The sequence below is a fragment of the Aegilops tauschii genome, chromosome 7, assembly GCF_002575655.3.
Source record: "Aegilops tauschii subsp. strangulata cultivar AL8/78 chromosome 7, Aet v6.0, whole genome shotgun sequence".
NCBI classification, from domain to species: Eukaryota; Viridiplantae; Streptophyta; class Magnoliopsida; order Poales; family Poaceae; genus Aegilops; species Aegilops tauschii.
Genome location: NC_053041.3, coordinates 267,069,219 through 267,141,307, shown reverse-complemented (window position 1 = coordinate 267,141,307; position 72,089 = coordinate 267,069,219). Strand labels below are relative to the sequence as shown.

Sequence of the window (72,089 nt, the reverse complement as noted above, 5' to 3'; positions counted from 1 at the left end):
TGTACACTCTAAAATATCTCTACATACACATCCATAAGTGGTACTCCATTTGAAATCTGAAAAAGACAAATATTTAGGAACGGATGGAGTATAAGAGTAGACATGGAGAAATATCTCCAGCATGGTCTACAACAAAAATGTGCTGGACTGGTTAGGGCCGGATGCTCGCAATGCGATGACCTGAGTTCGAATTCTGTCTTTAACTTTAGATATATATATATATATATATATATATATATATATTACTTATTTAATATATACTTCTTTTGCTACTGTACTGACAGTGGAACCCACAGAGTACTTAGAATACAAGATTAAGGATGGACTTGTTTCTTTTTAACTTTCTGTACGAAGCTGTAGCCACCCTGCAAGTCACGTGTACACTATACATGCAATCAACTTTTTATAGAGGGAGAATCATACACGCAATTAACTCAAATGGATTGGATGTGACTCTATTATTTCCAGCATAAGAGCATCTCCAATGGCAGCCAGCAAATTTCCTCCCGCTTCCTTCCGCGGAGGACGACATCAAACACCAGCGGCATACATTTTCACAACTCTAACCAACCAGATGAAATTCATGCAAACACGGACTATTTTCATATAAGCATGCAGGATTTCGTATAAAAAAGCCAGATCTCCATATAAACATGATGGATTTCATTACATTTACATGAACTAAGCGGTGCTAATCCGGCTCTCTAGGTATAATTAATACTCCCTCCATCCGGAAATACTTGTCCTAAAAATGGATGTATCTAGACTTATTTTAGTTATAGACACATCCAATTTATCCATTCTTAGAACAAATATTTCCCGCCAGTAGGAGAGGGAGTACCTAATCTAAATGGCCGCCCCCAGATCCCATTGTCTTCCTCATGTCCGGCAGACACTTGCGGGGTCGACGAAGGTCCTCGGAAGAGACGAAGCAGCAAAGAAACCACCTGAATGTGCAGTTGTCGCCTCGGCGGTGGCCTTCATGGGACCCAAGTGGCAGCGGCCTCCCGTGTTCTACTTCTCCTCGATGATGGCGGCGGACACGGAGAAGCTGGCCACCGACTCGTCGCTCTCCACACACCCGGCTTCTGTCTCTGCCTGCATGGCGTTGCCGCAGGCACGGGAGGCGCGGCCGCAAGCACGGGAGGCGCGCCCACAGACACAGGAGGCGCGGCCACCGTAGATACTGGTGGCGCGGTACGACGCGGCAGCGACGATGCCCGTACCGGCGTGCTCGCCACCGTGCCGGCGAGGAGCAACTCGCCACTCCTCATCGAGCTGAACTAGAGCGGCGAGTTGCTGAACCACGCGCCGGATTGGGGCAGCAACTGGCTCTGTCGGGACAAGCGAGGTTGATGAAGCACCGAGCGACCTCGCCCGTATCTGGAGGGCTCGGCGGGCCACCCAGCTGGTTAGTATGCCGGAGAATGGCTCCTGGGAAGCCATCGGAAGAGTGGAGAAAATGGTGAAGGAGGAGATGGGGGAGCGGCGGAGGGGTGCGATTCTTGCCCGCTGTCTATCTGGCCTCGTTTAAATAGAGGGCGGACGGTAGGAGCTTGGCCGGCGTCTGGCCTTGTTTAAACCGAGGCGGACGGGAGGAGCTCGGCCGGTGTTGCGTTTAATTCCGGCCCGCTCATGAACGGACGTGTGGCTGGAGTAGGTTTCTCAGTTTGCATGCAGGTTTAACGGAGAGGTTTGATGGAGGCGAGGAGGCGTGTTCAGCCAGGCGTGCAGCGGGCGGCGCAGTACTATTCGATTTGACAGCGGGCGATGCAGTCCCCGGTACGGCTTTAATGCAGACGAGGGAGGGGTAGAGGTTCCCGAAATGTTGAACGACCAATGATGCATCCTCCTTCAATAAGCATCGTGCATGCATGAGGGAAGTAATGGGAGGAGGACCGGGAAAAGAGGGTGCACAATGTGAATGCAACGCTGTTTGCACTCATATAAAGGCGCCCCTCCATTCCAATGCATCTACCACATCGTACGCACCTAAGCATTTGCCTAAGCACCTACACTAAGCGCAAAAGTGCTCACTCCAGACCCATGGCGGCGATGCCTGCGAGCGGCAAGCGGCTGTGCCAGATGGTCCACGACGCTGGCCTGTGGCATGGCGCCGAGGATCGTCTCCAGACGGTGTTCGCGACCGGCTGGTGGATGGACGCCGTCGACGCCAACTACGACTCTCAGTTGGAGCAGATGAACGTTGCCACCACCAACAAGTTCACCGTCCTCAAGAAGCTCGGGGACGACATTGCCGTACTCCTCCAGCCCGCGTGCCCGGGCTCCTCATTGCCTGCCACCCTAATCGGCCTCCATGGCCGGAACCTCTTTCAAGCACTGGTGGCCCTGCGACTGCCCGCCGACGCCATGAAGAATGTCCACCTGGAGGTCGCGCTCGCCGTGAGGCGCCTCGCCCTGCAATAATTCGTCGACCTACACATCCACATGTACGAGCAAATCATGTACATAGGTATCTACAAGGCCATTGAGGACGCTACGATGTTGTCCTTCCTCAACCGGCTGGAAGCCTTGGATGCCTTAGCTGAGAAGCACCTTGACCTCGCCACAAAAGCCGCCGCTCCTTAGCCGCTGGTCGGTGGCCCGACGCACTAGTTGAGGAGGAGGAGGTCGTACATTGATTGATGCATCTTTCTTCTTACCTCCTGTAACCACCACTACGATCGCACCATCGTAGCCTTAATACTTATTGTGCTATTGCATTCTCGTTCCAGTCAATACCGACATGTGCGATCCCTTTGCTTAATTATATGCATCACTATAACTAGTACTCCATCCGTCAATTTATAAGTTGTGCTTACCTTTTCCATCAACTTCGTGCAACGCACGGGCATCTTGCTAGAAACACTAGAACATGTCGGACCGCATGTGACCAAACCGATGATGCACCAACCTAGCTACGACGTATCCTGCTTATCTGGCAGAAATAGCTCCGCCCTAGCGTTTCTAATCGTTATTTCTATCTATCGATCGTGCCAAGGAGCAGAACCGAATGTTACAATTTATACATTTTTCTCTACTCCTACTCCTATAAAAGACTCAGTTTGTGATGGTGGTGTGTCTGCCATCCGTCGTTTCTGACCATTAGATCTGCATCTAACGGCTGTGAGGTAAGTTGTGGCATTTTTGCAACAATAGCCCACTTCTCGGCTCCAATTTGCAGAAAACCCCTTATTATCAAAACAAGAGCGATTTCTTTCAAGTTTGTGAATAAGTACTACTATTCTAGTACTTTGGATCCGTCGCAACGCACGGGCATGTTGCCAGTAAAAGGAAAAGGCCTGCCACGTTCACGCACCCCCACACGCCCGGGAATCGGGAGTACTCCACGGCCCGTCCGGCATGCCACATAGCTAGGGAAGGCGTGTTGCCTAGCATTTTCACTTTCATGTGGGACCGCCGTTGAGCAAACCAACCATTGGCAAACCACACCCCGCCCGCCGTCGGGTTGGAAAACAGAAACGAGGGGAAGATCTAGCTGTAGCAGGGAAGCCAAGAAAATTGGTGTCTGATGGGGCTCGTTGATAGAGTGTTATTTATTCATAACTAGCAAGATGTCCATGCGTTGCACGGAAAATCAAGCTGCATTTGTATGAGTAGTTTATGTTGTGGGAGAAAAGGATGAACAAGAGAAGGCCTTATTTGCAAATGTGGAGAGGGGTGTGGGCATCTTTTTGCAAAATTGCCATAGTTTCCTTCCTATCCGTCAGATATAAATCGGACGGCCTATATTGCAGGATGGCAGGCACACCATCATCACCAACTCTGTTTTTTATAAGAGTATAGATATAGATATAGATATAGATATAGAGAGTATAGATTTGGTTACCAAATCTCGTGTGTGCAATGCACGTGTAGCTTACTAGTTGGTTACCAAAGCTCATCCGGGTTTGGCACGAGCTCGTACTGCGGGAGCACCACAAGGCCTGCCGTAGGAGTTACATTTCCCTCTTGAGGCCCACGGGACCGAGCTTCAGTGGCTTAGTGCACCGACCTATGAGTCAATGACATGCGGACCTTGAATGCGGCTGGCCCACATGCCATTCTCATGGTGGTGGCATGGTTCGCGACTCACTCGTTCGAGATAAACCGGCCGGTGGTGGCGTGGCTGTGGCGAGGGTGCCACAGCTGGGCGTCGAGGCATTACGAGGCGTAGATGGCCACACCGGCGGGTACTACCTATAGTACAGAAGTACTCTAGTTGAGGATTGATGCCCGGGACGAAATATGTCACAACCGCTGGATGAAAATTCGATGGTGCGGGAGTACGGATCGGAGCAGGCAAACCGCGTCCAATCGGGTGTGGCTGTGGTAGAAAGTTGACGGTCGCAGCAATTCAGCTGGCACGCATGTCATGCACACAAAGGTAGAGGAGCGATGGGGCCGAGAGGGATGAGGCGCACGTCGGGGGACGCCGTGTCGTGGGTTGGAGCGGCGTCGTGGGAATCACGTGTGGGTGTGGCAGTGGTAGAAACAATAAATGTCATGGTCGCCGTGGTTCAACTTCCATGGAAAAGCTTTCATGTCTGCTGACACATGCATTGCATACCGCTCAGTGCAAGGAGCAGTAGTAGACAAAACTTGTTCCAAAGATACCATTTTTCCGATAAAATTCTCGAGATATCATTAGTTTTTACACATGGGATTACTCCTGCAAGGGTCAATCACAACAGGTGTTTTGTAAAAAATGCATCTTGATGTTCCCTGCAATGCACGGGCATCTTGCTAGTTATAGAAGAAGGCCACATGGGCATCTTGCCGCAGGGTGTGCCACCGACCCAAACTCAATTTTTTTTAGACGATTAGGCGCACCAGATGCCGTGCCACGCTACAAAATGTAAAAAAAAACAGCTCCAAATCTTTTAAAACCTGTTATCTTCAAACCATCAACACAGCCCGAGGAATATATTTTGAGTGAAGCATGATTTACTTTTACTGATATATGTACATCAAAACTAGAGTGTTTATATTTCAAGCCCGTGAACAAGTATTATTCTACTACTTTGGATCCATTGCAACGCACGGGCCAGCACATTGGTGGTAGTAGTCTCTATCTCTACTCTACTCTTATAAAAAACAGAGTTGTTGATGATGGTGTTCCTTTCATCCTGCAGTATAGGCCGTCTGATTTATATCTGACGGATAGGAAGGAAACTATGGCAATTTTGCAAAAAAATACCCACACCCCTCTTATACTAGCAAGATGCCTGTGCGTTGCAGGGAACATCAAGATCTTGTGGGAGAAAAGGATGAACGAAGGAAGGCCTTATCTGCAAATGTGGAGAGGAGTGCGGGTAAATTGTCATAGTTTCCTTCCTATCCGTTAGATATGGATCGGACGGCCCATATTGCAGGATGGCAGGCACACCATCATCACCAACTCTGTTTTTTTATTGGCCGTCCGATTTATATCTGATGGATAGGAAGAAAACTACGGCAATTTTGCAAAAACAAACCTACACCCCTCTCCACATTTGTAAATAAGGCCTTCCCTCGTTCATCCTTTTCTCTCACAAGATAAACTACTGATACAAATGCATCTTGAAGTTCTGTGCAACGCACGAGGATGTTTCCTTGGGGGTCTCTCCAGCGCGGCATGGCCATAGTTGCAAGTTGACGCCCCTTGAGATGCTGACGTTGAGGGGCACTCGGATTTTGTCTGATGAGCAGGTAAGATGAGTTTAATCACGTAGTAAATGCGTTCTAAAGACTACTTCCGTGTCCATTTCCTAATTCTCCCACTGCCCACTGTTTCACAGGTTAGGCTCGGTGCGAGTGGAGATTGGCTTGCATATGTACGGGCTGGTCCACATGTAATGCTCCCGAAGGCAGAGGGGCAGCGGGGCCGAGAGGGGTGAGCCGCAGGTCGGGGGACGTGTGGTGTCATGGGTTCGAGCGGCATCATGGGAATCGCGTGTGGCTGTGGTAGAAACTTGATGCTCGCCGCATTTCAGGTGGCCCACATGTCAAGCACACAAAGGCAGAGGGGTGGTGCGGCCGAGTGGGGTGAGGCGCACGTCGGGGGACGTGGTGCCGTGGGTTGGAGCGGCGTCGTGGGAATCGCGAGTGGCAGTGGATGAAACATGATGGTCGCCGTAGTTGAACTTCCATGGACAAGCTGTCATGTCTACGGACACATGCATTGCATATCGATCACTAGAAGGAGTAGTAGTAGAGAAAGCTAGGGGGATAAATACTTCCTTATAGTCTAGCGGACCCACGCTACTACTTGTTTCAAAGACATGCACACCATCGAAATAGTCCATCTATATCAATATACACAGAGAGGGAATACTTTTTTTACGAGGAGGAAATAGTTCATCCATCCGCAATGCCCTGCTGCTGGTGCAGCTTCTTCTTCTTCTTCTTCTTCTTCTTCTTGTTCTTCTTCTTGTTCTCATCTTCTGTGGGAGACGACTTCGCAACAAGCTCTCTGGACCTTGCAGCTATCTCGAAACTCACACGGGCATCGAGGGCAGCATATTTATCCACTCATACGTCAAGGGATAGTTCCCCCATCCAGACAACCTTAATGCTAGCATCTCGTCACCCTTCTGAAGATTTGTTCCGAGCACAAAATTTGCTACGTCGAATAGGGATGGTGTTGGTTTATCACAATCTTCTACATGAATTTTTATTTTGTTTTGTACGTCAGCAATGCTTTTCAAATCAAGGTTGTACGGCTCCAACTTCTGTGTGTCCCCTGCGATGGCTGCCCCAGAGAAGTATATGTCCTCCCGAGACAAGAAATCGTGAAGCTCACCTGGTCTGGAGGGCGCTTGTATGATGTGGTACACCAAAACATCATCTTCGAGGCACAACTGAAGGATAGCGGCGCGTTGGATCTTCCCAGGGGCACGCTCCATGTACTCTGCGTCGAGACCGATGACCTTCATCTCCACGTTTTGGAGGGAGTTGGATACATTGTTGATCCACTTCCGAACAACCCTTGGGTGGTTGGTGACTATGGCAACTATGCTCAACGAGCCTTCGACGAGGACATGTTGGACGCTAAAAACCCGCATCTCGATCTCTTTCGCCATTTGGAACCGCTGGACCAGAGGGCTATGGTTTGGAGAATTAGGATTAGATGGCTAGTCTAACTGAACAAGATGATTATTTAAAGGGACTTCGAAATTACTCCAGGTGGATGTGAAGAGGTTAAAACAATGTGAATGCAGTGTGGTCTGGATGCAAATGAATATGAAGGAGTAGTGAAGAAGCCGAGGAAAATCGGTTCCTGATGGAGAAGTAAATGGGAGAAGTGGCCTGCAGGCAGTTGATTAGACGACTAGGTAGACTAAACGAAAAGGCTACGTGGGTTGACTGAGGAGTGGTACATGTCCCTGTAGGTGCCCATCCTTCTAGCGCTACATGTGCCACTGGCTAGTTGAGGTCACTCTTTCGAATCACCATGGCGAGACATTTTATGATTCCTTTTTATTTCTGCACCCCTCCTGACAGGTGGGACCTATGCAAACGGATAAAAAAAATGTCATAGCTGGTTCGGATGGATATTGGCGCGTGCGTGGGAGACACAACATTCTCTAGTTAAGGAATATGCGGTTATCCTCAAAAAAGAAAAGGCCTTCTTCGTGCTTCCGCATGCATGAGAATTTGGTTCTGCTCGCAATATGGATGATACCTGGAGGATGAAGTGAACCCAGATGCATGCTAGCACGGGAGACCTATCTCCGCTATACAGTACTACTCATGTTCCTACTACTCCTACTAGTAGTAGTAGTACAACTGTGGTACACTTGATGGTCAAAATATTATTCATCCGGTCCTCACAGTGAACTGACAAGACCCTACGCCCGAGGTGCCAGCAGTCCAGGCGGCGTGTTTGGGTTACCAAAGTCAGCCTCACCTTGTGCACTGTGCAGTCACTATCACCGCCGCTGTATAGCATGCCTCGCTTCGTCTCCCTCTCCCCTAGCACCACTCCATCTCCATCTCCATCTCGCCGGAGATCCTAAGGTACTCTTCATCATCTCACTGTGCCCCCGCGTACCCTCGCCTCGCTTGCCTCCCCCAGTACCGCTATTCCCTCGCTAGCCGCTCCAGCGCCGACAACCTTCTCCCCCGTAAATCAAGCCCCCAAAAACCCCACCTTCCAAACTCCACCATGGCCGAACGCGAACCGCGCAGCATCCATATGAGCGGTGATTGGAGCAATCTCCCCAGTGACATCCTCGACCTCTGTTATTTGTGTATGGATATGTTGAGCGCCCTGCGGCTGGCTGCATGCTCGAGGGACATGCACACGGCCATCGTCAAAGCGAGGCCTAAGCTTTTCAAGACACCCTGCTTGCTGCTATCTGGTCTTGCGAGATTTGCTGACCATGATACAGAGGCGTACATGATGCCCCTCGTCTTCAATCCGATCTCCATTAGCCAAAACTTCTTTGCAGGTATGTAGTGGGTCGCCGTACATCATTTCCCTCAGCTTCGATCCGCTCACCATCGCCCAAAACTTCTTGGCAGGTATGTACTAGGTCGGCATGAACTCCCACTGGATGGCTGCCGTCAGAGAAGACGGGAAAAAGTTGGTGCTCATGAACTTCCAGACCTCCCATGAGATTATCCTTCCTCCGTTGGATTGAGGTTTACCATCGCGGTCCAAGTCATCTAGATTACCACGTCAGTTGGACGGACCTTGTTTTGCAGAACATTGTAATCTGCCAAGTGCCCACACGACATGCGGATTACGCAGACTTCAAGCTAATTGCCTTGTTCGACCGCGGACTCTCCTATCTTTACGTCGGTGCCTCCTTTAGCTGGAGACAACTCAGCTCGCAGTGGATCATCATCAAAGCTGATACACACTTCTGTGATGCTATTGAACACAATGGCATCATCTACTCGATCGACAAAGCAGATGGCACCACGTATTGCTGGGACGGCGCGTGTAAGTTGTTTTCCGTCTGATGTTAAGATGACGCCATGACACTGTTTGAACTTTTTGTGATGATTGGCATATCCCTGTTTGAGCAGAATTTGAGTAGAACTATGGTAATGTATTAGAGACGCCGTAAATCAGCTATATTTGGAATGAGTTAATTCATGCGATTGTGACCATGTCATTACAGCCAATTTGTACCCCTGAATAATCAAACGGTTAGGAAGATATTGATATTCTCCTTATTTTATAGTAATCTATATACTACTAAATATGAGTGTGTATCAATGGCCATGTTAGTTTCCTCAATTTCATGATGTAGAAACATGCATCACACTGTTGGTTTCATCTAACCATACATTAGGGAAGTAAATGTGCATATGGAGAACTCTATATTTGGAAGTAGTGAAATCCTGTAATGCTTACCATGTGTACATACCTATATTTGCCCTTCAGAAATCAATGGCTAGAATAATATGCTCACAAAAATTTTCCCCACAGAACATGAGTATATAACAATGCATGGTTTATTAGTTCCTTGAAGAATTTGTTTGAGAGGACAGAACATGATTACATAACATGCATGACATGGTAGTTTCCTGTGAAGAATCGATTGTGAGATAACATGAGTATAACCATGCATGGTACTTCTATATTTTCGAACCCAGTATACATTTCCCTGTATTTTCCTCCCAGTTCCAACATAGACATATCAATGTTGTTTCTTGCATTACACTGGTGCCCATCGGTCCTAAACAAACAGTTTAAAACCCCATTCCACGACGGCATCTGGAACCGTCTCCAAGTGAGTGTGGGCGATAGGGGGGGTCCTTCCCACACGACCCAGAAACCATCGGGGATATGCCCTCCTGGCACACACGTTCGGCAAAATGAGGTCGTGTGCGACCGGCGAGCGCTCAAATACGGAAATACGTACAGTATAGATAAAAAATACAATTATACAATGAAATTGCATTCGGTCGCAAGTACATCCCACATAGTTAGTCCCCGCTAAACGTTTTCGTTCGTATGCACATCCACACAATCGCTCCAAGGAAAACGTTTCCGTTCACAGGTACATCACACACAATTTTTCCCATTAAGTCGTTTGTGATAGCGTTGCCATTGCACACGATATTAATAATTTTATCGTTTGCGTTATTGAATGCATCACACACGGTGCGTAGAAAGAAACTGTGTGGCAAAGGCTGTCCATCACACACACTTTTTGTGTGATAAAGGTTTGCGCAAGGTGGCCTAATGCAAACAGTTTTCAAGAGAAAGTCGTGTGTGCAGTGGAGATAGATCGCACACGTAGTGGATCCTAGAAACGTTTCTGATCTCCATGTATATCACAGACGTTTCGCTTTCGCAAACCGTGTGCAGTGTAATCCCTATTTAATCCATAATTAATCCAATTAATCCCTAATTTAAAAATCACATGTTATGAATTTGAAAGTAGGCAATCGCTTATTTCATATCCAACCATGTTTATTACAAATATAGGTTCAACCACGAATCCATAATTCAATGCACAGGTACATATACTGAAGAACTACAGAAGCACCAAGTAAAGAATGATGAACCACAGTTGTACTAAAGACAGTAAAGAGAGAGGCGAAAGACATTCTGGTTGCTGGAGAAGGTGAAGCGGAATGCCCATATTGTTCCCTCCATGCGTAAGGCGCGCACGACTCTAGGCCAACCCTTTGTGACCGTTGCCCGTCCATCCTTCACTGTCTTCATTAGAACTTCTCGATGGTCATTGTAGTCTGGATGAAATACTTTAACCTTCATTGCGTGTCCACCAATCATGTACTTTGCGAGGTAATCTTGAGTGAACTCCTTCGGGAACCACTGGGAACGAAAAAGATTCAGACATTGTTGTCTAACAACTCATTATGGGCAGTAAAAAGAGAAGGCTGCAGAGTTTGTAGTTACCATCCTACAGCTCACTGTTGTGTTGGATAGAGCATAAACAAATAATTTTCTTGCCACCATTCGTATCTTTTTGCTAATAACCCTTATCAGTTTCCTCACTTGATGCTTGTTCATCAATACCTCATTGCCCCATACGCAAAAAGGGTCGATGCATGGATCCTTGCCAAGGGCATATGTACCTACAAGCAACAAGTCAATATTAGAAGCTAACTAGTGTCCAAGCCTGGATCTATATGCACTACATTATGGAATGACGGGGCGAGTACAAGATGAGGGATGAAGCTAACCTCGGCGGAAAATGGTGGCCACTCCCGTTGTTGTCCTGCATAAGTAGTGGAAAGGCATGATAAGTACAGCAATCTTAACATCAAGCAAATACAGCAAAGGTAAACAACATCATCTCCAAATGATAGCTTGAATGTGTTGGTTTCAGCATGCTGTTAAAGCATATATAAAATGGAAGGCAATGTTACCAATAGCAGGCTTAACAACCATCAAATATTGCAATTCAAACTGGTATTGTTGAAGATGAATAGAACGTAGGTAATGCTTAAACATCACACTAGATAAATGTGTAAAACTGAAATAAAGGGCATGTGTTAACTACACCAGGAATAACTGGAACCAAATATAGCCGTTCAAACTAGTATTGATGTAGTCGAGCGGCACAGTTCCGACTTGCACATAATGAACCACACATTGTGAATGACTGAAATAAACACGGCATAAATGACCAGTATAACAACCAAATATAGCCATTGAAAACTGGACAGAGTCTCACTGCAACCAACCTAACAAGCAAATACAGATAAACAGGGCATATGCTTGAAAACTGGACAAATGCTCATTGCAACCAACCAAACAAGCAGATAAAGATAAACAAGGCATATTCTTGATAACTGGAGAAATGCTAAAAAAGCAACCTAACAACCAAATATAGATAAACAAGGCATCTGCTTGATAACTGGACAAATGCTAAAAAAGCAACCTAACAACCAAATACAGATAAACAAGGCATCTTCTTGATAACTGGACAGATACTCACTTCAACCAAACTAAGAACCAAATACAGATAAACAAGGCATCTGCTCGATAACTGAAAAATGCTCACTCCAACCAACCTAACAACCAAATACAGATAAACAAGGCATCTACTCACTATAAACAACCAAATATAGCCATTCGTGAAACTAAAGTGGACAATTCATACTTAAACATCACATAGACCTATTGAACAATACATTTTTGCATAACTGAAATAATTAAACACGGCACAGTTAAAGCACCGCACGGAAAATGCTACTACAACAAAGGGTACGGGTTGGCAAGCTAGAAAAGGTAATATTTGCTGATAGAATGTTGCCTCACATTTCATGGACGGGATCCTTCCAGTTGGAAGAGCACAGACCCATGGTGCGCTCTCTGATGTCACAGATGGGCTGTTTCACCTTGGAAGAACCTTCGTGGGTGCCCACCTCCTGGTCGTAGTCGTTGTCGATGAGATCTAACTTGGAAATTAAAGATCCCAAGCCGCCGTCGTAGAACGTGTCCTTCAGAAGTGACAAAATGGGCTCGATGGCGTATAAAGCTCACAAATCCTTGACTGCTTGGCGGAGGAGATCAGCGGCAGGGCCGTCGAAGTGATCGACGGCAGTTGAACCAAAGGGGTTGGGGATGGACCACTTAACCTGTGACATGGCCCGCATGAAGCCGTCGGTGTGGACGAGCTTGATGTCGTAGCCAGCTTTCCCGAGATACAGTAATACGCTAGCCCGCTGACATGAAGCCTTCGACATGGCAACATAGTGAACGTCTTCGCCGGCTTCCACGGCCACGTGTTGCTCCGGGATCGACAGGTCGGGGCGAACGCCGGCCACCTCGCCAACGTCCGCCGGAGAGGCCATGATAAACCTCTTCTTCGCCAAACGCTCCTCGGGCTCCCCGGGATACGTGGTCGAGCTTAGGCTGCGACATTCTGGAGCAGGGGATGTGGATCTGGCGGGGAGGGACACCGCAGGTCTCATCTAAAAACTCAGGGGAGTGGGGCGACGGTATGGGAATCGCTGGATAACTTGAACTTTATTATGTAAGCTAGGAGGAACGGTTAGACCGGCAGGGTTGGCGGCGGCACCAGCACGGCCGCGAGCTAGGGTTCGTAGGGGGGGAGGGGTTGGGTGGGGGACTATGGAGGGGGGTGTTTGAGTATACGCCACGGCTACTGAAAATTTTAGTAATGTGGGTGGAGATGGTGGTGGACGAGGGCGGGCGACGGTTCAAATGCTTCGGCTACTGCAATTTTCCTATAAGGTCGGTGCTAGAGGAGTGTGGGTGACGGTTGAAGTACGACGGCTACTAAAATTTGGGTAAAGGAATTGATGCGGGGCGGCAGTGCCAAAGATCGCGCACGGTCCAATAACAATATGCATGTATGATAATAAGGAAAAGTGGCGTGGATCCTCCGATTTTTGCAACGCTCAAGGCGGGTAGTTTGTTTTTTATATTTCTTGCGGTCTATCGCACACGGTTCGTCCTTGTCGGTGTACAAAAGAAGGGGCGCACCTTTGTACCCCTTTACCTGTGCACGGACAGTCGGAGCCGCGCCCACGGCCGCACCAAGCAGAACAGGGGAGGTGAACCGAGGTAAAACCGAAGCCCAAGACAGCCATGGCAACGCCAAGGCCAAGAACACAAAGAAGCAGAAGGCCGAAGAAGGCTCCCCCGGCAAGACCCTTGCCGGGGTAGCCTCAGCAGCCCCGACAAGACCCTTGCCTGGGCGGCTCGCCCACACCAGCGGAGTGAGCCGCCCTCGAGCCCACGGGTTCCAACTCAACCAACCACGTTGGAACTAGGGCTCAGGAGGCACCTCCATGGTGGCATGCAGACCTTTGTCAAAACCAAGGAATATTCAAGATCAGATGAGGATTAAAAGACAACGGTCCTCGGCAAGATCCTTGCCGAGGAGAGAGATCTTGCCGGGGATGACAGCGCGCCACGGCAAGACCCTTAACGGGCCACCCGGCAAGGCCCTCACCAAGGACGCGAGCAGGGCCACTGGCAGGCCCACACCAGCCAAGTCTCCACCGCCGTTCGCATGCAGCTGCCAGCTCAACCAGCTGGACTGGCACCTGCGTGGCAACATGCAACTCCCAGACCAGATCAGCAAGCACATGCGTGGCGGCATGCAGATCTTCGTGAAGACCCTACCACCGCACCACCTCAGCTGCCTGCGTGCCTACATGGCGCCGCACGCATCGCTGGCCAGGGCGCGTGTCGAAGCGAGGAGGAGCGGCGACGGACGGGACGAGCCTCGCTCCCGTTCCCGATAAAGCTAGGGGACACCTCAGCGGCGCATTAAATGCGTCTTGTCCTGTAATACGAGCGATAAGCTCGTAGCACTGTACGCCTTTCCACCTCCTGTGTGCCACTGTGGCAGCCCCTTTCAACTATAAAAGGAGGCCCATGGCGTACTGGAGGAGGATTCGGCTCTTTGGAACTACTCAGCCACCATAGCTAGTTCAAGGGCTCAAGAACACTCAATACACCCACACAAAGCAGGACTAGGTTTTTATGCATCCTCGCGGCCCGAACCTGGGTAAACGATCCTTGTGCTAATTACTAATCCTGCTCTTCTTGCAACCCTGCGCCCCGGCAACCGTTGTAGGGATTCTTGTGATCCCATAGGTGTCGTTTCCCACCGACATTTTTGGCGCGCCAGGTAGGGGCGCAATTGTGAGAATCTGGTCTAGTAGTTAGCCTAGCGCTTCTTCATCGCCATGGTTCCCAAGAAGAAGACGGCCACGGCGATCGGCTCGTTGGGGGCCGAACGGCCCGTGCCAGTACGGGCGGGCAGCGGCCCGGTCGCGAAGAGAACCCGGGCCGCGGTCCGCGAGCACCAGCATTGCCCTGGCAGTCAGAGCCTGGCGAGCGGCGCCATTCGTGCACCAAGCAACGGGCCGCACGCCACCAAATCCAAAGACGGGGCTGGGCCCCCTGCAGGCAGTGCGGGGCCCTCCAGGAGTGTCGTTGTGCCATACACAGGGCGCAACAACCTCCAAGACGCCCACGCCGGCGACCACTGCACGCTTTCCCGTGGTGTGCGCAACGAGCAGCGTCACCACGCCGGTGACCTTGGACACCGCCGTGGGAAGAGCCCTGTGCGTCGTCCGTGGGACGAAGGAGTTCAGCATGCCCGCCGAAGTGCTGGTGAAAATGGCGCGCAACCGCTGGGTCGTGATAGAGCTCCTTCTAACGTGGTTAGAAGTCGAAGCGCGCCACGGTCCACGCAGCTGTCGCCGCCACCCACGCCAGCAGAAGCTTTGGCGCGCGCGCAGCTGCTCCTCGACTTCCCTCCTGCTGCGGAGAAGCTCGATGAGTGGAGGGCCACCATCCGGAGCCTCGTCGCCGTCGCCAACAAAGATGATCCGTGACCGGCGGGACCCTCGGGCCGGCGCTCCACCGAGCCACCACATGCCAGCGCTGGGAGGACCGGGGGAGCTGCGGTCACGGTGCACTCTCCTCCTCCTTGCCAGCCGCCGCGGGCGTCGGCTCGTCGTGACGACACTTGTGATAACATCTCCATAGCGTCGTCCGACCCGCGGACCCACCGCGACCAGCGCCAAGTTCTTCGAGAACGGGCCACGAAGATGCTCGAACCACTATCGAGCACCGGCGTGCTACACGCCACCAGTCGGACAAGCGGGCGGGACCCGCTATGGACCATCCAGCGCCGAGGGGCTCCGGCAGCCTACCTTACAAGGTGGGCTGCCCAGCCTTTTCCCGCGAGCTGCGGCAGTTCCAGTGGCCGTCCCACCGCACGTTCAAGCCCGACGTCGGCGAGAAGTACACTGGCAAGACCCATCTGTCCGAGTTCCTTAGCATCTACAGCATCGCGATGCGGGTTGCCGGAGCTCGTGACGACAAGGTGCTTGCCAATTACTTCGCGTTGGCACTGAAGCCCAATGTTATGTCTTGGTTGATGCACTTGCCGGCGGATTCCATTTCTTCTTGGTCGGATCTGTGCCATGAGTTCGTTGGTGCCTTCACTGGAGGCCACCAAGCTCATGGCCAGGCTAGTGATCTGCATATCATTCCCCAGAAGGAAGGGGAAACCCTGCGCAAGTACATCCAGAGATTCAGCCGGGTACAGTACAACATCTCCGACGTTCATCCCGCCGCTGTGATCAGCGCGTTCCACCAGAACATGCGCAACGCAAGATGCGCGAAGAGCTGGCGATGACCAAGGTTAAGGATGTGGCCGAACTCTATGTTCCGGCCGATAGGTGTGCCTGGGCTGAAGAGGGAAGGAAGTACCCCGGCGAGGACGCCGGCGCGGAAACCGACTCTACTGATGAAGACACCGCCCCCCCCCCCCCCGACGAAGAAGGGCCGATGTCGCAACAGGAAATGCAAGGGCAAGGCCGTGCTTGCCGTTGAAGGGTCTAACGACACCGGCGCTGCCAAGAAGGTCAAGGCAGATGACCCCGACAAGGAGACTGCCGGGTGCGTCGCCTGCCGGGCCTTAGCAGCTGCCGACAAGCCAGGGGCTCCGGCAAGCAGTATTGCAAGATCCACCGCACCAAGGGCCACGACCTCCAGAACTGCCGGCAAGTCGAGATGCTTGCTGAAAAGCAAAAGGCCGAGTATGAGAGGCAGGACAAGGAGAAGGGCCAGGACGATGCCGAGGGATCCGGCAAAAAGCGTGGCGGCCAAGGAGGCCGCCGCGACAAGGACAACCAGCAAGAGAGGCCCGCCCGGGGCCGTGACAAGAAACAAGAAGAGGATGATCATGACGAAGACGATGAGTCCGGCGAGCAAGAGTTCCAGAAGGCTACAAAGGCCATGTGCGTCGACGGTGGCGCCTCGCTGCCTACTTCTTACCGCCAGCTCAAGCAGTGGGCGCGTGAGATTACAGTAGCGGAGCCGTCGTTCGACGCTCAGAAGCCGCTGAAGTGGTCCAACACGCCCCTCATCTTCGACGCCGAGGACCACCCTGACCACACGACCGCGGTCGTGTGTTTGCCGTTGTTGGTCTCGCCAACGATACACAACCTCAAGGTGAACAAGATGTTGGTCGACGGCGCGGCCGGCCTGAACTTGATCTCGCCCGTTGTGATCAAAAGGCTGCAAATCCCTGATGGAGACCTCGAGGAAATGGGCACGTTTCAAGGGGTCAATCCGGGGAGGAGCCAGCCAAAGGGGAAGGTCACACTGCCCGTGACGTTTGGAGGGGAGTTGAACCACAGGACGGAGAGGATCGTCTTCGACGTGGCCGAGATTCCCTTGCCCTACAATGGGATCCTCGGCCGCCCGGCACTAGCCAAGTTCATGGCGGTGTCGCACTACGCCCACAACATGCTAAAGATGCCCGGGCCATTGACCATCATCTCTGTCCCCTCCAACAAGAAGGACGCGCTGATCTGCGCCGACCAACTCTACCGGTAAGCAGTTGCAGCAGCTGCCGCCAAGGCACTTGCTCCTGCTGCTGAAGCCCCGGGAGGGAAGAAGAAGCCCGGCAAGACCTCTCGCACCCACTCCGGCAAGCGCACCTCCTCGGAGTGTTGTGCTACCGTCGAGGACGTGCCAGAGAGCTCTACCGACAAGGGCAAGAAATCCAGAGCTGAGCCATCGCAGACCAAGAAGGTGTTCGTTAGGGAGGATGGCACGGGAGGGGCTTTCACCATAGGCTCCACCCTCGACAGCAAATAGGAAGGCGCGCTCGTCACCTTCCTGCATGTGAATGTCGACGTGTTTGCGTGGCAAGCATCCGACATCCCCGGTGTTCCCAGGGAGGTGATTGAGCACCACCTAGCTGTCTGTCCTCATGCGCGGCCCGTCAAGTAGAAGGTCAGAAAGCAGGCTCTGGAGAGGCAGGAGTTCATCACAGAGGAGATCAGGAAGTTGGAAGCGGCGGGTTTGGTGAGAGGAGTGCTCCATCCGACGTGGTTGGCCAATCCGGTAGTGGTGCGCAAGGCAAATGGGAAGTGCGGGATGTGTATTGACTACACAGATATCAATAAGGCTTGTCCTAAGGACCCCTTCCCATTGCCGCGCATCGACCAGATTGTCGACTCCACGGCCGGGTGTGATCTGCTGCCATTCCTCGACGCCTACTTGGGCTACCACCAAATCTTCGTAACAAGAGAAGATGAAGAGAAGACATCATTCATCACCCCATGTGGTACGTATTGCTTTTTACGGATGCCTTTTGGGTTGAAGAGTGCTGGCTCGACGTTTGCAAGAGCAGTCCAAATTGGTTTTGAACCCTAGCTCCATAGAAATATGGAGGCATACATGGATGACATAGTGGTCAAAACCAAGGACGGGGCAACTCTTGTGCAACATCTGGAAGAGACATTTTCCAACCTGCGTAAGATCAACCTTAAGCTGAACCCTGAGAAGTGTGTCTTCGGCATTCCGTCCGGCAAGCTTCTCGGATTCTTTGTGTCGCAGTGCGGGATCGAGGCAAACACAGACAAAATCAAGGCTATTAAACAGATCGAGGCGCCCAAGCGGATCAAGGATGTGTGTCGGCTCACCGGCTGCGTCGCCGCCATGAGCCGATTCATCTCCAAGTCTGCCGAGCACGCCCTTCCCTTCTTCAAAATCTTGAAGAAGGCAGGCCCGATGGAGTGGACCCCAGAAGCCGAGGCGGCGTTGCAGGATTTGAAGAAATACCTTTCCTCCACGCCAATATTGGTTGCGCCTAAACGTCAAGCACCGTTGCTGCTGTATCTAGCGGCAACGAATCAAGTGGTCAGCGCCGCACTGGTGGCACAGAGGGAGGTCGACGAGGAGGCAGTAGCGACGGTAGAACCAGCGGATGGCGAGCCAAAGATTCCCCCAGCAGGACCTGGTGCTGGCAAGGCAAGGCCCCCGGCAGAGTCTGACGCCATCTGGGCAACGCCCGCACAGTCAAGCGAAGTGGTGCAGAAGAAGAAGATGATGCAACACCCGGTTTGCTTTGTCAGCTCCCTCTTACAGGGGGCTAGGTCGAGGTACTCCAGTGTGCAGAAATTGCTCTTCGGCCTCCTTATGGCCTCGAGGAAGCTGCTTCATTACTTCCAAGCCCACGAGATCACTGTCGTCACACGCCTCCCGCTACAACGGATACTGCACAACCCAGATGCAACCGGAAGGATTGTGGAATGGGCCTTGGAGTTGTCAAGCTTTGTGTTGAAGTTTGAAAGTACCTCAACAATCCAGAGCAGAATCTTGGCAGAGTTCATTGCGGAATGGACCTCAACACCTGACGAAGAAATCCAAGAGACCGATCTCCCCGGCAAGGAAGCGGACCGTGACTGGATCATGTACTTTGATGGGGCCTTCTCGCTGCAAGGCACCGGTGCCGGTGTGCTGCTTGTCGCACCCACCGGAGAGCACCTCAAGTACGTGATCCAGATGCACTTTCCCAGGGAGATCTCCACAAACAACACTGCTGAGTACGAGGGGCTGCTTGCCGGTCTCAGGATCGCGGCAGACCTCGGGGTGAAGAAGCTCATCGTCAGGGGTGACTCGCAGCTTGTCGCCAGACAAGTCAACAAGGATTACCAGAGCCCATTGATGGAGGCCTACGTAGATGAAGTGAGGAAGCTGGAGGAGTGCTTTGACAGTATCCAAGCGGAGCACGTTCCCCGAGCGGAGAACGACATCACGGATTACCTATTGAAGTGTGCTGCATTCAAGCTACCTTTGGAACCAGGTACCTTTTTGCTCCAGTTAACCCAGCCATCCGTCGAACCATCAACGGGGTGGAACAAGCAGAGGAAATCAGGTCCCGGCAATTACTTTCCCGCTGAGCCCCCTGGAGCTGCCGGCAAGGATGCTGCCGTGGACACTGAGCCTGCCAAAGAGCAACTGGCTTCGGCAGGGCGTCAAGCCCTGGCCGTGGAGACAGCCGCTCCCATGGTAGAGGAAATGCCTTTGGTCCTTGCCGTCGAGCCCCAGGCTCCGGCGTGGGCGCAACATACTGTCCAATTCCTCCAAACATGGGAACTTCCTGGGGAGCAGGAACAAGCGGAAAAAGTAGCCCGTCGGTCTGCCCTGTACCAGTTCATCGATGACGTCCTGTATAGGAGAAGGCCGAACGGTGTGAAATTGAAGTGCATCCCCCGGGAGGAAGGATTAGAGCTATTGGCAGAGATACATGGAGGTATATGTGGCTCCCACATAGGGTCGAGGGCCCTTGCCGGCAAGGCGTTCCAGCAAGGTTTCTTCTGGCCCACCGCCCTCCAGGATGCGACAACACGAGTAACCAAGTGCGAAGCATGTCAGTTCCATTCAAAGAAGCTTCATCAACCAGCTCAAGCCCTTCAAATGATCCCTCTCTCCTGGCCATTCTCGGTCTGGGGCTCGAGATACTGGGCCCTTTCCCCCGTGCTGTCGGGGGCTCTGAGTACTTGTACATTGCAAACGACAAATTCACAAAGTGGCCAGAGGTGGAACCAGTGAGGAAGGTGACAGCACAGTCAGCCGTCATGTTCTTCAAGGGACTAGTCTGTCGTTTTGGTGTGCCAAACAGAGTCATCACCGACAACGGCACACAGTTCACAAGCCACACCTTCATGCAGTACATTCAAGACCTCGGCAGCAAGGTCTGTTTTGCTTCCGTGGCACACCCCCGGAGCAACAGCCAAGCGGAGAGGGCGAATGCTGAAGTGTTGCGAGGCCTGAGAACGAAGACCTTTGACAGGCTGCACAAGAGCGGAAGGCGCTGGATTGATGAGTTGCCGACGACTCTTTGGTCGATCAGGACGATGCCAAATCGAGCCACCGGTCAGACACCCTTTGCCCTAGTATATGGGGCGGAGGCAGTTCTCCCCATGGAACTCATATACGGGTCACCTCAAGTGCTTGCTTATGATGAGCTTGAGCAAGAGTAGTTGCAGCAAGATGACGCGACGCTCCTTGAGGAAGATCGTCTTCGGGCGGCTGTGAGAGCAGCACGCTACCAGCAAGCCATGCGCCACTACCATAGCCGCAAGGTTCATGCCCGAAGCTTTGAGGAAGGCGACCTTGTTCTTCGGCGCGTTCAGTCGGCCAAGAATTCCAACAAGTTGACGCCAAAGTGGGAAGGCCCTTATCAGGTAATACGAGTCACCAGGCCTGGCGCAGTCCGCCTGGAGACCGAAGACGCTGTTCCAGTGAGCAACTCCTGGAACATCGAGCATCTTCGCAAGTTTTACCCATAAGGCGCGGCTTGCCGGGCCCCCGACAAGCCACCTTTTGTACAAGCCTTGCCGGCAAGGCATGTAACCCTTTGTACAAAGCCAGGCGCAGACCCTGAGCACAAATAAATGAAGCGTTGGCTCCCTAAGTTATAGAATGCATGCTAGGTTGAGTCTCTTCCTTGGTTAGGGTTGATAGTGCTTAGCGGCGACTAACCCCTAGCCTCGAGGTCGAGTGCGCATCTCTCTGTTCTTTTCTTCCCTCCTTTGGTTCGCAGGGCATATGGGCACTTCTGTTGAGCTACTTGGAAGAAAGGGAACGAACCGGCGTCCCGACCCCGACAAACCAGAGTTGCCGGGGGCTGCAAGCACAAGGATCCAACCGCGGCAAGACAAGTTTGCCAGGGGCTCCAGATCCAGATAAGTCTTTCATCCTCTATCATGCATTTCGGTACGGAACTGGGACATGTGAAACCTCGTTTTATCTCTAGGCTACCGTGCTCCCTTTTTTCCTATACCTAAGGATTATCTCCTGGGTCCGGATTTGGTTGTAGCCGCGGCGGCAAGGAGATAGAACGAGGAGCCTAAGCCCACTTCATCCCTGCCTCCACCAAGGGCGTGAGAATGGTCGAGCGAAGTGAGGGGGACGGCAAGGCCTATTGCTGGGCGAAAAATGATTATCTTAAATAGTAACAAGGATTCGCTCCTTGTCGCGGGGTCCACCGAAGAACGAAAAACCCGGCAAACATCCTTTTTTCATTAAAAAATCCCACACAGGTACAGTTCATACGGAATGAAAAACATGAGCAAGGGGATTACAAGTTCTAAATTTAACGAAGGCCCGAAGGCTTACAAACTAAAAAGAGATGAGATTCCCGTAATCCCTTTCTTGTCCCTCTCCTCAGGAGGCAGGTCAAGAAGGCGAAAGGGCAAAAGGGGCGCCTAGGCGAGCTACGAGCAGCAGAAAGCACCAAGAGAACACCTCGGTGGCTACCCAAGGGTGGGCCGGTGATGACGGTGCCGGGAAAGGAGCTGGAAGACGAGGCGGCAGGTTGCCAGACATGCGACGAAGGCGTCGGTGTCCGCGTACTCCGAGTTGACGGCCTTGCCGCCTGCCCTCTTCCTCTTCCGCAGGCTCCCGATGCCAGCCGCCCAAGCAGACGGCCTCGAGAAGTTCAAAGAGCTGGCCCCTGCCCCGGCAAAGCTCCGCCGGAGGAGCGGCCAGGTGCAGATGCTGCTGCTGCTGCCGCACCCGCCCAGGCGCGGGGCGTCCGACGCCTAGTCGGACTCGTCCCCTTCATCTGCCCCGCTGTCCTCCTCGTCACTTTCACTCGACGAAGAGCTTCCATCGTCGGAGGAGCTCTCCATGCAGCATTTCAGGCGAGTTCCAAAATCTCCGAAGACCTTGACGGAGAGCAACCCGTCCTCCATTAATTTGAAGTAGAGGACGAGCCTCGCCGTCTGGCTGTGGATGGGAGCGAACGTTTTCTATCCACGACGGAGGAGATAGAAGATAGAAGAATGCGGGATGCCATCCCCCTTCCCTCTCCTTATAAAGAGGTGGGGTTGGGGCTGGGCCGCCCCGCTCGGCCAATCCAGCCACCAGAGGCACATGGAATCGAGACCGACCCGCTGCCCCAACCAGCGACGGCCCGGTTTTCCGTCTCCACCGCTTGCCACCCCAAGCGCATGGAGGACGCGTGGCGAACGTGCAGAACCGAGGGGGCGGGTGAAGCAACCTCTCCCCACCCCATGATCGTGGGGTGTGGACGCCTTGAAGACCGCAACCCGGCCCCATTCAGTAAATGGGACGCGCCTTTACACCTCTCCCTCTTCATGTGGAAGGCGCGAGCCGCCCCTGTATTGCAACGTAACGCATGCGTGCGGAAACCGCCCCACGCATGCCGCCCACGTCATGTGCACCCGCCCATGTCGCGCGTTCAACGCGGGTTGTGGGAAAGCACAGCAGACGGAAAATTATCGCGGTAAAAACCACCCCTCCTGCCCGTGCACCGTTTTGGGCCTGGCCCAACAACGTGTCGCGCATATGTGTGGCCCAGGCCCGGGTGCTCCTGTCGGTGTAGAAAAGAAGGGGCGCACCTTTGTACCCCTTTACCTATGCACGGACAGTCGGAGCCGCGCCCACGGCCGCACCAAGCAGAACAGGGGAGGTGAACCGAGGTAAAACCGAAGCCCAAGACAGCCAAGGCAACGCCAAGGCCAAGAACACAAAGAAGCAGAAGGACGAAGCAAGCTCCTCCGGCAAGACCCTTGCCGGGGCAGCCTCAGCAGCCCCGCCAAGACCCTTGCCGGGGCGGCTCGCCCACACCAGCGGGGTGAGCCACCCTCAAGCCCATGGGTTCCAACTCAACCAACCACGTTGGAACTAGGGCTCGGGAGGCACCTCCATGGTGGCATGCAGATCTTTGTCAAGAGCAAGGAATATTCAAGATCAGATGAGGATTAAAAGACAACGGTCCTCGGCAAGATCCTTGTCGAGGAGAGCCACAAGACCCCCGGCAAGATCCTTGCCGGGGGCGACAGCGCGCCACGGCAAGACCCTTGCCGGGCCGCCCGGCAAGGCCCTCACCAAGGACCCCAGCAGGGCCACTCGTTCGCATGTAGCTGCCAGCTCAACCAGCTGGGCTGGCACCTGCGTGGCAACATGCAGCTCCCAGACCAGATCAGCAAGCACATGCGTAGCGGCATGCAGATCTTCGTGAAGACCCTACCACCGCGTCACCTCAGCTGCCTGCCTGCCTACATGGCGCCGCACACATCGCTAGCCAGGGCACGTGTCGAAGCGAGGAGGAGCGGCGACAGACGGGACGGGCCTCGCTCCCGTCCCCGATAAAGCTAGGGGACACCTCAGCGGCACATTAAATGCATCTTGTCCTGTAATACGAGCGATAAGCTCGTAGCACTGTACGCCTTTCCACCTCCTGTGTGCCACTGTGGCAGCCCCTTTCGACTATAAAAGGAGGCCCATGGTGTACTGGAGGAGGATTCGGCTCTTTGGAACTACTAAGCCACCGTAGCTAGTTCAAGGGCTCAAGAACACTCAATACACCCACACAAAGCAGGACTAGGGTTTTACACATCCTCGTGGCCCGAACCTGGGTAAACGATCCTTGTGCTGATTACTAATCCTGCTCTTCTTGCAACCCTGTGCCCCGGCAACCATAGTAGGGATTCTTGTGATCCCATAGGTGTCGTTTCTCACCGACAGTCCTAATTTCCAAATAAACTTACCCGCCTTTAGCTTCCATAGCTGGTGGTTTTACAGTGTACTTGCATCGCACATGGTTCAGCCAGTACCTCCACCCTTTGCTCGCGCTTGCGTGGTCGTGGTGATTACAGCGCACTTGCATCGCACACGGTTGAGCGTGTACCTCCACCCTTTGCTCACACTTGCGCGGTCATGGTGATTTTAGCACACTTGCTTCGCACACGGTTGAGCCAGTACCTCCACCCTTTGCTCGCGCTTGCACGGTCGTGGTGATTTCAGCACACTTGCATCGCACACGGTTGAGCCAGTACCTCCACCTTTGCTCGCGCTTGCGCGGTCGTGGTGATTGACATCGCACTTGTATCGCACACGGTTAAGACATTATACCCCGTGTCTATTGAGGATCATCAGAGTCTTTGCAGCAAAAAATAACGTTAGGGAGGGTCAAAAGACAGCCACACCGGCATGTGGCCCAAATATATATGAGTGAAAAGGGTGGTATGTGATGTTCAATATTCCAATGCACAACTTTGACCCCACGGGCCCACGGTTGGGCATGTCATTTAAGATCCATGAGAGGGGCCAAAAGTCAAGAACCACCTGGAAGTGGCCAAATATATGTATGAATATTGGGGATGTTTAAAACTTTAAATACACAATGCATAACTTTGGTGGCACCTGCCTCGCAAACCCGAAAGCACCCTAACAACCACCTAGCTAGGATATATATAATGACATAATGTCGTACCTAGCTAGGATGCTTGGCCCACCACCTCCCACTTCGTGTCAGCGGGGCGGATGCACGTAATGATCGATACTTTCACTACTAGGGAAAACCTTACGAGTAGCGCTGGTTTTTTAGCTACCAGTAGCACAGGCGCCCGCGCTACTGCTACGGCGCTACAACTATTTTGTAGCAGTAGTGTTTGTTTAGGCCAGCGCTACTGGTATGTTCAGATACTAGTAGCACGCAACTGGAAAGCGTTACTGGTAAATGAGCGTTGCTGGTAATAGTTTGGCCCGCGCCACTGCTAAAATTTATGTTTTTTTTTCTCATTTTGGCGTTGTACATGTTTAAACAGATATATCTTTTATACAATAACAACTCATCATGAACTAGTTTGTTTAAATAGCATATTCATTACCACTAGTCATCACCACCAAACAATGTTCGTCAATGAGACATCATATAACAAGTTGGTCAGTAGTCATAATCACAACTCCTCATCATCATCGTCAACTCTAACACATTGTAGCACATAATAACACATTCTATCTAGGACCTACTCTACCCTCTCTTAGGTAAAATATCATAAAACAAGATAGGCATTGACTCTCCATTAAGGAAAATGGACACTCCATAATAAAGAACGAAGATCATCCTGTCTCCAAGTCTTGGCCTACCCACAATGTTGCTTCCAAGTATTTCTCTACGATGGTCGAAACATTTTTTCAAATCATTTATTATGATGGCTTCCTCGCTTTTAGAAATCCGGTATGGACAAGAGTGATGTGGATACTGCGGCTGACCTGGCCCTATGGCCGTAACCTCATAACATCAACGCGACCTCTCGGCAACATCAGATGAGGCACACAATCCATCGGGATTTTCTGTTCAAGAACATAGTAATAACTTTGTAGTTGGCAATGTAGTTTAGTTTTAGAAGAATTTATGTAAAAGATGCACGGATGTGGTAATAGTAGAAAATCTTACCATGCTATCTCCATTGATGTTACCGTAGTTCAACACGTGCACTAGTGGCACGTATTGACAATAATGTGGAGGAGTTTGATAATAGCTATTGTAATTCTCAAGATCAGTAAAAAATGCGATAAGACCATCTTTCTCCTTATAAGTTAATTGTGCTTCATCATTGTAGTAGTAGGTTCTGTCTACCATCTTCCGTACATTTTTTGAAGAATGAAAATAAGCTGTCAATGGAAATAAGCTGTAAACTATTTTGAAATAAACAATATAAATTACTTAATAAATATGTTTGAGAAACTCAAACAGTGGTAGAACTGGAAGCGTGTCAACAAGGACCCAAATGGTCATATTCTTTTCGTCGATGTCAGGATCACCAAGATCGAAGGTGAGAAGCATACCCTCATGAAAATCATATGCCTTGCAAAGTGCTTCCCAATTCAGGCAACCAAAATTGGATGAGTTCACAGAATTGTATAGATTTACAGCAAAATCATAACCATGATGGGTCCTTAGTTGAATTATCTTTGTCTCCATGCTTTCATGATCTTCAAAACCCATCTTCTCCCAGACATAGCATCTTGCATGGCATGGAATAAGCTAGTCGAATTGTAAAAGACGCAAATTACACGTTGAAGAAGCAGAGAAGTCGTGCAAAAAATAACAAAAAACACATGTTGTCGTTACGTACCGTTTCAACATCAAAGGTCTCTTGGAGCTTGATGCTGAAGCGCCGACCTTCTACCAGGTGAGGCCTGTCGCACAGACCATACTCATCTTCACAGTACTCGCACATAGCGAATTCCCTTTCGTCGTCAGACATTTCCTATATGTTCATTCAATAAGCAAAACTAAAATCATAATAGAGATAAAACAAAGTACTCCATTCAAATTAGCATGCATTCAATAAGCAAAACTAAATCATAATATAGATAAAACAAATTACTCCATTCAAATTAGCATGCATTCAATAAGCAAATAACTAATAGGTAATTAATAATCCATCATCGAATACATATATAGTAGTTTGTAGCAAAGATCATCATATAATATCACTATACATCTTGAATAATAGCTCCTCTAGGTTCAGTGGGCTGTGGGCGGTGGACACCCAAAGAGAAGGAACCATCACAGGATCATAGCTCCGGTGAGATCCTTGAAGAATCTGCCAGGTATTGGAGAACCCGCCGTCCGCAAATGCAACCATGTAGCGATGGACGTGTGCGTCCTCCTCCATGACACGGTGATGTAGCACCTGCGCGGGGGACTCAAGCCTCTGCACCGATGCAGGCCCACGTGACCGCCACAAAAGACGCTCCGGGTCAACGACGGGCTGGCTCCTCACTAAGTTGTGCTCACCGGAAGGTAGCACAACCCAGTACCAGCATGGCGGAGCCCAGTCCCGGACATGGCCCCTCTGCTCAAGCAGGCCTCCTCCACCGAGTTGACGACGAGGATGCGGGATAGGCATCGTCGACATCTTGAACAAAATGCTTAATTATGAAAACAAAATTAATAAACACTTAGCAAAATTCGGCATGACCTTTCCTAAAAGCAGGACATATCGAGCGCCTGAAATTTACCAGAACGTGGACGAATCAACATTCTGGCAAAACATAGGCCACTCGGTTAAACAACTAAGATTGTGACATGTTCAAAAGATGACATATATCAACTTCAAAATATCCATTTCTTGCATATAACAGGAATAATTGTTTTTACTAAAAAAATAACAACAAATGTGATAGTTCAAAATATGATCCTAAGATTAACTAGCTAGGGTTCATACTACATTATCCTAAGATTCATACTACATTATCCTAAGATTAACTAGCTAGGGTTCATACTACATTATCCTAAGATTAAACAACTAAGATTAAACACCTAAGATTAAACAACTAAGATTAAAAACCTACATTATTCTAAGATTCACACTACATTATCCTAAGATTAACTAGCTAGGTTTCATACTACATTTTCCTAGGATTAAACAACTAAGATTAAAAACCTAAAATTTTCAACTACCTAGGGTTCAAAAGAAACTGGGGAGGAGGAGGAAGGAGGGAGGAGGATGTACCTCTCAGTGGAGGAGGGCCGGCGTGGGGGGCCAGCCGACGCGGGAGGAGGTCCGGCAAGGGGGCGACGAGGGAGGAGGGCCAGCGCGGGGGAGGGCGGCCAGCGGGGAGGAGGGCCGGCGCGGGGGGATTGAGGGAGGAGTGTGGAGTGTGTGAGTGAGCCGAGTTATGATGCCCGGGGCGCGAGCAGGCCGGCCGGCGCGCGTGCTGGGGGAGGGAGTGGGCTTAGCAGCAGCGCGGGTAATGGGCCAGTGCTACTGCTAAGGCCACTAGTTGTAGCGTCGGCGCACATCACATGCTACAGCTAAGTGGCCTGCCATTTTGGCCCGGCGTCCCGCTAAATAGCAACGCGGCCCGCGCCAACCAACGTTGCTGCTATATAGTAGCAGTAGCACCCGTTTTGGCCGGCGCTACTGGTACATACCAGTAGCGTGGGCTCCCAAACAGGCGCTACTGCTAAAATTCTATGTATAAGTATTTTCCTAGTAGTGTTTGGTCATACATGCATGTCACCATGACCTACCATAAGACGGATCAATGAATCTTTCGTTTGGTCAAATGACAGTTCTTGTTGTCGATAAACCGCTTGGACCAATACATTGAACCATCATAAACATCGCACGAGAGGGACCACAAAACCAGCACCTCTTGCATGCGGCCCAAAATGATGTACGTTGGGAAGGGGTGATGTGTGTTTTCAGTATAGAATAATGTACTATTTAGATGTGGTGCCTACCTCTCGATACAGACAACAACCATGAAGGCAAGGTAGTTAAGGACGAGATACGTACGCAGGGTTTGATGTAGGCCGAACCCAGCAATCCGAGCATCTGGGAGGGAATCCTGACAATGCATGAGCTCGAGCTTTGGTTGACCGACATTTGATGGTGACCGGCCCTAACATGAACTAGGAGGAATCCATCCATGGCCAACACATACCCCTCATTATCGGTCAAAGGGATGATATATATACACTCGGGGAGCCCACAGATATCCGTGTCGTCACAAAAAACCGCACAAGGGAAACGTGGTCGATCAGAAGACACCGTATACACTGCACGCGGCCTGAAAATATGTATGGGTACGATGGTGTATGATGTGTTTAAATCCCAAATTCACAACCTCGATGGGCCACGCCAAGTACATTACAAACCGAACACCGTACCCGATTCCAAGCCTGGTTCAATACCTATGATGTCGGTTTCCCAACTTCGAGGCGGCGGCGGGGGGGGGGGGGGGGTCCCACGCATGCGCTCAAACTTTATTTTGTCTAGCATGGGACACACACACACACATATATATATATACACATCTATACACATATATAGTGTGCCAATAATTATAAAAGTTGCTCGTTGGATGAAGCCATTCCGGCGGTACAGAGATGGCAAATCCGAGCACTACTGGCCGTTGGATATCATCTACATTCCACCAGATTCTACCACATGTACAATCTAGAAGACTCCATGGTTGAACTTAAGCATAATGCACAAACCTCAAAACACAAGCACTTCTCCTTTGTTCTCTATAATCTTCCATATCTTAATTGCCCAAACCTTTTTTTTTAAATGAATTGTCGCTTTTTGTTTTTACCTTTACAATGCACAATTCCATGAATCTTAAAATAGTTTTTTACAAAAATAATTGATTTTGGATGAGATCAACTATAAGAATTAAATGAACATCTACATCATGCATATCTGGGAGAAGAGGCGGGAAACCGATGAGAGGAGTGGCGAGAAATGGTAACCTATTTTGAATGAAAACCTACTAGTAGAGAAGGAAGCGTGAGCTACACGACGCATGCGCACAGTGCTTACCCATGTACTGCATGTGCTGTCGAAAGGGCTCAGGGTTGCCGTTCGATCTGGGAGCATCCAACGGTGCACACGTACGATCTGTGGGGTTTGGGTTCCGGCCAGTCAGAACGCAGGACTCAGATCACGCGCGCAGCGGGGGGGGGGGGGGATATCATATGGAAACCAACATTCGGTGGAAACCGGTGAAAACCACGAGAAAAAGATGATTTGAAGTTTAAAAAAAATTCAAAAAATGCGGGATGTTAAGAGGATGATGTTTTATTGGCACACAAAATTTCAAGTTGAAACACATTAAGAGATGTAAGTCATGAAAAAGACAAAATCAGTGTTGAATAGTGCCGAATAGTAATGTCACTATTCAGGGCAGAATTTATCTTTTTCATAGCTCACATATCATAATGTTTTTCAACTTGAAATTTTGTGTCGCAATAAAACATCACCTTCTTAACATCCCACAATTTTTTCAGATTTTTATGAAACTTTAAAATATGGTTTCCACGAAGTTTTCATCGAATATCGGCTTTCATGAGTGAACCGTGTGCTATTTGAAAACATTTCGTGAGAAGAATCTCGGTTTTTAAATCCCTGTAAATCCAAAACTAAGCGGAAAATCGTGAAACCTGCCATGGTGTCACGACATCGCACTTATATGTCGAGGAATTTTTTCATCCATTGTGGCGCAAGTCTTATTACAAGCCTCTTACAAACGGGAGCTTCTCTCAAATAAGCCTCGTGGTTCCGATAGGGAAAGATGTCCCCCTTGTGGGCGAAACGTAATCACTGCCTCTTTTCACCTTGTATTTTCTTCTACGGGCAACATGGAACGACAGGATATCCGTGCTGAAATTTAAAATTATCCAGGGTTCGTTTGGCCTTTTTATACACTAATTGATTTCCCTAGGCATTTAATGTCCATAATTCAAATCTAAACTACAAATACATGCTCCAGTTCACCAAAATGGCTAGAAAAATTACACATGTGTCCTAGGGTGCATGTTTAGGTCCCATGCCAGGAATGGGAACGAATTACAACCATACTGGTGTCATGGCTCGTACTCAAACATTTCGAATCTTGGTTTTTAAGTACCCATAAATCCTAAACTCACGAAGAAGTCATCAAAGGTGGCATGGTGTCACGTCATGGCACATATATGTTGTGGTAAAAACATTGTCCAATTTGGGCCAAGCTTTATTACAAACCTCGTACAAAACCTGGAGCTTCTCTCAAAGAAGCCTCGTGGTTTTGATAGGGAAACGTGTTCCCCTTGTGGGCGAAACGTAATCACTGCCTCTTTTCGCCTTGTATTTTCTTCAACGGGCAACATGGAACCACGGGATATCTGTGCTGAAATTTAAACTTATTCAGGGTTCGCTTGGCCTTTTTATACACTAATTGAGTTTCCTAGGCATTTAATGTCCATAATTCAAATCTGAACTACAAATACATTCTCCAGTTCACCAAAATGGCTAAAAAATTATACATGTGTCCTTGGGTGCATGTTTAGGTCTCATGCCAGGAATGGGAACGAATTACAACTGTACCGGTGTCCTGGCTCTTCCTCAAACATTTCGAATCTTGGTTTTTAAGTCCCCATAAATCCTAAACTCACCAGAAAGTCATCAAAGGTGGCAAGGTGTCATGTCATGGCACATATATGTCGTGGTAAAAACATTGCCAATTTGGGCCAAGATTTATTACAAACCTCTTACAAACCGGAGCCTGTCGCAAGAACCCTCGTGGTTTCGATAGGGAAACGTGTCCCCTTGTGGGCCAAAGGATAATCACTCCCTCTTCTAGCCTCGCATTTTCTTCTACACGCGACATGGAACAACTAGAGATTCTCGCAGACCTTTGAAATTATTCAGGGTTCGTTTGACCTTTTTTATTCATTAATTGAGTTTTCTAGGCATTTAATGTCGATCATTCAAATCCGAACTACAAATACATGCTCCAGTGCACCAAAATGGCTAGAAAAAACATACATGTTTCCTTGGGGTGCATGTTTAGGTCCCATGGAACGAATGGGAATGAATTCAACCGTCTCGCCGTCCTGGCCTGGCCACAAACATTGCGAATCTCGATTTTTAAATGTCTTTAAATCCAAAACTCACTAGGAAATCATGAAACATGGCATGGTGTCACTACATGGTATATATAATTGTCCAATTTAGACGAAGCTATATTACAAGCCTTCTACAAACCGGAGCCTGTCGCAACCCTCATGGTTCCAGTAGGGAAACATGCCCCTCTTGTGGGCGAAACGTTAATCGATGCCTCTTCTCGCCTTGAACTTTGTTTTCTACAGGCAACATAGAATAACAGGAGTGTCGGGCTGAAATTTGAAACTGTTCAGGGTTCGTTTGGCCATTGTATATATATTACTAATTACTAAGTTTTCTATGCATTTAATGTAGTCCATAATTCAAATTTGAACTACAACCACATACTCCAGTGAAGCAAAATGGGTGGGAAATCGTACATGTGTCATTGGGTGCATGTTTAGGTCTCGTTTAAGGAATGAGAATGAATTACAAACTTGTCGTCGTCTTGAAACAATGAGAATCTTGGTTTTTAAATCCCAGTAAATAAAAAAGTCACCCAAAAAACATGAAACTCGGCATGGTTTCATGACATGGCACATATATGCCGTGGTAAAAGAAATCGTCTAGTTTGAGAAGAGGCGCACACATTAGTAGCCAACGAAGTCCTTTTTGAAACAGAAAGCTGACATGTTAATATCGCAAACGGTTGTATTATATTTACCGTCTCAAAATTTAACCATACTCGATGACGTGCGTCCAGCTGTTTGGTTAGACGGGAAGAGCGCGAGAAGTCCGCCATGCAGGATCGACGGGATGCGTGCGAGAAGTCCGCCGTGCAGGCTCACTGGGACACATGCATCCTGTCCACTTCGCAGGATCGACGGGACACGTGCGAGCAGCAAGGCCGCCCATGCTCACCGGGAAGCGAGCTCTTTGACCTCCATGCACCAGTCGCCGCCCGCCTCGCTCACAACTTCTCCATTAATGGGTTAATTAAAGCACCTGGATGGAGGGTGTTTGCTTGTGATCCCATGGCAGCATTTGCTTTGTTCGTGTTTTCAACTAGTATTCCGCCGAAATTTAAATTGCCACATAGGGCAACGGATAATACGACCACAAATAAAATGGCAACGGATAATACGACGACAAATTTACAATGGCGCAGATAATAATTGTCTTACATATTCTGGATAATTTAAAATGCCACATGCGGCAAAGCCCGGAAGACACGGGGACAAGAGAAGAAGGAAATTGCAGACAATGATCTAGGTCGCTAATGTCTCTACTCGTCGATGGATCGCCGGGCGGCGGAATCCTGCAGCTCCTTATTTAATTCCTCACGACTTTGCTTGAAAGCTTTGTGCTTGATCCGAAGCTTCCTCAAGCCACCCAACAGTTCCTCGACGACCGCTTTCAGCGTCATCTCCGAGGAACTACTCTGCTCATGCAGCATCTTCCAGCCGGCGGCCTCCTCCTCCTTCTCAGCGACCAACTTGAGGAGCTTCGCATTGCCATCCAAGAATTGCTCGACAAGGCCGGTCGCCTTGTCAACCGAGGCATCGCTGATCTTGAGCAGCTTCATCAAGCCGTCGACCAGCTCTTGCTGCGTAGTGACGCTAGCGAGAATGTCGTCGTCGCCGGCGAAGGACTTAAGGAATGCCGGCTCGTCGCGATGGCCGACGCCACGAAGGTGCTTGTAAGAGCCCTCATGTGCCCGTGAGAGCTCGTTCGAGGTCTCCCCGGCACGCCGGGACATCTCTGCTGCGGCTGCGGCTTCGTGGCGGGACCTCTCTAGTGCTTCTGCGGCCTTGGTCTTAGCTGCCTGGTTATATGTCCACCCTAAACTCCTCCCACCGGTCATGGCGGAGCGACTTGATAGAGAAAAGCAGTTTTGTGGGTGATGAGGAGAGGAACTGTGAAGTAATTTTCGAGTGGTTAGTTTTTATAGCCCGGTGCTAAGTGTGAACACATATTAGTTTGATAGGTGTGAACAGATTTGCAATTATACTTATTGCATTGTAATCAGCAATGTGACGAGAAACAAGGTCAAAATTTATTGATGGCAGAAGGTTGACCACGTGGTTGCTCGCCGTTGAGGCGGCCGCGGCGCGCTCCGCTCTGGCGTCCCTACGCGCGCTCTGCTCGCAGTTGAGGCAAAGTTACAATGGCAACTGTTAATAATTCTTAATAATTGTCTTACATATTCAGGATAATTTAAAATGCCAAATGCGGTCAGGCCCAGAACACTCACGACCTACATATGCATACAATTATAATAAGATATAAGCTAAAAGGCTGAGCTGGCGGCCTTCCGACGATGGTCTTCTTAGACTCCATGATCAGCATAGCACCCTTGCGGCCGTTCACTCCGAGTGTCCCGACCGCCTCCGCCTATGGAGCTGCTAGCACTGGGACGCTCTTGGGGCTGCTGGGCCTCTTCCAGAAGAGCTTGACAGCGTGCAATCGCCTGCATGACAACTCCGCGGAACCAGTCCATTTCCATGTCTTTGGCCTGGTAGCAAATTCCGTCGATCACCTGCATCCTCAAGATATCACATTGGCGATGTTCTACTTCGTCGGGGACGTCAACTCCGCCAAGGATGCGCTCGAGCCTGGCCACGACATCATTGGGATCAAGGTTGACACGGCCGCCGCGGGCAATGATGAAGCCATAGGCTGCCTTTATCTTGACTGAATCGCAGAGGTCCTCTGCCCATTCCTTGCGGGGTATCAGGCTCTCGATGAGCACTGGTGACGGCGGCTCTTCGGGTGGGTCGTCGATCATGCCGCCGAGCAGCTCTGGATCTTTTGCACGGTGGATGGCAAACTGCTCATCACACCTCCTCTGCAATATGTTGATTGTGCTCCCAAGGACTATGATGCCGATATCGCTGCCGATGGGCCATGGTGCCTGCACTGGCCGATGAAGCTCTTGCTCCCCGACCTGCTCCAGCTCGTTCTCCTCGCCGAAGATGTAACGCAGGTAGGCATCGACGTCGAAGCTTTGGTCGTTGCCTGGCATGCTTGGAATTACTAATGGTAGATGGGTGAGGACTAGATCTTCGCAGAGTGTCGCGACGGTGCGTTGCCGCATGGGTTATATGCAGCAAGCCGTTAGCTGGTGGCGGGAAACCGGTGAGGGAATAGGCGTGGATTTTATAATTCATCAATGTGGAGCGCAAGAAGCATTCGCTGGAGCTCGGGAAGCATTCACTGGAACGTGGGAAGACTAAGTGGAGCACACACACAACCCAAATACCGTATCTGGTGCCACGTGTTATTTATCACACAAGTGTTAACATAAGGAAACGTATGTGTAACTTACTAATGATCGCACACGAGTACTCGCAGTCGCATCGTGTGCGATATTCCTAGCCACCGCAAGCAACTACTTTGCATATTTCAAAGTTTTTTGTACACACAGAATCGCAAACAGTTCATCCGATTCGGCTGTTTGCCACGTATCACACACATCTTGTTAAGTTGATCTGTTTTTGTTGCGTTCGCTAATCGATAATAGATCGTCCGAGTGAATCGTATGCCCTATATCACACACACCTTGATCTGGCTAATCGTTTATGTTGCACTCCCTAATAGCAAACGGTTCATCGGAGCGAACTATATGCCGTATATCGCACACACATTGATATGGCTGCCCGTTTCTGTTGTTCTGCCTCATCGCAAACAGTTCGAACGGGTTAACTATGTGGCCTGAATCGCACACGCAACTAAAATCTGAACCGTATTTAATGCATCCTCCATCGCAAACGTTTTGCATTATTTCTGACGGTTTTCATATAGCACCGTTTGCGATTATTGCATCACACACAGTTTCTCGAAGGGTCTCTGATCGTAGTGTCGCGTTAGCAGCATCCTGCAGTAGTGTTATCCTACTCATACTCTGAACAATGTTGATCTTACATTAACAATGCATGTCCTTTTTGATATGATGTAGTGTCCCTACAGTCACTGCCCTTTGTAATCACACCACCTTTGCCAAAAACAGGGAAGCACAACTGGTTCCTCGCTCGATCAGATGATGGCAAAAGATTGATGATCATTCGGACACATGAGCCGGAAAAGTTATATTGCAAAAATCCCACTGTATACAAGCACCGTGAAATACGTGAGTATCCGGACCGTGGCTGTTGCGTCTATGAGCAGGATACCAGCTTGTTGGGGCCTTCAGGATTTTTGAGTTGGAGGCGGGTAAACAGCCTTGGTTCACACTCTCTGTTTCTCGGACTCAATTATTCGATTAACCAGGAGGTCACCGTTGGCAAGGACCTTGATGGCAGAGAGGCTCCGTTTGCTATGGAAAACTGTGTCTACACGGCGAGCCCTTGGAGTTCGGGAGCAAACTCCCCTAATTGTCAATGATACAACCTGGAGCCAAAAGAAGGTGAGAATGACAAAGGCATCTGGATTAACTTTGATCCTTGGATGTATCGAGTCCGACAGGCAGTGATGTGGTTCAAGCCTTCAGGTTGATAGGTAATTGGGTTGTTGCGTCGAAAGGGTGGAGTACTGGTGTCCCTGGATCACTGGTGGTTGAAGCGGGGCTGCAAATTATGATGGTGTTGGATCATCCCTCTTTGAATGACTTGTTGCCTTTGCTGCTTGTTCTGGATGGGTAATTCTCTCTTTTGTTATGCATATTCCTTATCATTTGGTCATCCTTGTCTATGTCACTCTTACTATGTAATAGTTGCCTCTATTTAGAATATCATTCACGTCTGGATTACGAGAGTCCGAGCGCTGCAGATGGGTGCATTTTGGTGGTGTAGCAAGACTTCTTATGAACTATCATGTCTTGATGTTTATGTCAGTAGTAGTCACTAGTCAGTGTTTGAATGTTGTATATATCATTGTTTCGAACTGTTTATTGTCTCGAACTGCTGGTGGGCTAAATGAGGGCATCACCATTCTCCAGTGTTCAGAGTATATCTCCTTTTTTCAAGTTATAATTTGAGCTCGGTGTCTTTTCGATGATGTACACTTGTTTGGGCCAGTGAGGTCTCGTTGAATATGGGCCGAGTAGTAATGCAATGCCAAACAGGTCAATTATGACTCTCAGGCCGGGCTCTCAAAAGATCCTAAAAAAGGTCAGGCTCTCAAAAAAAGAAAGAAAAAGGACTCTTAGGCTGACATGTGGGCGCCACCGGTATTTTCGTGCGCTTGCGCGCTGAGAGCTTATTGGCGCGTGATCAAAATTCATGCTACCTTTTCATCCCCAATCTCCCGCCCCTCCCCCACCTCTGGAATCTCGATTCCTACTCCAGTTCCCCCAAATCCCCCTCTTGTACTCCCTGTACTCAAGCGCACCATCATCTCGCCGGTCAATGCGGATCTCCGAGCCGGAGATCCTAAGGTGCGTCCTGCCTTCGGGCGCTGTGTGCTGTCGCTCAACAATGGCATGGCGGCGCTTGATGACCAGTTTGCCGGCAAAGTGCTGATGGTAACCATCAACGGCGACCGGCCTCCCGTCTCGCCGGACGACCTTGTCAAAGCTCTTGGCATTGCACACGGCATCCAAATAAGTGACTTGCTCATCAAAGTATATCCGCCACTGGCTGATTTCTTCGTCAGGTTCCCGACAACTTTCAACTGCAGTCATGTGTTTGAATCATCCCGGCGTTTTTTCTGCAATGGTGCACTAGTGAGCTTTGATCGGTGGCACCCAGGATGGGGCTCGGTGCCCTCCGCGCTTGAGTTTTTAAGAAAGCTTACCTTCCACGGCATGCCTTGACGTGCTTGGAACAACGAGTCCATGAATGAGCTTATCAACGACCTTGGAGGTGAGCTCATAGGTATGTTTGTTCCTCCAGACAGCTGGGCTCTGACGGTTATGGCATGGATGAAGAAGCCTTCCACCATACCGAAGGTGATTGGTGTTGAGATACCGGTGCAAGAACCGGGGTTGTACTATTCGTCGCCACCAAGGCCGCCGCGGACCACGTTAGGGATGTACCTTTATCGAGTGTTCGTGCATGTCGAAGAAGTGGTCAATCCATTAATCGAAGTCCTACCGCCGCCGCTAGTGCCCGGGTCCATCGACGACGTCCATTACAGGAGTCAACGTTAGACTTTCCCCGTGTTGCTCGGAACGATGGATGGCACAGGGCCTACTACATCACGCGGCGGAGGCCATTGCTTCTTTGGGAGAAGAGGCAGGGTTGGCTGCCCTGATGTGCTCTAATTTGAGGTAACAACTGAATCTTGTCAGATACTAGTTAAATCCAAGCTACACTACAAAAAAAAGACACATCCGTGACATTTTGGGCCGAACGAATTTTTTTTCTGTCATACTTATGACACTTCTATGACAATAATTGCGACAAAACCCGGTATCATCATAGATGTGGTGGGGTTCTACTTCTATGAAAAAAAATCATGACAGAAAATGGGCTTTTCATCCTGGGCGAGCCGGAGACGCAGCTGCATGACATTCTTTGGGCCGTCCATGACGAAAAACCATGGTATAGAAGCGAGGGCGAGGAAAATATCGGGGAGTTCCCGGTTACGATGGCTGGTCGGGGGCCGAGCGATGCACGTTTCTCTCGTACGTACGTGCGTGTGTGCGAGGCGTTGCGCTCTAACTGAACCCGAGTGAGGCATTGGGCTCTAACTGAACCCGCGCGATTGCACTGCAGGCTACGCGTTACTGAACCCGAGCGATCGATCGATGGCTGTTAACTGAACCCGATCGAGCGATTCCTTCGCTACTGCTGCTAACTAAAGTCGATCGATGCTGCCTTTGGATGAACAGTGAGCGTTGTTGGGGGGTTTGGATGAACAGTTCCCGGTGGGGTTGGATGAACAGGAACCCGTGGTAGTAGAGGCCGTTGCCGCTAGATGAACAGTACCCCGATCGATCGAGCCGGTGGATGAACAGGACCCCGTGGAGGGCTGGATGAACAGGACCCCGTGGAGGGCTGGATGAACAATAGCCAGTGGAGGGCTGGTTGAACAGTAGCCCATGGAGGGGTGGTTGAACAGGACCCCCGAGAGGGCTGGTTGAATAGTAGCCGGTGGAGGAGCGCGCGGTGGAGGCTGGATGAACAGGAGCCCATGGATGAACATTCGTAGGTGGAGGCTGGAGGAGGTCGACGGTGGATGTACAGTAGCCCGTGGAGGCTGGAGGAGGTCAACGGTGGAGATGAACAATATCCCATGGAGTCCCGTTTTGCGGTACGCCACACCCCTCCCGATGAATAGGACCCCCGTTTCGACCATAGCGCTCCAACACAAGTCTGTTTCCTCCGTTTTGCGGTATGCCACACCCCTCCCGGTCAGCAGGACCCCGTTTCGACCGTAGGAGGACCGTTTCCTCCGTTTTGCGGTACGCTAGACCCCTCCCGATGAACATGATCCTGTTTCCACCATGGCCGGTCGAACACAAGGCTGTTTCCTCCATTCTGTGGTACGCCAGGCCTCGTTTTCATCGCCTGTTCCGTCTAAGCCGGTTGGCTCCCGATGAACAGCACGCGTTCCGTTGCCTCCCGATGAACACGATGCATTCCGTTGCCTCCCCATGAACACGACGACGACGATGAAGTTTCTCCGTTCCGACCTAGCCACAGCCATGTACACGAGCCCTGGTTGTACGTATGCGCAAGTAGGCGTTCGAGACCCCGCTCGTATGTACGTACGTGGCTGTATTTACTTTCTTGCACCGTGGCCGATGTACGTACATGTACATGCTACGTGCGCGCCTCTACTACCACACGTGCCCTTCCTTACACGGCCACGGTTCATCGCTGCAGCCTGCAGACAGACCGATCGTATTTATGTACACGTTCGCGACCAGAATGACAACGCTACGTACGCTTCGACCCGGTGGGTCCCGACTGTCAGGCACTTCCTTGCGTGCGAAGATGTAGCTGGTGGGTCCCAGCAGTCAGGGGGGAAACGTTTTTTTCGTGAAATATGGTGGCCCGACCGCTGGGTCCTTGCTGTCAGGTGGAGTAATAATTATTTTCACGTAATAAGGAGGCACTTCCTTGCTGCGGCCGTGGACCCAGATGTCAGCCTCTCCATGTACAGTACTCTTCCGATGGAAGTCGGTCGTTGACCACATTGACCACGCCGTGCTGAGAGCACCAAGGCGGTGGACGACGGTGAGGCCTAGGAATGGGACGACGCGAAGCCGGGGAAGACGCGGCAGTGGATGCCCACGCGGAGAGGAGTACGAGGGTTCACTGGTTCGACTGCGGTGTGAGGATGCCGTCGCCGCAGGGCCTGGCCAGCGATGGGAGTGGTATGGGGAGGTGAGGCCTCCACGGCACCATAGCCGGCACGGGAGGCAGGAGCAGGCGGCACGACCAGCGCTGCTTTGGGCGGCTGGAGCACGAAGACCAGAGGTTGAAGAATCACAACGGCCGTTGGATGGACATCGTACGGTCAATCCAGCTAGAATCGTTTATATAGACTAAGTTGACAAAGCCCTTGGTACGCGTCAACTTAGTAGGCCCACAGTTCAGCCTCCGAAACGGTGCACCCCAGATGTCAGGAGGAGGAATCATTTTTTGGGCGGCTGAAGCTAGAATATCCGAGATTGAAGAAGACGCACGACATCTGTTGGATGGACATCCAACGGACACTGCTGCTAGAACCGTGTGTTGACTATAAGTTGGCAAAGCCTTGCATATGCGTCAACTTAGTAGGCCCACAAGTGGGTGGCAAAGAACTTATAGCCCATTTGTGACTTGCAAGAATGCACAGCCCATTTTTGAATTCTAATGGAATTTACTACAGCCCATTTACAGTTTGTTAAAAGTACAACCCATTTTCTAGCTAGGACAACGATTAATAATTTCAACCAACCGTTCAAAACAGAATTCAATAAAATTTCCAACATTTTGATAAGATCCGATATATTTTTGTCCCGAAATTTCTAGTCAGATTAAATACAATTTCATTATAAATTTGTATTACGTAAAAATCCAAAGAAACATTGCTCGGGCAACAATTAATGAAATTAAAATTTTCAAAATCCAAAAGTAATATTTTATAAACTAATTACGTGTTTGGTGCATTTTTATAGTTACTGCCTAGTTTTTATAATTACATCCCATTTATTATTTATTAAAACCCATTTTCTTGTTAAGCGTAATGCATCCCTCCTAGGAAAGATTTGCAGCCCAGCAGGGCGGAGAATAACAAGTTGACCCGGATTGTGTACAACTGTCGGCCCAGTTGCATTGCTAATGTTGAAAAAAGGCCTGTGTAGTACAGTACAACCTTAGATGGCTACTCAGCCCATATTCAGTGACGCCAGGAAGCCCCAAACAAGGCTTTTGTACAAATTTTTGAAGTCACTAAGCTCAATTAATGACTTAAGAAAAAAGTTAGAGTATAGTGGAACCTAATTAAAAGCTGTCACGAGCAAAGAAATAATTCAACGGGTCCCACTTGTGCATGTGTGTGCGTGTGTGTGTGTTTGTGTGTGAGGGAGACAGAGAGAGACCCATCGGTCGATGCTCGTAAATACATCTTTCAGCCATATGCATTGATGATGCTTAGTAAAAACTTATATAGTTGACACAATCATATAGAATATCATATCACACTGAACTTGCATACAAAAATTTCACGCAGGTGGCACAATCAGGGTGGAGGCAGTGGATCACTATGACTAGGGCTATGTTGCAACCAACGAACTCGTACATAATGGTTCATCATCTTTATCAATGACGGGGAAATATCTTGAATGCTGTGCAAAGAAAACACACAGACAACACAATATATAAGTTCTACTAGAACATTAAGTTGACGTACATCCCTTTCTAAAAAAAGTTCAGGTAAAAAAATAGAACAGGTCATCTGACAAGATTTAGTTGTTCTCCCAGAGAAGTAGTGGCCTCCGCTGCGCGATGGAGTAGGCCCTGTGCCATCCATCGTTCCGAGCAACACGGGGAAAGTCTGACGTTGACTCCTGTAATGGACGTCGTCGACGGACCCAGGCACCAGCGGCGGCGGTAGGACTTCGATTGATGGATTGACCACTTCTTCGACATGCATTAACACTCGATACAGGTTCATCCCTAACGTGGTCCGCGGCGTCCTTGGTGGCGACGAATAGTACAACCCCGGTTCCTGCACCGGTATCTCAACACCAATCACCTTCGGTATGGTGGACGGCTTCTTCATCCATGACATAACTATCAGAGCCCATATGTCTAGAGGAACAAACATACTTACGAGCTCACCTCCAAGGTCGTTGATAAGCTCATTCATGGACTCGCAGTTCCAAGCACGTCGAGGCATGCCGTGGAAGGTAAGCTTTGTTAAAAACTCAAGCGCAGAGGGCACCGAGCCCCATCCTGGGTGCCACCGATCAAAGCTCACCACCCCGCCATCGCAGAACAAACACTGGGAAGACTCGAACACACGACTGCAGTCAAAAGTTGTCCGGAACCTGACAAAGAAATCAGCCGGTGGCGGACAGACTTCAACGAGCAAGTCACTTTGGATGCCGTGTGCAATGCCAAGAGCTTTGACAAGGTCGTCCGGCAAGACGGGTGGCCAGTCGCCGTTGATAGTTACTATCAGCACTTTGTAGGCAAACTGGTCTTCAAGCGCCGCCATGCCACTGTTGAGCGACAGCAGGCAGCGCCCGAAGGCAGGACGAACCTCAGTATCTCTGGCTCAGAGATCCGCATTGACCGACGACATGATAGTGCGCTTGAGTACACGGAGTACAGGAGGGGATTTGGCCGAAGTGGAGTAGGAATCGAGATTCCAGAGGTGGGGGAGGGGCGGTTGATTGGGGATGAAAAGGTAGCATGAATTTCGAACACGCGCCAATATGCTCTCGGCGCAAGCGCACGAAAACACCAGTGACGCCCACATGTCGGCCTAAGAGTCCCTATTTTTCTTTTTTTGAGAGCCCGGCCTTTTTTGAGGATCTTTTGAGAGCCCGGCCTGAGAGTCATAATTGACGTATTTGGCATTGTGTTACTACTCGGTCCATATTCAACGACACCTCACTGGCCCAAACAAGTGTACATCATGAGTTCGTACTAAAATAACACCAAAGCAAATTCATATTCATAATACTCAATCCACACAAAGAACTACCAAGAGACCCCAAAGTTTCTACGGGAGAAAAGATAAAAAAACGTGCATCAACCCCTATGCATAGATTACCCCAATATCACCACGGGAATCCGCGAGTTGAATGCCAAGACAAATATCAAGTGAATCAAAATGATACCCCAATTGTCACCTCAAGTATTCATACCGCAAGACATACATCATGTGTTCTCATCTCCGAATATTCAATCCGACATGACAAAACTTCAATGGGTAAAGACTCAATTCATTACAACAAGAGTATAGAGGGGAGAAACATCATATGATCTGACTATATTAACAAAGCCCATGATAGAGATCACGAGAGAGAGAGAGATTAAACACATAGCTACTGGTACAAACCCTCAGCCCCGAGGGTGGACTAGTCCCTCCTCATCGTGGTGGCCGCAGAGATGATGAAGATGGCCAATAGAGATGATTTCCCCCTCCAGCAGCTCGAGGAATATTTGGGAATTTATAGTGCAAAGAGGGGGTGCGGGAGGTCACCGAGGTGGGCACAACCCACCTAGGCGCGCCAGGTGGGCCTGGCGCCCCCTGGTGGGTTATGCCCCCCTTGGGGCACCCCCCAGGTGCTGCTCTAGCCCAAAGGATGTCTCCTGGTCCATAAAAAATCATTGTGGAGTTTCGTTGGTTTGGACTCCGTTTGGTATTGATTTCCTGCGATGTAAAAAACAAGCAAACAACAGCAACTGGCACTGGGCAGTGGATCAATATGTTAGTCCCAAAAAATGATATAAAGTTGCTATAAAATGATTGTAAAACATCCAAGAATGATAAAATATCAGCATGAATACTTCATAAATTATAGATACGTTGGAGACTTATCAGTAGCGGTAGCCCCCGGCAGCTCGAGGAAACGGACCCAGGATATCCAGCCCCGAGACCGCAAATGTCCATGAGAGCGGGATGGTCTGGAGGCCCTGAGCAGGCTGGTGGATCTGTTTGGCATGGAATTGACATGCCTTGCAGGATCTCACCTGCTCAGTGGCTTCGTTGAGCACCGTGGCCATTAGAATCCGCTACGGAACGCCTAGCCCACGAGAGTGCGCAACGAAGAATGATGCCCACAATCCCCACCGTGGATGTCTGCCAGTAGCTCGCACCCCTGCTCCTTGGAGATGCACTGCAGAGAGACATCGTTCAGGCGCCTTTGATAGTTCGCCATCCTAGATGCAAGGTGCCTTGTAGCAGGTACGTCTTGAACTCCTCGGTCCAGCACCCCTCCTGAGGTTCGAGCGCGAGGAGCAGGCGAGCTCCAGAGGTCAGACCGCAGGCTGGGGCACCCGAGGTGGGTGCCATGGGAGGTTCCTCCCGAAGCAGCACTAGTCCTGCAGTGGGGGAAGCCGCCGATGGCTTGAAGAGCCGCTCTTCGAAGACGCCAGGTTTCTGAGGTTCGCGCCGGGACGCCCTCTTGGCGATGTCGTCCGCCTCCTTGTTCATGCCACGCGGCACATGCTGCAATTCCAAGCCCAAGAATCGTTTTTCAATTTTGCGTACCTCTTCTAGGAAAGCCTCCATGTGCTCGTCTTTTGGCTTGTACTCCTTGTTGGAGAAGTTGACGAGGAGCTGAGAGTCGCCCTTGATGGTGAGATGTTTGAACCCCAGGGCCGCCATGGCCTTGAGGCCGGCGATCAGGCCCTTGTATTCCGCGATGTTGTTGGTGACCTTCTCACCATGCTGGAAGCAGAATTGCACGGCCTAGTAGAGCTTGTCCTGAGTAGGTGAGATGAGCACGGCTCCAGCCCCCGCGCCCTATCGTGCGAACACGCCGTCAAAGTACATGACCCAGCCATTCGGCGCCTCGTCTCCGGGCGTGAGGGAATGGTCCTCGCCCGCCCCTCGGTCAGGAGCATCAGTCCATTCCACTACAAAGTCACCGAGGGTCGCGCCCTTGATGACCCTGGTGGTGCTGAACTCCAGCTGGAACGCCTGCAGCTCGATGTTCCGCTCGGCAACCCTGCCCACGGTGTTGGAGCTCCGGAGCACCTTCTCCAGGGGGTATGCCGAGACGACTTTGATGGAGTGGCCTTGGAAGTAGTGGTGTAGCTTCCTTGAGGGGACGAGGAGCGCAAGCAGGAGCTTCTGCGGCATGGGGTAGCGTGTATGCGCAGCACGTAGCACCGTGCTGACGAAGTACATGTGGTGCTCGATGAGGGAAGAGGCGTCGATGGCGTTCGACACTACATGAGGCGAGGGAGCCTCGGGAGCCTTGCCGTCCAGTGGGGTGGCCGGCGCCTCAGGAGCGCTGTCTTGAGGCAGCGTTGGTGCATTCGGGCGGGGGCGCTATGCCGCACACCTGTATCTGTGCGTTCTTCTCGGACCACCACGAGTGCCGCGCTGGCCGAGTGGGGTGTGGTTGCCAGGTAGAGAACCTGGGGCTCAAGAGGGCGGGGTGCCACCATCACCAGTGGGCTGGTGTGGCACTTATTGAGGTCCTGGAAGGCTGGCTCGGCCTCTGGAGTCCATTCAAATGGGCCCTTCTTCTTCATCAGCTTGAAGAACGGGAGGGCGCGCTCGCCTAGCTTGGAGTTGAAGTGCCCCAACGAGGTTATGCAGCCTATGAGCTTCTACATATCCTTGATGGTCTGCGGCGGGCTCATCCTTTCTATCGCCTTGATCTTATCTGGGTTAGCCTCGATCCCTCTGTGCGACACCAGGAAGCCCTGCAGCTTGCCGGACGGGACGCCGAATACGCACTTCTCCGGATTGAGGTGCAAGTTTACCTTGCGCAAGTTGGCGAACGTCTCTTCCAAATCTCCGACAAGGGCCCGTGCTTCCCACGACTTGACCACTATGTTGTCGATGTTTGCCTCAGCATTTCTCCCAAGCTGCCGGCATAGGGCGATGTGCATCAATCGCTGGAAGTTGCGCCAGCGTTGCGCAACCCGAACGGCATGCAGGTGTAGCAATACACCCCGCATGGGGTCAGGAAAGCTTTCTTCTCGACGTCCTGCACCACCATCTTGATTTGGTGATAGTCCGAGAAGGCGTCCAGGAAGCACAGCATATCACACTCAACGATGGAGTCGATGATTTGGTCGATGCACGGAAGAGGCAAACGGTCCTGAGGGCAAGCCTTCTTGAGGCTCGTGAAGTCGACGCACATGTGCTCCTTCCCGCCCTGCTTGGGGACAATGACCGGATTGGCCAGCCAATCTGGGTGCCGCACTTCCCGAATGACGCCAGCCTTTTGTAGCTTGTGGACCTCCTGGACGATGAATGACTGCTTCTCCGGGGCTTGCCACCGCGCCTTCTGCTTTACCGGGCGCGCACCAGGGCACACCATCAAGCGGTGTTCGATCACATCTCGTGGGACGACGACCAGGTCTGTTGCTTCCCATGAAAACACATCTCTGTTCGCACGAAGGAAACCGACCAGTGCCTCTTCTTGATCTGGGGGGAGGCCGCCGGCGCGTATGGTGAAGGTGGGACCTGAGCCCCCATCATCGACCGGCACCTGCTTCGTCTTGGCTTGGTCCTGAGAGAACCACTGCTTCTTCTTCACAGGCATGGTCTCCGAGATCTTCGGAGCACCCTCCGCGTCCGGTCGCACGGCCGCCGTGGCCCTGAAAGTGAGCTTGACGGCCAGGAGTGCACCCTTGGTGTCCCCCACCACGGTGAGGATGCCGCTGCTCCCAGTCATCTTGACGACGTTGTAGCCGGGGTGCGTCGCTGCCATGAACTTTGCAAGGACTGGATCCCCGAGGATGGCGTTGTACGAGAGGCCGATGCGGGCAACATCGAAGTTGATGAGCTTGGTGCGGTAATTTTAGCATGTGCCTAAGGTGATGGGGAGGCATATCTACCCCAGAGGGACGATGGAGCCGCCGACCACCCCTGAGAAGGGCTTGGAGGGGGCGAGCTGGTCGTAAGGCACATGAAGCTGATTGAAAGCTTCCACGAAGAGGATGTTGAGGCCAGCACCATCGTAGATGAGGGTCCTGGTGACTGCAACCTTGCTGATGGTGGGTGTGCAGAGCATGGGGAGCGCGCCTGCACCGACTATAGTCTTGGGGTGGTCTCTGGAGTCAAAGACGATGTCAGTCTCGGACGCCGCCCGGCCTGGAGGAGCCCCCTATTGCGCCTGGGCGGCACCCTCCTGTCAGAAGAGCTGCTTGACGTGGCGGCTCGAGGCCGGCGCCTGCGACCCGCCGAGGATGGCCACAACGGCGTGGGGCGCCGGTGCCGCAGTGCGCGCGACAAATAGACCGCGCAGCTCCTCCCAGGAGGCCACCGAAGACTCCGGCAAGTTGAGCAGCCAGGAGCGCGGCACCCCTGTGAGAGCCATATGGAGCCAGTTCTCTATGACTATGTCGTTGCCGCCCGCCGCCCAGATGGCCTCAGCGTACACCCGGAGGAAGTTAGCGGGGTCTGTCGCGCCGTCGTACCACGGGGGCAACTCCAGCCTAAACTTCAGTAGCCACCACACGTGTTGCAAGGTGGGGGAGAAAGCTCGAAGGCCCCGCGATGCCTTCGAACGCGCCCGGCGGCCCGGCGTGTGGGGCGGCACCTGCCATGAGAACCATGCAGCGTGGGTGGGGCGCTGCTGATGGAGAGGTGGACCTTCGACACGCCCCTACCTAGCGCACCAAATGTCGGATTCAGGGCTCCGCAGACCCAGAAAGGTTCGAAATCTGGGGCGTGTGCGAAGAACTCAACCTCTCAACCCAACCAGTTCGTCGCCCCCACGGCCTAGCTCGATGAATAAGGAAGAGAAAGGACTCGGCACTTTACCTAGGTTCAGGCCACCTTGTGGTGTAAAACCCTACTCCTGCTTTGTGGTGGATTTGCCTCAGGAGGGGCTAAGGATGAACTAGTACAAGGCAAGAACAACCTCGCGAGGTCTGCTCTTGTGAGGGGATGAGCTGACGAGGTTCAGATCAATCCCCCTCTCTTGGTGGTGGCTAACCTATATTTATAGTGGCCTCGGTCCTCTTCCCCCAAAATGAAGGCGGGAAGGGATCCCACACTGGCCAATTTGAAAGGGGACAAGTAGTACATCTTATCCTGATGAAGGGTGGTCTTCTCCTACAAATCCTCTGGTCGTGACGCTGTGGCAGGCTCGGTGATTACATCCGGCCTGCCGTCCTGGTGGTCTTGGTCTCGTTGCACGGGAATGGAAACCTTTGCCTGATTCCTCGGGACCCCGTGCCTGCGCTTGCCTCCTTAGCACCAAAGAGGAAACTGGCTGCTCTGCGGCCCACTGGCGCCCGTCTGGCCTTGGTCATCATGGCTTGCATCATCGCAACCTCGTGAGGTTGGGCACATGCATAGAAATCTCCGCTCCTCAGGAGCAGCCCAGGGAGGCCGCTCCCTCAGGACGTCTTGGCATCTTCCGCCTCGCGAGGCTTGGCCCCTCGCGAGGGTCTTGTCTTGTTGGTGTCGTAGATGGGCCATACCAGGCCGTCGATGCAGCCACGCCATGGGCCGCAGGCAGGCAAGTTTGGGTACCCTGGTTCCCAGAACGTCGACAGCGTCATACCAATCAACGGCAACATGGAGCGCTCACTCAGAGTGAGGAACACACTATGGCCTTGGCAGCCGAAGACCAATCCGTCACCACCATGCCTAAGTATCAGCCTGCCGTAAAGGCCAGAGATAAAATTAAACGGGCTCGAGCCCGATCCCTTTCATGGAACCCACCTGCGTACACCGCAAATATTGATACACCCCCATGGCACGCCTACGTGCCTCGTCAGCACAACTTCGCGCTCAAGATACCATGGGCGTCATTGGGGGCTTATATTAAACACAAAACCCCATGTGTTTGGCTCAACCGAACTATGGCATCACCGTGTCCTCGGACGACAACGGGCAGGACTTCGGACTCGCTCAGCATCAAGCTATGACGGCAAGGTTACATCTCAAGGTCCCTATTGAAGGAACCCCTCCCCAGCATGCGGTGTTCTACATGGATGTCTCCCCTCCACCTCGCAGAATAAAAGGTGCAGACGTGCAGCAGGGCATAGTTGAGGCTTCGACCCACACATCAAGGCCATGTGTAAACCTTTCTCTCTAAAGTTTTTTTCTTAATTATCATAAACGCCTCAGTAGTTCAAATTGTACAGATAAACATCCAGAGCTTATGGAAAATAAAAACATATTTTATGGTGTTCGGGCATCCGCATTATCTAGCTCTCTTTCTTCTCTTTCTCTTTTTCTTGCTCTTCGAACAGATGGGCATGCACACACTGTGTAAGAAAAAAATTGGTTAATTGACTGAAGGCTTGATCTTCCCATCAACCCTATGTACTAAGTCCGGCACCACTTTTCATTCAGTGTTCGGCGTCTCAGATATTGCACTATATGCATTAGTTCCGAACTATATCTTGGGTCAATAGTTGGGTTGCCCGGCTCCTATGCTTGCCTTCTTACATTCCGCACGTTCAGCTAAGAAGGTAAAGGGAGAACCCCTACAATGGTACTTCTGCCTAGTCCAGTTAAGCACGCCAGGGGAGAAAGCCGAAAATTGGCCGTCATAGTAAGCGAGAACTGGTTAGCGATCCGACGACAAGTGTTAAACTAAGAAATTTTTGGTGATTTATCCATGTCATATGCAGGGTTTGATCTAGCACAAACCATGTGATTACAAAGGCATTCTTCAGCTCCCACGTACATCACAAAACATGGGGGGCTAGTCATTAGCTCCCGCCGTCATGCTCCTATGGCTAAGTGAAAGTAATAAAGCTGAATACTCCGATTGCCTAGTCCCTGACACGCACTACCGCCTTCGGGCACCGACACGTTGGCTAAGGGTAATAGTGTAGCAACGAGACACCCCTTGTACCATTCACTTGGGGGCTGAAGCCGACGACTGGTACTTTTAGAATAATAAACGGCCGCTTAGAGTCAAAATCATAACACCATAGTATATTTACTAGCCACATCATAAAGCAAAAGCTCAAGTCGACTACTTAATACAATCACTCAATGATTACATCCGTGGAACACTGGCCCTGTATCACCCGAGCACCATCCATAACTTCTGCGAAATACAATTCGGGACAGCGATGCTCCTTTCCAACCGGAGGGGGACCAGTGGCCATGTCCATTGGCTTGATTTTCGGCCAATGAACCAAGGTCTTCGCCAAGGCCAGCCTGGCTCCTTCAAGGCGCACGAAGCGCTTCACTGTATCAATCTGAGGCGACGTAGCACGCAGCTTCTGCACCAGGCCAAAGTAGCTGTCTGGAAAGGCTCCGTGGGCCACAGCCAGATGAAAAGATCCCTCATGGCCGGCTTGGCCATCCGATGCAACCCCATCAGCTGCTTCATCTGGTTGCTGAGAAGGGGAGGGTGCTCAGGCGCCTGGAATTGCAACCAGAAAAGCCGTTGTTTGGAGTCCTCCTCCTGCATGGCGTAGTGCCCCGTCGCAGCCGCAACACTCTTCGGAAGCTCGGCAAAAACGCTTGCGGAGCGCCAGACCCGCGTCAACAATGTGAACATGTTGCTGCCAAAAACACTCTGTAGTAAGTATTTCTTACCATCTGCGATCTGCTTCACCTAGCGGGGCTCCTCCTGGGCACCCCGCACTTTCGTTCTGGCCTCCCGAAGCTCCTTGTACACCTTGGACAACTCGGAGAACTCCACCTTCTGTTTCTGCTCAAGGGCCTCACATTTCGTGACGGAATCGTTGAGCACCACCTGCACTTCGGCCACTCGAGCCTCGTGCTTTTCACCGACGGTGTTTGCTTTCTCAAGTTCGACCGCTGCCTTTTCAGCAGTCGTTTTCTTTTCGGCCGCCTCGGCCTCGGCCTTCTTCAGTGCCGCCTTGAGGCCCTCAACCTCCACGGCGGTAGCTGCAGTCAGCAAACACCATGGGCTCAGCATACAATCCAGAACGTAAGTGTCTAGCGGTGTTGACTAAGCATTTCAATAGAAACTTACCTTGTGCCTCATCAAGCCGTTTGTTGACAAGGTCAAGCTCTTCATCAGAGCATTTAAGCTTCTGATCCATCTCCTCCAGGGCAGCGGCATTAGCAGCCGCGGTGAAGGACGATTCCTGCGATATCAAATCAATCATTATACTCTAAATACTGGCCTATGGATATTTGACCCTTTGTAAGGTTTTTGCAAGCCTTATAGTCTCGGGGGCTGTTATATATACGACCTGCTCAAACTTTGATTGAAGAAGTTACATCCATTTTACGGGAAAGGACATTACTTGACTTATCTCGAAGCCTGTCAGAAGGCCTTGGACGGCACCGTTCAGTCCGGTATGGAGGGACCGAACACCCTGGAGAACCGCCCCATACGGTCGCAGTGCCCGTCGACGATAACGGAGTTGTTCACCAACTCCTACATGCTGTCCGGCCAGCCCGCTGCCGCCTGGTTGTTGGTGTGCGTCATGGGCGGCGGGACCTCAACCCCTTCCCCGTGGGAAGGTGGGACCGACACCTGTGACGGCCTTGGAGGCTCAGGTGCGGCCGGCTGAGAGGGTCCGGACCCTCCTCCCGCGTTCGCGAGGAGGGATGCACCCTCCTGGTCTTCGGTGACCGAGGCATCAGCCTCGACCATAAATGTGTCGCCCCCCCTCCCCAGTGTTCGGACGGGGAGGGGTCCTTCGGGACAACACCTCCCCGGCCTCTTCGGGAACCAGGGGAGGCGCGGAGCACGTCGCGGACCCGCTGTCCGCCAGCTTGGCGGTCGGAGAGGTCCCCTCCGAGGTCTGCTCGACAACGTGGCCGTGCGGTGGGCTATGATATTAATCGGTTCCCATCAGTAAAGACGTTGGTAAAAAAGAGTAAACAAGAAATATCTAGGTTCACACCTCATGGCGGAGGGCTTGACCCTGGGATCCCTCTCTAGAACCTTTTTGGATGCCACGGACTCCTCATCAGAGTCCAAACTGTCGAGCAGGACTAGCTTGGGCTTACACTGCCTCTTCTTGGCTCGAGGAGGCTCCTCCTCCTCGATGTCCCCGGACGCCGACCTCTTCTTGGCGTGGGAGGAGGCGCTGTCCTCCTCGTCTTCCTCCTCATCCCCGTCTTGAGCAGACTGGGCAGCAGTGTCTCTAGACTTGGTGTCCGGACGACCTCTTCGGCGGAGCCCTTCCCGGGCCTCTAGTAAATCCTTCTTCTTTTTCTTCCCCTTCATTTCGGGCGCCTTATAAGGCACCACGACTAGCAGCTCCTCGAGTTGAGCCGATTGTGGCTCCTCTGGTAGTGGAGCCGGACTGCTGATCTTCTCGAGCCAGCCCTGAAAAGGCCACAAGATAAAGCTTAGACCGAATTTTGTGCAGTATGACCACCCAAATATATACCGGGCAAGAGGTCAATTACCTTCTTGGGGGGATTCGCGGCGTCGGGGACGTTGTCTTCATTCTCGGCCGGCTAGTCCTCCTGGGACAAGAACAGCTGACCCCACACCTTGCCGTGGGTTGTGCCAAAGAGGTACCGCACGATGTCCAGGTTGTCACACTTGTAAGCCCACATCAGGATGGCCCTTAGCTGGCAAGGAAGGAGCCGGTGTCTGAAAATTATATGGACCACATTGGTCAGCTTGGCGCCGGTCTCCATCATACTGACAACGCGCTTCTGCAACATCTTCACCTTGCCGGCGGACCCCCAGTTAGGACCTTTTTTCGTCCACGAGGCCTGTCTCGGTAGGGGGCCAGATCTGAATTCAGGAGCAACTGTCCAGGCCGCGTCCCTTGGTTCTGTAATGTAGAACCACTCCTTCTGCCACCCCTTGACGGTGTCAATAAACAGGCCCTCCGACCATTGGACTCGGGTCGACTTGCTGATCGTTGCTCCTTCGCAGTCCGCCTGGGCGCCGCTGACCACCTTCGGCTTGACATTGAACACTTTTAGCCGCAGGCTGAAGTGTATCTGAATTCGAAGAAGGGCCTCACAAACAATAATGAAGGCCGAAATGTGGAGGAGGGAGTTGGGGGCTAGATCATGAAAATCTAGCCCATAAAAGAACATCAACCCCCTCACAAAGGGGTGCGGAGGAAATCCTAGCCCCCGGATAAAGTGTGGGAGGAATACCCTCTCACCCGGCTTGGGCGTGGGGATGATCTAGCCCTCCTCGGGGGCCCGATGGGCGATGTCGACTGATGAGTAGCCGGCCCGCTTCAACTCCTCGATGTCATTGTTGGTGACGATGGAGGCGTTCCACTTGCCATTTACGCCAGATCCGGCCATGGCCGAGTCTTGGGAAGAGCTGGAAGGGACTCGCTGTGAAAGAGTAAGGCAGGGCGCTGGAGCTCTGGAGATTGGGAAGGCAACAATGGGAGGTGGAAGAAGACGTAAATCGATAACTGTAGTTGTTCCCTTTTTATAGGCCGCGGAGGAGCCAAGAGTTCCTCTTTTCATGCCGTGGGCTTCTCCACTTCACGATACGCTCGCGGCATTATGCACGGGTGGGGAATCGAAATCATTGATCATATCCCCTAAAAAACGGGGCACGATCTCTGCATTGATGAGACGTGCCAATGGAGGGGCGGTCTCGAGCCATGCATTGAGAACCTATGGTCGTTCGGTGTTATGACCGGACCTGACCCATCGATAAAAGTTGTTAGACGTGGGAATGGTCCACACTTGAGCACTTTGGCCTTCGAGGCTAAGTAAAGTAAACACTCTGGATTCCGGACACCACTCAACTCCGAGCACACACAGGACACGATGAAAAACTCACCTTGCAAGCCGAAGACCATGAAATATGTGGATGCCGGACACAAGCCCTAGCGTTGGAGGCTAGTTCAGGGGCTATTGAGGGAGTCCTGGATTAAGGGGTCCTCGGGCCGTCGGCCTACTGCATACGGGCCGGACTGATGGGCCGTTATGGGGCCAAGCTAGAGTGCGGACTCGTGGCCGGATTGGAGATCTTAGGAATCGTGGTGTGCCCTCCAAGTCAAGGGTTAGCATAATCTACCCTTCATTGTAACCGATCGCATGTAACCCTAACCCTACTGGTGTCTATATAAGGTTTTAGTCTTTAGGACTAGAGCAACATCCATCACCCCATCAACGTAGGGTTTAGCTCACCTGATCTCGTGGTAGATCAACTCTGTAACCATATCATACACATCAAATACAATCAAGCAGGACATAGGGTTTTACCTCTTTGAGATGGCCCGGACCTGGCTAAACACCGTGTTCATCGTTCCTTGTTCCCCATTGATCCTAGATCCACAGCTCGGGACCCCCTACCCAAGATCCGCCGGTTTTGACACCGACACCTTCCTTGGTTGATCCCTTGGAAAGTACCAGTATTCTTCAGGTCTCCGTCAGGAATTTGAAGTTTCTTAAGGATCTCAGGGGAAATTAAATTCAATCCTACCTTGTCGTCAACCAACATCTTTGTGACTTTGAGGTTGCGGATTGTTGGTGAAACCAACAATGGCAAACACCCTACCGCAGAAGTGTGATCTGGATGATCCTCAACGTCAAAGATGATGGGCGTGCGGGACCATCTTAGTAGTTCTCGCCGCTCGCTACTAGCTCTGCCGCATTGACTTCACGCGCCCACTTCTTGAGTTGGTGGTGAGAGGAGTGCAAAGATGCACCCCCATCAATATACATTGCCTCAGTAGCCTTCTGAAATTCCTGCTCGCTCGTTTCATCATTCTCTTCATCACTGTCATCTTGATTTTCCTTTTTGTCACGGCCCCTAGCCGGTTTTTCCTTCTACTGATCAACCTTGCCACGATGGCCATTGCAGCCACCGTGGCCCTTCCCGCCAGCACCATTCCGTCCTCTCTCCTTATCACGCCTTTCATACTCAGCCTTCTGCTTCTCAACCAGTTGTACAACTTGCTTGCAATCTTGGAGATCATGCCCCTTGGTTCTATGGATCTTGCAATATGGCCCATCGGACTTGTCGGTTTTCTCAGCCGCCGCTGCTGCCCGGCAATTAACGCAAGTAGCAGCCTCATTGCCGGGTGTCTCAGTCTTTGCTTTCTTGTCGGTTCTAAGATCACCAGAGCTCTCAATGTCCATCACTGCTTTCCCTCTACGCTTATTTTTGTGCTTCATGTTTCTCTTCCCATGAGTGGAGGTATCGTTGTTTTCTTCCGAATCGACTTTGACACCAACCTCCTCTCCTAGAAGTCTTCTGCCCTCTTCAACCCGACACACTTGTCCGCCAATGTGTAAAGTTCATTGACAGTCTTGGGCAGCCGAACATTCATCTTGGCTCGCATCCTCCGATTGTGCACATTCGTGTGGAATGCGGCAATCACTGCTGCCAGATGTATCTTCGGGATGTTGCGGTGCACTCCGCTGAACCTTTGCAGATACTTACGCAAACTCTCTCCTTCTTTTTGCAAAAGGGCTTGCACATCACTATGCTGTCCTAGTTCTTGATGGCCGCCAGTGAAGGCGCCAACGAACTCATTGCACAAGTTTGCCCATGAAGAAGCGGAATCCTCCGGCAAGTGCATCAGCCAAGACCTCACATTGGGTTTGAGGGCCAATGGAAAGTAGTTGGCGAGAACTTTCTCATCTCTTCCCCTGGCGGCTTGAATGGCAATCGTATAGATGCCCAAAAACTCTGGCGGGTTCAATTTGCAATCATATTTCTCCGGCAAGTCAGGCTTGAAGGTGCGGGAGGACGGCCAACGGACTTGCCGCATCTCACGAGTGAAGGCAGGGCACCCCACCTCGTAAGGCAAGTACCCTCCAGCACTAGGCGCGGGTTCGTCAACATCGGGCCCATTACACCTGTCTGACTGACGGTGTGACTCACGACACCGCTCGATAATGACACAAGCGTCTTCCTTCCTCCTGTCCCTTAACACGCCGCATTTATCCCACTAGAGTTGTGGGTCGGAGGGGGCCATTGACGCTTCGTCAGGCTCGTCGACATCTTGGGTTTGCTGAGCCCACCGTAGTTGCCCTTGGGTAGGCTGCCGCGGAGGGGACTGCACCTTAGTCGTAGTCCCCTCAACTTGGCCACTAGCAGGTGCAACCGGCGTCGCCTGCGGGCATCGCGAAGGCTCCGCGCACTGCGACTTATTGGCTTCAGTAAAACCGACGAGGCTCTGAATGGTAGCTCTCCATTCATCCATCTTTTCTGCTACTCGAGGAAAGTTAAGCAACACCTGAGCTCTCTCCATTTCTTCGTCCACTGTCTCTGGCATGGCGTGAGAAGTGGAATGCGACACCGCTCGACAATTGGACGAACCAGAAGGAACGTTGTCATGCCCTTGCCGCCTCTGTCCAATCACCAGATCGGTTTGGCGTGACCGAAGCTATTCTTGATGGCCAGCATCTTGATCAGCTGGGCCCTTCCCATGCGGAGGCGGCCGCGGAGGATTGACAGCGCTACTCGGGGTCCTGTCATGCTCACCCTGCGTGGGACGGAGCTTGCGTCCTATCGCCGCCCCTCTGGACAGTGCAACCAATTGATCTTGGCTAGCACCAGAGTGGGCGTCGATGCTGCGCTGGTCACACTCACTGGTGCAAAGAGGAGGTGGAAGCTGGGCATCTACTTGGCCTGGGTCAATGTGAGCATGCTCACCAGAAGGTCGAGTGAGCTGGGCCGCCCCTGCGGCAGCGGTCCCTGCTCCGACGGTGGTGAGGGTGTTGGTGGCACCATCTGCAGCACCTGCCCCACCCGTCGGGGCTACGGCGTCCGCAGCGCCCGCAACTGCAGGCGAGGAAACCTTTGAAGTGGAAGGATGTGTCGCAACCCCACTTTTATTCTTAGGAGCCATTGAAGATGCAGAAGGTGATGAAGATCACATGCGGGCTGTTGCTTTAGGTTCAAACGAGTGACGCCCCATACCTGGCCCGTCAAAGATGTCGGCGTGGAAGCACAAGCGCCTATGGGGCAGGGCTGCCCCTTTGTGGTTCGCCAAGGGGACCGTCACATTGCACAAAGAGCAGAAACAGTAGGGCAACGCGACGGTGGATAGCTCTCTTTTACCCAGATTCGGGCCAGTTTGCAGCGTAAAACCCTACTCCTGCTGTGGTGGATTGATTTGGAGGAACACGAAGGCGCAGAGTGCACAAGCCCCGCAAGTGCGCCTCGGGGGAGCAGCTATGTGCGTACAAGAGTTGGGGGATCAAGGTTTTGATCCCTTTGCTAGGTTGCCTCGGGTCTCCTTTTACTGGTTAAGGGGTGACCACAGTGGTAAAATAGTCATTTTAGCACGATTAGATAGCTAATAGTGTAATCATACCTAACTTTGGCAGTTAGGACAAAGTCCATCAAATGTACTGCTAGGTGTCATGCTGATGGTTAAGCCCGGCAAGCCTGCCACGCCGCTTACCCATCCTCTCCTTATTAGCATGATACGCCATCTGGACGGGTGTCAATAAAGCTAATCTCTTCTCCAGCAGGTTGCCACGTACCCAACGGGATCCACCTAGCCACTTGACAGCTCGGCATCGCATTGATTAATGACTTATGTGTGATGAGGTGGAGCGGTGGCATCTTGGCAGAGGCCTGCCGGCATGGAGCATGCTGGGATTATCTCTTGGAGTCTTGGCGGTCCCGTGAGCCTTGTTGGAGCGGCTTTGGAGTTGATCTCCAGTCGTAGTCTCGACCCTGTCGGGCTCGCCTGCCCAACAAGGGAAACCTTCCTAGGGGGTTCTCTTGTCACCATGGTATTCATAATGCTCTCCTTTATCTCATGAAAAGCGGTTTCTCTGGCTTATCTTATGTCAAGCCATGATACTGGATGTATGTCTTGCTGCACGCCGGTGCATAAGTCAGGGCAACGAACATGTATGTTCGTTGTACCGATAGAGACCGATGAGTCATAGGAGGACTACTGAGCTCTGGGGCACTAGCATCATACTTTTCCTTTTTGGTGTCTTGATGCCAAAGGATGAGAGAGTTCTATTAGGTCTCGGGATTTGCATGGGTGTGGTGTGTTTCATTTGCTTCGCGTTGATAGTTGAACTTGAACTTCTATTTACTTTCCTTAGTTTGTGAACCTTGTGGTGTGAGATTTGCATGGTGTGAGACATGTGTTCCCTAACTATCCTACTTGTACGCTTATTGTCTATCTTCTTATTTATTCATATTGGTTGGTCTACAAAATCTAGGGGGATCATTGATCCTAATGTATGACTTTGCATTCCAAAAGCAAATCAAAATAGTGCACACATCTAGGGGGAGCCCCTCTATATTTTCTAGACTTCCAGCGTAAATATTGTAGTTGTCATCATCCACCAAAAAGGGGAAGATTGTTAGGTCATTTCCCGCCTTTGTGTTTTGGTGATGATGACAACTCACCATGTGGACTAATCGTATGCCAAGTTCTTCAGGTACTCTATGTTGGGTACAAGACGATTAGGCATTCCCTCCGGACAGAAAAGATCGAAGTCGGTGTTCTCTACGTGTTTATTTTTCATTGGTGATAGGAAACCAATTCTATTAAGAGGGAATCCAAATCGGATGGTATTGGGTGAATCAATGCACGTACACATCTCTATTCACCCACTGTTCCCTTCCGTTCGTGGAGAGAGAGGTCCCCATTTCCTTCCAAAGTAGTGGTTTTACTCTCCAAGCGGTTGTACCGCTCGTTCGGGCGGTTGTACCGCCTGCCCAGTTCAACCGGCACAACCACCACCCCAGGGGTGATGCCCTGGGGTTGCTGCTCCAGGTTCATGCCCAGCGGTTGTACCGCTGCCCCTGGGCGGTTGTACTGCCTCTGCTTTGGGAGGACCTTGGACAGCTTCAGGGACGGTTGTACCGGCCAGGTATCGCCCAACCATCGGACTCTGTTCTGAGATGGGGCGTTGCGGTGGTGGCCCGGTTGTCCCGGTTATACTCTGATAATCAGCACTACCGGTGACCAGAGAGGTTCTACCGCTCTGGACTTAGCCGCCTCGTTGTCTTGGACCAGCGGTAGTTCCGGTGCAACTACCGCTCGACCACTTCTATAGGGGTGACTCCCTTCTGTTTGAGGCAGTTGTTGGGCGGTAGGGGAGCGGTTGGTCCGGTTACTCGGTGTAACCGGTACTAGCGCTCGTTCCTCCGGTTGTACCGCTTGCTAGGGTTTCTGGAGCATACCCGTGAATCCCGGTTGTACCGGGGTCATGAGCGGTTGTACCGCTGCAGTGTAAAAACTGTTGTAATGGTTGGAAAATGGGGGTCCCTATATAAAGGGGGTTTCTTCCACCTACCTTACCGCTTGCCTCTCTCTCCCCTCCATTAGTGCCCTCCAAGATTTCTTGCCTGATCTCTCTCCCTAGGCACTCAAACTTGTTGATTTGCTAGGGATTGAAGCAGGAGACCAAGATCTACACTTACACCAAAGGAAATTTGGTTCCCCATACTTTCTTGTGTGGTTTTGTTACTCTATGGTGTTTGGGCACCCTAGACGGTTGAGGTCACCTCGGAGCCACATTCCATTGTGGTGAAGCTCAGTGGTATTGTTGGGAGCCTCCAATGCGGTTGTGGGGAGATCCCCAACCTTGTTTGTAAAGTTCCGGTCGCCGCCTTCAAGGGCACCACTAGTGGAATCATGGAATCTCGCATTGTGTGAGGGCGTGAGGAGAATACGGTGGCCCTAGTGGCTTCTTGGGGAGCATTGTGCCTCCACACCGCTCCAACGGAGACGTACTTTCTCTCAAAGGGAAGGAACTTCGGTAACTTCACCGTCTCCACTTGTGGTTATCTCTTACTGTTACTTTGTGCAAGCTATTATTGTGTCGTATACTTTGCTTGCTCTTGTTGTTGTTGTTGTTGTTGTTGTTGTTGTTAGCATCATATAGGTTGCTCACCTAGTTGCATATCTAGACAACCTATTTGTTGCTAACCCTAATTTATTAAGAAAAGTTAAAATAGGTAGTTGCCTATTCACCCACATCTAGTCAACCATGTCGACCCTTTCACAAAATAAGGCTTCTACTAAACATAGCGTTGATGCTATGATGAAATCTTTTGAAGAAAAACTTGAGTTGGAAGTTTCAATCCCTAGAAAGTTATATGATTAATGGGAACCTACTACTAAAATTAAGATTAAAGATTATTAGTGCAATGCTTTGTGTGATTTGGGTGCTAGCGTTTCCACTATTCCAAAAACTTTATGTGATGTGCTAGGCTTCCATAAACTTGATGAATGCTCTTTAAATTTGCACTTAGCGGATTCTACTATTAAGAAACCTATGGGAAGAATTAATGATGTTCTTATTATTGAAAACAGGAATTATGTGCCCATAGATTACATTGTGCTTGATATTGATTCCAATCCTACGTGCCCATAATTCTTGGAAGACCTTTCCTTAGAACGATTGGTGCCATTATTGATAAGAAAGAAGTAAACATTAGATTTCAAATTCCATTAAGGAAGGGCATGGAACACTTTCCAAGAAAGAAAATTAAGTTGGCATATGAGTCTATTATGAGAACCACTTATGGACTGAATACCAAAGATGACAATACCTAGATCAATGCAATATGCCTAGCTAGCGGCGTAAAACAATAGCGCTTGTTGGGAGGCAACCCAATTTTATTTTATGTTTTTTCTTTTCTTCTATTTTTCAATAAATATGCAACTATACTTCTTCTATGATTGTGTTTTAATGTTTTAATTAGTGTTTTTCCAAGTAAGACATTGGGATGATTTGGAAGATTATTGATTTGATTCTGTGCATTAACACAAACTTTTGCATCCAATAGCAGAATTGTTAAAATTTGCTGGAACGTGGAAAAATTCTGAATTTTTTACACAAGATTTATATACAGATTGTCTATGTTTTTATTTTATTTTTCATAATTTTTGGATTTACATAAGTATGAGCTTAATTCAGATTTCTACAGATTGTTCTATTTTTGAGAGATTTTGTTTTCATTGTGTTGTTCGCTTGTATTGATGAATCTATGGTTTGTATCGGGGGGTATGAACCATGGCAAAGTTAGAATACTGTGGATATAATACAAATATAACATTGGAATGAGTTTACAACAGTACCTAAAAGTGGTGATTTGTTTTATTATACTAATGGATCTCACAAGTTTTCTGTTGAGTTTTGTGTTGTGAAGTTTTCAAGTTTTGAGTGAAGTTTCGATGGGCTAAGGAATAAGGAGTGGCAAGAGCCTAAGCTTGGGGGTTCCCATGGCAACCCAAGGTAATATTCAAGGACAACCAAGCGCCTAAGGTTGGGGATGCCCTGGATGGCATCCCCTTTTTTGTCTACAACCCATCAGTAAATTACTTGATTATATATTTTTTATTCACTACATGATATGTGTTTTGCTTGGAGCGTCTTGTATTATATGAGTCTTTGCTTTATTTGCTTTTTAGTTTGCCACAATCGTCCTTGCTGGACACACCTTTTTGAGGGGGCACACATTAATCGTGAATTTGATAGAATACTCTATGTGCTTCACTTATATCTTTTGAGCTAGGTAGTTGCTCTGGTGCTTCACTTATATTCTAAAGAAATTGGTGAACTCTCATGATTCACTTATATTATTTTGAGAGTCTTATAAATAGTATGGCAATTTGCTTAGGTTATGAATTTAGTCCTAGTACGATGGGTATTCAAGAGGGATATAATAAAAACTTTCATGAAGATCATTGAATATATGAGAAGTTTGATTCCTTGCATTTGGTTTGAGATATAAAGATGGTGATATTAGAGTCATGCTAGTGAGTAATTGCGGTTTAGTAAGAATATTTATGTTAATGTTTGTGATTCTCGAAGCATGCACGTATGGTCTCTCGTTATACTTAGAAATTGGAGCATGATTTATTATTGATTGTCTTCCTTATGAGTGGCGGTCGGGGACGAGCGATGGTCTTTTCCTACCAATCTATGCCCCTAGGAGCATGCGTAGTAGTACTTTGCTTCGAGGGCTAAGAAACTTTTGCAATAAGTATGTGAGTTCTTTATGACTAATGTGAGTCCATGGATTATACGCATTCTCACCTTTCCGCATTTTGCTAGCCTCTTCGGTACCGTGCATTGCCCCTTCTCACCTTGAGTTGTGGTGCAAACTTCGCCAGTGCATCCAAACCTCGTGATATGATACACTCTTCCACACATAATCCTCATTATATATTCATCAAAACAGCCACCATACCCTACCTATTATGGCATTTCCATAGCCACTCCGAGATATATTGCCATGCAACTTCCACCATTCCGTTTTATTATGACACATATCATCATTGTCATATTGCTTTGCATGATCATATAGACATAGTGTTTTGGCTTGGTCACCGTTCATATTTTTTATACATGTGACGCTAGATCATTGCACATCCCGGTACACCGCTAAAGGCATTCATATAGTCATATTTTTGTTCTAGTATCGAGTTGTAATTCTTGAGTTGTAAGTAAATAAAAGTGTGATGATCATCATTATTAGAGCATTGTCCCATGTGAGGAAAGGATGATGGAGACTATGATTTCCCCACAAGTTGGGATGAGACTCCGGACGAAATATAAAAAAGAAGAAGAAAAAAGAGGCCAAAAAGAGCCCAAAAAAAGAGAAAGAAATGAAAAAATTCTCACGCCAGTCAAAAAAACCTTGCACCACCGCTCGCCCCTCGCCTCGCTCCACCGCCCGGAGCCCCCCTCCGGCTCATCGCATCGCATGGCGGCGGCGGCGGTGGCCTCCAACGGGGACGCACGCCCGGGCGCCTTGCATCCATCTACAGTGAGGTGCAGACGAGCCGTATCGCGCACACGTTGTCCCTCCCCTCCATCCTCCGCTCCCACTTCACGCTCGCCGATGAGCCAGCCAGCACCGCCCGCAGGAAACCCGGGTGAGTGATGAACGCCATCTTTCCTGGGCCGCATCCCTCCCGCATCTTGGCCTGGCGGATCGTGGGCTACGTGAGTTTGAATTTGGGATTTGATGGTCGTGATTCGATCTCGCACATGAGATAGCCAAGCTGTTCTCCAGCCTGTACGGCCAGTCGTCCGCGGCCGTGCTACCATCTGCCGAGCTGGTCGCGACGAAGCTGCTCAAGATCGGCGTCGTGCTTCCTGGTGGCCAGGCTCCATGAGGACAATTAATCGACATCTTTGGTAAGTGCGAGTGATCTCTATTTGTGCACTGTGCAGTCTCCTTTTCTGATGGAAAATCTGAGGATAAATCTCATTAGATTTTGTTGTGTCGGTGTGCTAAAGTTTGGGCCCTTTGGTACCCCTTACTTGTGCACGAGCAGTTGCGGCCGCACATGCGGCAAGGCTTGACGGGGACAGCTGGGGAAAAAATACAAGACGGCGAAGTCGGTGTCCAAGCCAGTAACCAGAGAGAGCAGAAAACAAGCTGGACCCTTGGCAAGATCCTTGCCGGGATGACTCGCGAAGCCCCGGCAAGATCCTTGCCAGGGCGACTTGCGAAGCACTGACAAGGCCACCTCAACTTGCGAAGCACTGACAAGACCACCACCCTTGAGGTAGAGAGCTCTGACACCATCGACAATGTCAAGACCAAGACCCAGGGGTGCCTACATGGTGGCATGCAGGTCTTTGTGAAGACTAGTGGCATGCAGATCTTTGTGAAGACCGGAAGGCAAAGTTCCTAGCAAGGTTCTTGTCGGGGACGTTTGCGAGGCCCCGACAAGATTCTTGCCAGGAACGATTGCGAGGCCACGGCAAGGCTCTACCTCCCTGCCACCGCTCCAGCACCGCAACTAGCACACCAACAAGGCAAGCACCTGCGTGGTGGCATGCAGATCTTCGTGAAGATCCTACCACCGCTCCAGCGCAACGGCTAGCTAGTCAGCTTGGCATTGCATGCCTCGTCATCCTGAATGCGTGTCAAGACAGGGTGAGGCGGCGACGGACAGGACGGGCTCCATTTTCATCCCTGATAAAGTTACAGGGCACGTAAGCAGCGCATTTAATGCGTTTGTCCTAAGACGTCTGTGATAAGCACGTGCACTATAGCACTTTACACCTCCTGTGTGCCTGCACGCCACTGTGGTAGCCCCTTGGTATAGAAGGAGGCCCAGGGCGATGCAAGAAGGGACTTTCGGCCCAGTTTGCATGCGTAGCAGCTAGCCAAAGCTCAAGAACACTAAATATACACTAAAAGCAGGACTAGGGTTTTACGCTTCCCAGCGGCCCAACCCTGGGTAAAAACCCCTGATGTTGATCGTTACATCTGCTCTTTGTGTACCCCTCTTCGCTGCCAAACCGTAGAAGGGATCTGCATGATCCCATAGGTGTCCTTTCCCCGACATCTTTGGCGCGCCAGGTAGGGGATTTGAGGTTGTGGAAACGTGGTCTAGCAGTTAGCGCGTCGTTTCCTTGATCACCATGGCTCCCAAGAAGAAGGCGATCACGGCGATCGGTTCGTCTGGAGCCAATTTGCCTGTGCTGGCACGGACGGGCGACGGTGTAGCTGCGGATGGTGGCGGAGGTGCGGATCACGAGCATCCATGGCGTTCTGGCGACCGAAGCCAGGCAAGCGGCATCGTTCGTGCCCGTGACGACAAGGCGCGCGCCGCTAGATCCAGAGACGGAGCTGTGCTGCCTACGGGCGGTGCAGCGACTTCCAAGACACCCCTGCCAGTGCCTGCGCCGGGGCATGGGTGTATCCGGCTGGGCCGAGAGGGGGGCACCCCTTGTAATCCGCGCGTGTTAATAGTGATCCCATGCTAATCGAGACGATGGTCTCCCCGCCTTAGAGTTTCTCTTGAACGATTCTTTGGGTGATTCCTGACGTCCGAAAAGTTAACCTGGTGTGTGCTGGTCAGGTGTGTTTCAACTAAAGGCCGTAATGGGAATTATTCAGCGTCTCGGTGCTGGCTAAAGAAATCCTTTACTTGTGGGTAAAGAGTACACCCTCTGCAGACTTATATCTATTCGAATAGCCGTGTCCATGGTTAAAGACTACAGTCTGGGTTGGTCAAGTGTCGGTCTTAGTGTCAGTCTCCGGAGGAAATAACTAAATTGATCATGGATCGTTCTGCAGGGTAATTATTGTCACTACTGGTGCCATTTTGAATATTATTGCTAATATGAATGTTGCTGTGGACTAACCTTTTCCTCTTATGTTTAACCTTGAGTATCTCTTGGGATGGCTAGACTACCCGGGATACTCAAGTTTATTTTTATTTCTGAGTATCACTTGGGATGGCTAGTCCACCTGAATACTCATGTTATTTTCTTATAAGCCCTTTATGAGGCGTCGCTCAGACACCCGACTATGGCATTTATTTTCAAGACCTCTTGTGGCGTCGCTTGAGTTCTCGGGTGGTCCTGTCTCGCCCCATTCTCTTTTAGACACCCGTTTGGCATTCCTTTTCAAGACCTCTTTTGGCGTCGCTTGAGTTCTCGGGTGGTCCTGTCTCGCCCGATTCTCTTTTAGACACCCGTTTGGCATTTCTCTTGGAATTTCTCGGGCGGTCCAACGCCCGATGTTCCATTTCACTTCCTTGATTTACTACTAACATGATTTATTCATCCTTTCGCGTCGTATGAATATTTATTATGCCATTCCTTAATTTTCAGTCAGCACTTGCAGATAGTTTAATTCATCATGAGCATATGCATTCGGTGTATCTTTTGTTCTTGATGTTTGCGAGTACATTCAAACGTACTCACTGGCTTGTCCCTGGCTATTGTGTTGGCCAGATCATGTTTCAGAGAGGAGTACTGCGGTGACACCCCAACCTAGGATTCGGAGATAGTAGCCACGCGTGATAGGACTTATCCAGGTCAGATGTTCCCGTGGGAATGGAGTTCCATCAACGTTGGAGATCCACGAGTCGCTTCCATCATCTGCCACCAGAAATCATTATTGTACTCAATGGACCTATAAGGTCTTGTACTCTAATCCTTGTAATTGCTTGGAATTCTGTATCAAGGAAATATCCACCTGCAACAGTAATCCTGGGGCTGGTGGTGACATAAGGGTCGTTTGCTAGGAATTTATGTCCCGGAAATCCGGCCCCGACAACCTTGGTATCAGAGCCAGGCTGACCATTGGCTAATCCTATCTTAGCCTAGTCACTATCCCTAGGTTTCCGCACCATCCATATCATTTATTATCCACCGTCAAGCTCATCCTATCTGATAGCCTGCATGGTGGCCAGCCGACATCTTTTTGACAGTCGGTGCCCAACCTATCGTCCTAAGCCATACGCCATGCGCCCGTGGCCGACACCTAAGTTGTCCCATCCACAAGCATGCGATGGAAGACTCCGCTGGCTTATAAAGGAAGCCTTGCCCGAACTCAACACATCACAACTCTCACTTGCACCCTAATTTCCAAACCTCCAAGATGCCTGGTCCCATCATCCGCAATGAGACCACCGCATCCGAGCTTGGAGATTTCGTAGCGATCCTCGCCAATCTCAATTGTCGTGCTTTTGGCATAGACGAACCCCCAGAATATGTTGTGTACCAGGAACACACAAGTGATGCCATTCATCACTTTTGGGCCATGGTGCACATCTACGGGAGGGGCACCACATCAGAGCGTCCCTACCAGTTCACCGGAAGGACGACCTCAAACGAGCCCCAAGCCATCCAACTTGCAGCCCAAGAGGGTATAGTTCATCTCCAGCATTTGTCACCAAGGGTTAACACTCGCCCTTTCTTCTACTACCCTAGTCGTGAAGGCTATGGTAGCCCAATCCAGGTCACTAACGGAGACCATGAGTCGGATCCTGCTCTAGTGCATCTGGTGCGCTACCTGAGAGCGCAAGAGGCACTATTCGATCAGGTCACCAATGATCTGATTGCAACCCGCGGGACACTTGCTCTCCTGACACCGGTGAGAAGTGAAGCTGCACTCGACACCAACACCCCGATAATACTGCTTGGGAGGCCAGTTGAGCCCCCAAGGTCTGCTCCTGTCATCTATCCAGGCAATGCCTTCGCCTCCTTAGGAGAACTCCATCTTCTCTTGGAGACCTACTCCAATGGAATTATGACCACGAGACCCCACGAGGGGCATCATCACTATCCCACCACTGTAGCTCCCCATCCTACCACGATCAACTCCGACACTGAAACTCACGGAGAAGCCTCGACATCCACAAGACACGCATGACTAGATGTCAACAAGGTGGACTGAGTCCACCAGGAGTGTTGTCAAATCTTAGTAGTCATGTTGTCTTGTATCTTCAAGGTAGGAATCGCATGGCGTAGTGAGCTTGTAAGTTACCCGTATGCCATTGTTTTGATGGTACTATGTGTGATCTAGCGTAAATTATTGGTGTATGGCAACAGGGTAGATGCTAGACGTGGCTGCCGACACACATAGTAATATGTCACACTCCTTTTGAGAAGTGTTGTCCGAGATTTTGACTTGGACAACCCTATGTCAGAGATGATGCACAAGTCGTACCAGCGCCACATCGTGTTTCCTGACCCAGGCACCTTATAAGGGGCCGTATGCATACACCCCACCAGCCACCATCACACTTGAGCACCGCTCTTCTCCATCCATCCTTCCATGTCTCACCCCGGAGCCTACCTACGAACTCCAGATGCATGCCCTGGTAGTTTCGTTAAGGTTTTGCGGAATCTGACCCGCAATACCCTGGGTTCCAACCACCCATCCCAGTATGAGTTGTTCAAAATGAGGATCACCCCTGATTCCTTAAAATATGGGGCAGTTGTGCACATCCCACGAGAGGATTGAAATCAAGGCCCTCCATATGTTGTCTTCATCGGGAGATCCATGCCAACCTCAGGCATGGCTATTGAAGCTGCTACTTATGAAGCAGTTACCCGTCCTCGATTCATGGTCCCCGCTGCCAGTGAAAGGAAATACTGCTATTTCCCGAGCCGCGCAGCTTCTGTAGCAGAAGCCACGTTCCGTTGTGAACGTATAGAGAGGGATCCAGCCCTGGCCAATCTAATTCAGTGTGTGATGGCCCAGGAGCATCTAACCCAGCAACTAATGGATTATCTCCATTACCTTGCTGTCCTAAATCCCCATATCGCCATTGCTGGACCACCATGGCCAACTCCGGAAGGGCGTGTTCTTCGTTTACTTCCTTCACTTTCCCCGGAAGAAGAAGAATGTGCTCCAGCACCAGGAACCCTACCACAAGACCCTGTAGATCTCACCTTCAAACCGTAGACGTTCATTGTTGCAGTACCTAGCACTGGTTTACATGATGCAAACATTGTATTGTATTTTAGGGCGTATTTCATAAGTGCATTGCCATGATAGCATTCTGCAAATGATCATTTGTTGTGAGTTGCATTCAGTTCTTCCGCCCTTAACAAATCTCGAGGACGAGATTTTTCTTAAGGGGGGTAGACTTTGTAACACCCCAGAAATTTAATCAAATTTTATTAAAGTAAAATTTGGCCAGAAATAAAGTTTGAGCTACTCCACGTAATTTATTAATTCCAGAGCCTTTTCTGTTCTGTTTTACAAAATTCTTCCCTCGATAGAAGATTATTTTGTAGAATGTTGTGGTCCTTGGTTGTTTTATAAATCATTTCATTTATATCATAAGCAACAGTAGGAAACATTTTCATAATAAAATTTTCCACAAAGTAATACTTTTAAAAGCATTTTCAATACTTAAAATGCTTCTGTTGCACTACAAGTATTTTAAATAATTGTTTTAAAATCCCACAAAAATTATGAGAGGTCAGGTGATGCCTATATGTCTTTTTTTTGCAAAAACCTAACTATGTCTTTTGAAATTTTTGAGTGAAACATCCTCTTTTCATTTCTGCCCCATTCTTGAGTTATAACTGCAACCCCAATTTTCCTAGCTCCATTAATTCTGAAACGTTGCCACCTTGTAGTCCTTCCAACCAAAACCTTAACTCCAGGAGATCAGCTCTATTTTCATCTTTTAGTCCACCAAACATGACTCTGGGTTTTTTGTCCTGAACTGAATTCTGGTAAAACTTGCACTAACAAGTCTCTCTTCTTCCCAAACCAACTCCACCACCATCTTTATCATCTAAAGAGACCCCATCCTGCCAATTTTCAAATACAGCAAAGTCTCCTAGCTAGCTGTAGCATTTTGTCAAACACCTTGTGCGCATGACAGAAATGTTGCCACTTTCTAACTTACACTGGACACTTGGTCATTTGGCCAAACCAGAATGTCCATCACTCGTCTCATACCTAGAAGCACCATACTGTTGATTTGTAGCTCGTGTGTGTCCCTGTATACGCTATTGTCAATCTGACGAACACCTAACATGCGTGCACCGGGCGTGGCCAGAGCGTGTGTTTTACACGCGTCGGCACCGAGCTCCTGCCGTGTCTCTGCTGCCTCCCCCTCTCATCCTGATCCTCCTCTAGATCATCCCAACCACTAGAAACCTCATCGACACCCTCGCTTAGCCCCTAGCGCCGTCCACCGCCGTCCATGACGACCAGGACCGCCGCCCGACGAGTACGTCTTTTGCCACGTCTCTGTCTTGGCCCCTCTAGCTTGAATGCAAATGGCACGAGTTCATCCGCGGCAAACCGGCCTCACATGGGACACACCGGCCACGCCTACCTCGCCACCGCCCACACGTTCGCCTTGAATGGCCGCCGCCGCCGTGTCCACCCTTTGGAAGCCGCGTTACCGCCCTCCCCCGCCTATTTAATCTTCCCCCGAGCCCTCTCGGTCCATCACCACCTCTCTTACTCCCTCACTAACCCACCCATAGCAGTAGAACGACCAGAGGAGGTCGTCTTCCCCAACTCTGGCAACCACGGCCACCGCTTCTGTCTCGTTCATTCCGAAGCCACCAGGGCCTCCCCCTCTCCACTTTCACCACTAGCCTCCTGGAACTCCCTCTGATCCACCTCCCCTTCCAATTTGGCCTAGGAGCCGCTGGAGGGAAGAGCCCCACCCTGCCCGACAACCGACGTCCGCTGCGGAGCTCACCGCCGGTGACTCCGTCCACCCCAGGGACCATAGCGACCACCGGAGGGACCGCCTCGACCCCCTGAGCCTGCGGATGGCCTCGGTTTCTCGAACGGTGCCTCCGTTCGCCGGCGAGCCTCACCGGAGCCCCGCCCCTGTTCTGCCGAGGAGGGAGGCGCGCGCGACGACTAGTCAAACCTGACCAGTGGGCCAGGCGGGCCCACTTTCAGTGTCCCAGCGCCGCTGACCCGCCCGTAAGTGGAGGTGAACTCCGCTGTGGCCGCCTCCACGCGAGGAAGACGTACCCGGCGAATGCGCCTCTGATTGGATCCTTCAATTTAAAAACAAGTTTGTATGAGTAAATATAGTGATACAAGAGCAAAGCAGTATGCACGATAGCAATCATAGTTAAAAAAGGCGCGCCTAAGCGAGCGTTTAAGCGTGCCTAGGCTCTAGGCGTTGGCGAAACGCATTGCACATGACTACGCTTAATCTGTGCATAACTGCGCATAAGAATGCGCTTTGGTCAGTAAAGCGCAAGGTGGTGGCAAAACGCACAATTAATGCCTAGCGCTTTTTTGAACTATGATAGTAATGTAATCTTAAATTAGAACAGTTGTTCTTCAGGTTTAGGAACTTGTTCTACATGAACAGAGTACAGTAAGACGCAAGAATATAGTACTTAAAAATAGAAAATGAGCTCATAGACCTTACCACATTCTTGGTTCGGGGCCAGTACAGAACAAGGCGTTCCCAGTCATCGTCCAGTAAATGTGTCACAGGAGAACGTAAGGAAATTTGACGAGTTTCTTTGCCGGTGAAGTACGTTTTCTTCAGTTAATTCCGATACTACCACCAAGAATTCTTGAAGATAGCAGAGTTATTAGCATAGGTTACCTCATCCCGAGTTTCTAAATCGGTCCTTCTCTATAGAGAAAAATTGGAAAATTTGCTGTATTATAACCATCATGGAGGTTGGATGTATGGGACAAAGCAAAGTAATTGCCATGAATAACATTACTTACACATAACTCCTAGACAAACACCTGCAACTGGCAGTTTCCTTCATCTTCAGTATAATATTTCCAAGATGGGAAGATACGCACATACGATTTAACAACATCAAATGCGATAGATGCTAAACTACGACTAGCTGGTTGTGCTTCCTCCACAGGAATAGGCATACTAACTGGTGGAGTTGGGGTTCGCCATGGTAGTACTGGCCCCTTGGCCACCGGAGCTGCCTTACTAACTGCTCTTGTTTGGGAGCTCTGTGGTGGAGATGGTGCTGTGTCGACAGGAACTGGGTTACTATTTGCTGGGGTTGGGGTTAGATTGGGTGAAGCTGGTTCTCTGTCCATCGCAGTAGGGGTACAATCTGCGAGAGCTTGGGTTATGTGTGGTATGGCTGGTTCTCGTGCATGTACAACCGGGGTGCTATCTCCACCAAGAGGTAGCACTGTTTTATTTGAAGACCGTGTTTTTAGTCCACTAGATGCTGGCATCATCCGCTCCAATTCAAATGGCTGATAAACAGGAAACATAGTTGAATGTACAGACATTGTATGAGAGACAGATGCAATAGATAGTGTGGAAAAAAGAGGGCATGAAATAGTTGACATGTATATTGTTTAACTAAAATGGATAGCATGACATAATTTCACATATATGATGTCTATCTAAACTGGATAGCATAGCATAACATAATTCAAAGATATGATGAATAACTAAACAGGATCGCATGACATAATTCACCTACATGTTATCTAAGTAATCAGGATCACATCATTTAATTCACATATGTGATTTATATGCTAAACAAAGGGCATTAGATATGATGTCTGAACTAAGAACATGGTGTTGAATATTGTGTATATGATGTCTAATCTATGCAATGCAAGACACCATATGCATGATATGAGCAGTATAACCGTGCCAAGTTAGAGCATACACCTCGGTGGGGGAATAGGACTGGTCATCTGTCTCTGAATCCATCTCTGAGGAGCTATCGGGACCCAACAAGAGATCTGCTTCGATAGGTAGCACTGTCTACTCTGAAGGCTTTGTTTTCACTCCAGATTTTTCAATCTCCCACCCAAATGGCTGATTCACAGGAAGAGTAGTTTAATGTACAAACATTGTCGACAAATGGAAATGTAATGAAGAAAAGGATGGGCAAGATATCATTCAAATATATGATGCCTAGTTAAACAGGATGGCATTGCACATTTCACGTATATTATGGCTGGCTAAAAGACATGAGACTGCATAATTCCCATATATGATATAGAAACTAAACATGTGGCATTACAGAACATGTATAAACTAAGCAGATGACATATATGATGTCAAAAGTAGGCACTGCAAGGCAACATATGCATGATA

General features: G+C 50.3%; 1 protein-coding gene across 1 annotated transcript; it reads right to left on the bottom strand.

The window, feature by feature from the left end:
• Positions 1-45,563: 45,563 nt before the first annotated feature.
• Positions 45,564-46,978, bottom strand: LOC141027084 (uncharacterized). Its single transcript, XM_073504006.1, has 3 exons — positions 46,832-46,978; positions 46,073-46,750; positions 45,564-45,824 (listed from the first exon to the last, which is right to left on the bottom strand). The coding sequence occupies exons 1-3, from the start codon at positions 46,976-46,978 to the stop codon at positions 45,564-45,566; spliced, it is 1,086 nt and encodes a 361-aa protein (XP_073360107.1).
• Positions 46,979-72,089: the final 25,111 nt, after the last annotated feature.

What these genes read in the sequence shown, in the direction of transcription:
- LOC141027084 (XM_073504006.1), bottom strand. Translation starts at nt 46,978, where the DNA reads ATGCTCTGCACACCCACCATCAGCAAGGTTGCAGTCACCAGGACCCTC. An exon ending in CCTCCAAGCCCTTCTCAGGG is followed by an intron (nt 46,751 to 46,831) that starts GTGGTCGGCGGC and finishes TACCGCACCAAG; the next exon opens with CTCATCAACTTCGATGTTGC. An exon ending in ACTTCACGAGCCTCAAGAAG is followed by an intron (nt 45,825 to 46,072) that starts GCTTGCCCTCAG and finishes CTATGCCGGCAG; the next exon opens with CTTGGGAGAAATGCTGAGGC.